Source organism: Salarias fasciatus, assembly GCF_902148845.1.
Source record: "Salarias fasciatus chromosome 23 unlocalized genomic scaffold, fSalaFa1.1 super_scaffold_20, whole genome shotgun sequence".
Taxonomy (NCBI): Eukaryota; Metazoa; Chordata; class Actinopteri; order Blenniiformes; family Blenniidae; genus Salarias; species Salarias fasciatus.
This window is the reverse complement of record NW_021941230.1, coordinates 2,707,621-2,778,815: the sequence shown is the minus strand read 5'-3', so window position 1 is coordinate 2,778,815 and position 71,195 is coordinate 2,707,621. Positions and strand designations below refer to the sequence as shown.

The 71,195-nt window shown below is 47.4% G+C and overlaps 4 long non-coding RNA genes across 8 annotated transcripts; 1 reads left to right on the top strand and 3 right to left on the bottom strand.

Moving 5' to 3' along the window:
* Positions 1-5,127: 5,127 nt before the first annotated feature.
* LOC115384160 (uncharacterized) lies at positions 5,128-12,911 on the bottom strand. 5 transcript variants are annotated; one of them, XR_003930823.1, is made up of 5 exons: positions 12,901-12,911; positions 11,870-11,874; positions 10,859-10,865; positions 10,038-10,040; positions 5,128-5,715 (listed from the first exon to the last, which is right to left on the bottom strand). It is a non-coding gene; the product is annotated as an uncharacterized LOC115384160 (long non-coding RNA). The 5 variants fall into 5 exon arrangements; XR_003930820.1 differs by lacking the exon at positions 10,038-10,040 and adding an exon at positions 8,873-8,877 and having other exon boundaries at positions 5,128-5,780; XR_003930819.1 differs by lacking the exon at positions 10,038-10,040 and adding an exon at positions 8,873-8,877 and having other exon boundaries at positions 5,128-5,777.
* Positions 12,912-26,994: 14,083 nt separating this feature from the next.
* On the bottom strand, positions 26,995-44,293 carry LOC115384187 (uncharacterized). Its single transcript, XR_003930852.1, has 3 exons — positions 44,093-44,293; positions 39,323-39,327; positions 26,995-27,005 (listed from the first exon to the last, which is right to left on the bottom strand). It is a non-coding gene; the product is annotated as an uncharacterized LOC115384187 (long non-coding RNA).
* Positions 44,294-45,223: 930 nt separating this feature from the next.
* LOC115384159 (uncharacterized) lies at positions 45,224-46,549 on the bottom strand. Its single transcript, XR_003930818.1, has 3 exons — positions 46,503-46,549; positions 46,051-46,224; positions 45,224-45,748 (listed from the first exon to the last, which is right to left on the bottom strand). It is a non-coding gene; the product is annotated as an uncharacterized LOC115384159 (long non-coding RNA).
* Positions 46,550-52,162: 5,613 nt separating this feature from the next.
* Positions 52,163-53,524, top strand: LOC115384192 (uncharacterized). Its single transcript, XR_003930857.1, has 3 exons — positions 52,163-52,426; positions 52,996-53,092; positions 53,216-53,524. It is a non-coding gene; the product is annotated as an uncharacterized LOC115384192 (long non-coding RNA).
* Positions 53,525-71,195: the final 17,671 nt, after the last annotated feature.

Genomic DNA, 71,195 nt, shown 5'->3' with positions numbered 1-71,195 from the left:
ACTGATAAACAATCCTCCGTCCTGATGGGGAATCTAACCACAGCCTCCTGACAGTCAGGAATTCTACCTCTGAATTAGCAGTTTGCAGCTTTAAAACATGGATTTTTACAAGGCTTTTGTTTCCACCTCACTCAGTTTAATCTGTTCAGTAAAACTTTTGTCTGAATGAAATTTTCCCTCCATTGAAGGAAAAGCAGCTGAAGTGAGGAGAGAGAGAGGGGCGGGGCTCCTTTCAACCCAGGAGCTTCTCTTTCCCTCTGACCGGCTGGAATAGACCATCTGTCTATGTGAACCGTAAAGATGAGACTCTGATCAATGTAGAAGTTGTTGAAACTCCTTCTCCTTGTCTTCTCTGCCATGACTGAGAGTAAAACTCCAGCGATCAGCAGCTTATTGAGATCAAATCTTCCTGAGGTACTGTGACCATTCCTGGTAGAAAGTGTGTGTGGAGGGTGATATGAGGTGAATCCACCTGCACAGCCTTCCAGCTGGACTGGATTTATAAAGGGAAAGAGCTGCATGCTTTATAAACCAGAGGATGTTTCTGCTTTTGGTGCTGGTAGACTTTTAGTGTGGATCCTCCACAGTGTGTGATCAACGAGGCCCCTGGCCTGCAGAGTCCAACATCTGGTTCTTCCTCCTTTGAGTGAGCAGCATGGAGCCGGAGCTCCTTCAGCAGCTGTGTCACGTTGGTAAAGCCAGGTGTGGCTTCGTTCAGCAGTCTGAACCGGTGCTGACGCTACGGGGTTTCCCTCCACATCACTGGGGGCCGGTCGCTCCTCCACCAACCAGATCATCACTCTGAATCTGAGGAGGGTTTCCACACTCGTTAGCCTCACCTTTAACTGGAATATGTCAAACTAATCACATTAATTTCCTCTGGTGGACAGACTGCCTCTGGACAAACCCTAAAAAGCACTGGTAGGAGAGAGCAAAGAAGGTCTTGCCCAGGAATTGAACCCGGGACCTCTCGCATCCTAAGTGAGAATCATACTCCTAGACCAACGAGCCAACACATAGGTCATCATAAACCAGGCAGGTGATGAAGCCTCCTGACAGCCTGGACAGTCTTCAGGTTGCTGCCTGAGTCTGTTTCCTCAGCTGGTCCTCGCTGAGCGTCCTCAGGTCCTCCTTTGTCCTCTCTCTGTCTCGTCCAATCAGGAGGGAGGCTTTCCTTCAGCTTTTCTCTCATTGTGCTCAGCTCTGTCAAACACCTGGTCTGTGGGCCAAACCAGGGACTCCAGAGGCTCCAGTCCGGCCGGTGAGATGACTGTGCAGAGAGTTGAGTCATTGTTGCATTTTCAGCTGCAGCAGGATTGAAAGAGACGTTTCACTGGACGCTGCTCCAGGATACAAAGTTTAAAACTGACATGATGCTGAAGCTGAACTGATGTTGAAGATGTTACATTTTCATGCAGCTCTTCTATTTATTCACACTAAAACATTTGGATTTGTGGATGTTTGTTCATCATTCTGTTGTCATTTCTCTGCTCTGACCTCCTCCAGTTTCTCTCTCAACTAAAATCACTTTGACAGCTGATTAAACTCTACAAACATGTTTTTAATGCATTCCACTTTTTCCTACCATTTTTCTGGAGAATCCACATGTTTTTTGTGCAGCTGGTGGTTATAAAAGTGCTGCAGTTTGTCAGTGACTTTCCAGAATTGTATTCGTGGTAAAACTTTATATATCAGATTCTGAAAACACGACTTTTTAGAAACTGCTCCCAGGTGGAACTTTCCGAAAGCTCTCAGGCTCCGTCTCCTTGTTGACAGTGGAAATGCTGCTGCTGGTCATGAACATGAGATCAGACAAACCTCCAACACAAAGTCAGAGAAGCTTCTGAAGTTTAACTCAAAGGGATCCTGGTTGATGATCAAAGATAACTAAAGGGCTCGTCTGGTTCACCTTCATGCAGCCACGTCTCTGTCAGGAACATCACATCCAGCTCAGGAAGGAAACTTCCAGACTGAGCCACGGTTGTCAAACAGCGCTTGCTGCTCGTACATCAGTCAGGAGAGTTTATTTTCCACAAGCAGAGACGCCACAGGAAACACAAGAAACACAGTCACTGTATGAGGTTGATGCTTCAGCACCACGGACAGATGGACAGCACTGTGTTTACTCTGTGTGTGTGTGTGTGTGTGTGTGTGTGTGTGTGTGTGTGTGTGTGTTTAAGTTGATGTTGTCTTGCTTGTGCCTCTTTTGGTTGTTTGCACCTTCCTCTGTTATTTCTTCTTTGTTCCTCTCTGTTCTCTGTTTCTTTTCTTGCTGGTCTGAGTGACTGGCTCCACTGGAGTTTGTATCGTCCCTTCTTTCAATAAAGTCAAGCAGACAGGCTTCCTGTCCACCATGGCTGAGAAAGTGGAGCCTTGTCTGACTGACTGACTTTGTTTTTTGTCAGAAATGATACAGACTTCTTCCAAAAGTTAATCAGACAATGTACAAGAAGCACTGTCGTGGACAAAAATAATTTATCAGCTTTTATTCATATTTAACAAAAAGTGTCATGTCCAGAATGATTCACACTCTTCTCAACAATCAACAGCAAAGCCTTCATTAGCTTTACAGCGATCAGCCTCTTCCTATAACCACTGAGCAGCTTCTTCATGTCTCCACTGGGATTTAGTTTCAGCAGTGAACTCTTTTTTCTGACATGTCCTCCATTTAGTCCTCATAGCATTCCCCTCTAAAGAGGGGACGCCTGTCTCCAGGGGACACTGCTGCTTGGAGTTTAGGGTGTCCCTTCATTAGAGGAGAAACTGTGTCAACACTGAAGATCCATCCTCCACTTTAAATAGTTTGTGTGGCAGAATTTTGGGTCCCAGTGGAAATAATGAACGGCAACCGAGTGACAGGAAAGATAAGGACAATATGTAAGAACTGTCAGAGAATAGTCCTGAACACCGTGACTAACAGGAGCACTGTGCTCTCTGCACTGATAGAGGAGGACTCTGGTTACAGTTTTACTTCTAGTGTTTGTACTTTAAAAAAATAAATATCATGAGCTGAGTGTCTCTTCACAACCCAAGAAATGAACAATAAATCAATCTAGTAATTGTCCTCTGGCTGGGCCTGTCCTGACAGACAGGTTGGACTTTATTCCCACCTGGACAGTTTGGTATTGAGGTCAGCTGCCAGCCGAGAGCTGAGATCATGATCAGGATGTTTGAGACGTTAATGTGTGAGTGCTGTTCTCTCTGGAACATGTTGGTATGTTTACATTAGATGTGTGTGTGTGTGTGTGTGTGTGTGTGTGTGTGTGTGTGTGTGTGTGTGTGTGGTGTGTGTGTGTGTGTGTGTGTGTGTGTGTGTGTGTGTGTGTGTGTGTGTGTGTGATTCTCACCAAGTCCCTCTCAGCTGTATTAAGTAGATTCTTCAGCACCATGGACAGCTCTATCAGTCCTTTTCCACTGGTTCCTTCTCAGTCTGACTCCACTCGGTTCTCTTTGTTCGGCCTTGGCCCCGGTCGCTTTCCATCATACAGAGTACCGACTTGGTGTGGGTGGAGTCGTCATAGCAACGCAACACGAAACTCAAGTTTTTATGAGACAAACAACTCTGAATGACAAGGAGGCTACAGTGAACCTGCAGCTCGGTCTGATGGATTTCCCAGAAGATCAATGTATATGAAGACATACTGCAGACAATCAGCCCTGAACATGAATAATATCTGTGTTATGACATGGTCTGTCTTCAGTTAGGGTCAAACACCAATGTAAGAAAAAGACAATGATGATGCTGATTTGTTGACATGATGGCAGGTTTGAACTTTGGGCTTCAGCAGTAAAACACTTGTTAGAGCCACTTGTATGTTTTCCAATCAGGAGAAGTCATCTGGTTCAGCTGCTGTGCTCTGTGGGCCCCTCCCCCCACACTGTGGACTCCACACCACCCCCAAAGAGAGGCTGGATCCACAAGCAAGCAATGCCCCTCTCCTTGTGGATGGGGAGCGGGGATCTATTCATTTATATTCCTGATCGATCAGTAAACCTTGTGTAAGTCAGTGATGAAGAACCAGACATGTTCAAACTTTTTCGATGTCGTTCTTGAAATCACCCACGACACATTTAGGGGCATCTGGGGATTTAGTTTCTAATGTGTCCAGCGTGTTTCGATGTGCTCTGTGGCTGTGGATGCATTCACTCTGGGCTGAATATAAACCAAAATAAAGAATAACAGAGGGAATTCCCTTGGGAGGGAGAATGGACGCGGAGAGACAGCCAGCAGTTCAAAGGTTCAAAGGTTCACCTGTGAGTCTGGAGTCTCGGTCCAGCCTGACAGGGGACCCCATCTATGTGCAGACTGTCACTGCTGTCCCTCCATTCAACCATGTCTCAGTAAAAGCAAGCATTGAAGCAGTCCGGTATTCATACATATGAAGAACATTAACCTGCAGTTCATCAGTCTCATTATGCAGGGAGTGCATGTTGGCAAGAATCACAGATGGAAGATGTCTAATGTCCAAAGAAAAACTGGACATTAGACAAAGCTCCTCTCAGCACAGAACGGCCAACCACTGGAGCAGAGACCCAGAAGCAGACTGTGACTTCATCTGCTCTCCCAGCATGCCGTTGGGCTCACTTGGGGCCCGTTTACATCCTACAGGTCTGGTTGAAGTGGTTGAGGTCAAACTGACCATCATTCAAGTCATCATGACTCATGTTTTCATCTCCTTCAGTCAGGATGTGGTCATTGGATGAGTTCTGTCCAGGCTGTCAGGAGTCTGGATCACCTGCCTGATTTATGACCATCAGTTGAGTCTTTTTACTCTGTGAGCGTGTCGGCTCGTTGGTCTAGGAGGATGATTCTCACTGAGGGTGTGAGAGGTCCCGGGTTCAATTCCCGGACGAGCCCTTAAACTGTCACTCCTCTCTCTTGCCAGTGGTTTTCAGGTTTGGTCGACGAAGAAGTCTGTCCACCAGAGGAAAGTAATCTGATTACTGTCATCTTCAAGTGAGGAACCCTGTGGGACAGGAGAACTCTCTTTACTGCTGTGACGCCAAAGAACTGCTGACTGCGGCTGTTTCCTCCCGTTTCCATGGAGACCAGTGGCAGCAGATTTCTAAAAGTTGTGTTTTCAGAGGCTGTGAGCAGCGTGGTGGTGGAAAGAGGACGGAACAAGAAACAGTTCAACAGACTTTATTAGAACAAACATTGAACATGTTCCCAAATCAATCCAGTCAGGAGGGAATTCTCTGTGTTTCCTTCTAAACCAATGAAACAAAGCTCTCAAACAGGAAAAGAGTTCTCTGACTATCAGCTGACATCAAGACTTCAATCAGGAATTTAAGCTTCAGAGAAGATGAGAAGAATACAGAAGAAACAAGAAACCAGCTTCACTAAATATTGATCAAAATAGAGTTTTTATGAACAAAGAGGACAAATGAATCTGGACTGTTTCAAAGATTGTGTCTAAGATCTGTGTCTTAGTAGTTTGATCATTTTTACTGAGCTGCTAAACAATTAGAAATCAGTGAAAGTTGAGGATTGACTTTAAAATGTGATTCAGAGGAATGAAAAACTTCACCAAGCAGAGAATTACATGACTGAACAATTCATCATTTTTCTTCTGCAGTCAGTCCAAAAGTTCTTCTGTTTTCTGTCACATGACTCAGAAATGAAGAGATTTAGTCTGGAATCACTTTGAAAATCAAAGCAGATTGTATCTGAGAGCATGAGAAGAACATCTGGACAGTTGTTTCTACACCAGTCTCATAGAAGCAGCAGATGTTGTTGATCTGAAAACGTTTTCTGAGTGGTTCTTTGGATAAATCTCCTGGGAGAGCAGCAATCTCCCAGCTGCAGAGAGATGAGAGGTGGTGGTCAGAGTGTGTGAAGCAGTGAGGACTTCAGTCCTGTTCAGAGCAGCAGTCAGCAGCTCAGAGCTCATGAAGGACCACCACTGTCAGACCAACACAACAAGCCTGTGGCTCCTCTGATTGGCTGACTGTGTGTCCTCTGCTGTCCAATCCTGAAGCTGCTCAGCGTTCTCCTCTCACAGCCTCACTGAGAGTCAAACACTGGATCTTTGTTCTCACACTGACTGTGTTTAGTCCAAACCTTAGGCCAACCTGCAGCGGTAGCAGGAGTGTGTGAGAGCGTGGTTTGTGTTGTGTGGCGTTTTGCTTGTTTTTTTCTGTTTGTTTAAGTTGTTAATGTTCACTTTCATCGTAGTTTATTAATCACAGAGCACATTTACTAGTTTATATCGTTTATTTGGGTTCTTGGTGGGTTTTGCGGTCTGTTTGGGGGAGGTCTGGCTGCAGCCATGACCAACCTCAGGCAGCTCACCCGCAAACACGGGGTCCGGGTGGTGGCCCAGTTCCCCTGCAGCGTGGAGGACGTGGCCCTGGCTGTGGGGGAGAAAGTGGGCTACGACAATGTTAGGTCGGTCGCGAGGATGAACAGCGCCGTGGTCATCTTCCTGGACCGGGTGGAGCAGGCTAACGCTGTGGTGGAGTCGGGCATTACCATCACGGACAGGTTCGTCCCGGTCCAGCCGCTGTCTCAGCCTGCTGTCCGGGTCGTCCTGTCCAACGTCCCTCCCTTCGTGCCAGATGAGCTTCTGATCCGCGAGCTGTCCAGATTTGGAAAGGTAGTGTCCTCGGTGAAGGACATCCTGTCTGGATGTAAGTCTCAGCTGCTGAAGAACGCCGTGTGCCACAGAAGACACGTTTTTATGATACTCAATAACCGGAGCGAGGAGCTGAACCTCCGATTCCGCGTGAGAGTAAATGATTATGATTACGTTGTTTTCGCGAGCTCAGCTGGCATGAAGTGCTTCGGCTGTGGACAGGAGGGACACACCATCAGGGCCTGCCCGGCCGCGTCTGCTCCATCTGGTTCGGCGGGATCTGACTCTCCGGACTCCGGCTCTGCTGGGTCTGGCTCGGCGGAGGCGGACCTGGCGGGACCGGGTTCCGGGGGACCCGGCGCTGCGGCCGCGGCCGCGGCCGCCCCGGCCCCGGCGCCGCGGGCCAACGCCTGGGGGGTCCCCCCACCGGCGGCGGCTCCGCGCTCCGGGCTCCCGGGGGACGCGGCGGCCGGGGCTCAGTCCGAGCGGCCGACTGCGGCTCCTCGGACCTTCCCGAGGAGGCGATCTGTCGTGGCCCCACAGGAGAGCACCGAGCACGGGGTGAGTAATGTAAATACACCGGGTGAAGCAGCGAGTGGCGGCAGGGGAGAGGAGAGCGAGTCTGCCGGGTGGAGGGACACTGACACTACTGTAAATAACACTGCGGAGGTGGAGGGGAAAAAAGATGAAAAACAAGAAAAAAAAGTAGGTGAGGGAGGGGAGGAGAAGCAAGGTGAGGTGGAGGGACAGGTGGAGCGGGATCAGGGTGGGACAGTGGTGGATGAACAGGTGGAGGAGGATCAGGGGGAGAAAGTAGTGGAGGAGGAGCAGGGGGAGGAGGAGCAGGTGGAAAGGGAGAAAGGGGGAGAAGCAGGCAGGAGCGCCTCCTGGGCTGAACAGGTGGAGGAGGAGGAGATGGAGGAGGACAGAGTGGACAGGGTGAAACCAGGGAAAAGAAAGAAAAAAGGCAACAATGCAGAAGCAAAGAAAAGCTGTGTGGAGGGGCGAGTGTCAGACAGTGACAGTGAGTGTGTGTCAGACAGCAGCGATATTTCTTTTAGCAGCTCACAGAGAAACAGGTCTTCATACAGCGCAGACAAAATAAAAATGTTCTTACACCAGACCAAAAACCAGCACAGGGTGAAGGTGGGGGATCATTTCCCTGATTTGAATGGTTTTATTTTATCGGCCAGGCTCCATATGAGTAACAGATTGGAGTCTGGCCTCACTGAGCAAGAATGTTATCGTTTAAAAAAACTGGTACCAAAGGCCAAAAAACAATTAAATGATGAAGGTGGCAGCCAAGTGTTTTTTAATTAATTTATTTGTTCTTATCCTGGTTTTAGACATCTCATTTACCATGGATGTTTTTAAGCTGGGTGTTTTAAACATAAATGGAGCCAGAGATCTGAGAAAGAGACAGTCAGTTTATGAGACAGCCACACTTAAGAAGATCGACGTCCTGTTCCTTCAGGAAACTCATAGTGATTTTAACATTGAAGCTGAATGGAGGAGGGAATGGAGGGGGGAGGCCATCTTAAGCCACCTTACTCCTCTCAGTGGAGGAGTGGGCCTCCTCTTCTCCAGGGCTTTTAACCCCGACTCACTGGAGGTCCAGCATTGTGTACAGGGGAGGCTACTTTTAGTCAAAGCTCAGTTCCACCATTTTAAACTTGTATTTATTAACATTTATGCTCCAACAGCCGGTGCAGAGAGGAAGCAGTTTTTCCTCAAACTGACTGAGGTGGTAAGTGGGTGTGGATCGGAGGACTATTTGTTTGTGGGGGGGGATTTTAACTGCACGGAAGACGCGACTTTGGATCGCAACCATGCAGAGCCTCATCCAGCCTCTCAGCACGTCTTGAAGCAGCTGGTCCACTCTCAGGGCGTTGTGGACGTCTGGAGAAGGATGCATCCTGGCTGTCGGCAGTACACCTGGTCCCACTGTAGAGAGAGCAGTGTCTCCTCAGCCAGGCTGGATCGTATTTATTGTTTTAAGCATCATTTTAATGTTTTTAGAAGGTGTGATATTTTACCGGTTGGTTTTACTGATCATTGTCTACTTTTAAGCAGTATTTTTATCAGGGATGTGCGGCCAGGGAGCGCTTACTGGCATTTTAACTCAGTTTTAACCTTTGATAGAAGTTTTAGGGAGGCTTTAATGTTTTTTTGGGAGGGTTTTAGACAGAGGAAGGGAGATTTTAGCTTAGTCTTAGGCAGTGGTGGGACCACGGTAAGATGCAGATCAAACTCCTGTGTCAGCAGCACACCCTCAATGTCACAAGTGATATCACCAGATCTATGAAGGATCTAGAGACCGAGATAGTGGAACTGGAACATTTAAGTGAGTCCACAGGAAATCGAGGTGATTTTGAAAACCTCAAAAGGAAAAAAATGGCTTTAGCCGACCTGCTGAACGTTAAAGTGCAGGGCGCACTGGTTCGGTCCCGGTACCAGACCATCACAGGGATGGATGCTCCCTCTAGCTTCTTCTTTGGCCTGGAGAAAAAGGCCGGACAGGGGAGAGTGATCCACGCACTGCTCTCGGACACGGGGGAGGAGATCACCGAACCATGCCAGATACGGAGGACGGCGGTGGGCTTCTACTCCTCCCTGTACGGGAGTGAGTTCACGGAGGAGCAGGAGCTCCTGGAGGGGTTCCTGAGGGGACTGCCTCGTGTCTCTGAGGAGACCAACACAGAACTGGAGGCCTGCCTGGACATGCAGGAGCTGCGGGCAGCGCTGCAGGCGATGCCAACGGGCAGGTCTCCTGGGATCGACGGGCTCACCGCCGAGTTCTACAAGGCGTTCTGGGACATCCTGGGTAGGGATGTCCTGGACGTCCACAACGAGTGTCTGGCCTCTGGTTCCTTGCCAGTGTCCTGCAGGAGAGCAGTGCTCACTCTGCTCCCCAAGAAGGGAAACCTGCAGGACATCAAGAACTGGCGCCCCGTGTCCTTGCTCTGTGTGGATTACAAACTCCTGTCCAAGGTCTTGGCCTCCAGGCTGGGGAGGGCTATGGAGCAGGTCATCCACCGGGATCAGACCTACTGTGTCCCCGGCAGGTCCATGGTGGACAACGTCCACCTGATTCGGGACGTTTTGGAAGTCTCTAGTTCTTTGGACATCGATGCTGGTCTGATTTCAGTAGACCAGGAAAAGGCTTTTGACCGAGTTGAACACAGCTTCCTTTGGAGGGTCATGGAAAGTTTTGGGTTCAGCGCTGGTTTCATAGCTAAGATCCAGGTGCTGTACAGGGACATTGAGAGTGTGCTGAAGATCAACGGCAGTCTGTGTGCTCCTTTTAGGGTGTGCAGAGGTGTCAGGCAGGGCTGTGCTCTGTCTGGGATGCTCTATGCGCTCTCCCTGGAGCCCCTCCTCTCTAAGCTACGTTCCAGTCTGCAGGGTCTGCTTTTACCGGGTTTTAGTGAAAACATGATTTTATCGGCCTATGCAGACGATCTTATTGTTTTTATAAGGAATCAAGGGGACGTAGATATTTTAGTTAATATTATTAAAGATTTTAATGTGGCATCCGCAGCAAGGGTCAACTGGGGGAAGAGTGAGGCCCTTGCTGTCGGCAGGTGGCATGGCGGTCTCCCAGTTCTTCCCCAAAATCTAACATGGAGGAGGGAGGGCCTCAAATATCTGGGAATATATGTTGGTAAGGAACATTTTGTTCAGAAGAACTGGGAGACCGTCCTGGAAAAGGTGGAGGCTAAGCTCTCCAAGTGGAGGTGGCTCCTCCCGAAAATGTCACTTCGGGGCAGAGTCTTGGTTTTAAATAATCTGGTTGCATCCCAGCTGTGGCATCGGCTCACCAGTGCAGACCCTCCTCCAGGTCTCCTGGCTCAAATTCAAAGGAAAATGATCGATTTCTTCTGGGATGGTCTGCACTGGGTGCCACAGGGGGTGCTGTTTTTAGACAGAGAGGAGGGGGGCCAGGGCCTGGTCCACTTGGCCAGCCGGACCGCCACTTTTAGACTCCAGTTCCTGCAGAGGTACCTCGCAGGACCGGCGGATCTGGTGTGGAGAGGCGTGGCCAGCTGCATCCTGAGGCGTGCCAATAAGTTGGGGTTGGATAATGTTCTGTTTTTGACTGATCCCAAATTTCTAAATCTCAAGGGGCTGCCTCCGTTTTACCAGAGTTTATTTAAATGCTGGGCCTTGTTTTCACGCAGAAGGTGCCTGAAAGCCGACTCTTTGCACTGGCTGTTGAAAGAACCCCTGATCCATGGATCCAGACTGGACATCAGCGGAGCCTCGACCCCCGGCCTGACCGGAAGACTGATCCAGTCTGGGACCCTCACCGTGGGTCAGCTTGTGGATGCTGTGGGGCCGGACCTGAGCGACGCCCAGGCTCTGGGCTCGCTGCTGGGGATGCAGTCCATCCGGGTGTCCCAGGGGCTCCTGGAGAAGTGGAGGAGTGCACTGACGCCCAGGGACAGGAGCCTGCTGAGGAGGTACAGCCGAGGAGAACTCTCCCCGGATGCTGACGACCCCTTCCCCGAGGTCCTGCTGAGCCTGGAGCTGGGGGATCTGTCCGGCCCCCTCCTGAAGATCACACAGCCTGAGAGACTATCCTTACACAAGGCAGACAAAAAAATATTTTACAGGAACTGTGTGAAGAGCATCCACAAGGGTGGACTGAGCAACAGGCCCCCCACTGTGTGGTCACGGAGAATGGGACAGGCTGGACCTGGACCCGGCCCACAGTGGAGGATTTTATACAAGCCCCCCTTAAGAAAACGGACTGGAGACCTCCAGTGGAGGATTTTACACGGTGCCATCGCCTCCAATGCTTTTATCTCTGTCCTCAACCCTGCTGGTTTAAACACATGCCCCTTCTGCCATCAGAGAGAGACTAGTTATCACGTTTTTACTGAGTGCAAGAGGCTCACAGGCTTCTTCACTCTTTTAACGGCGGTTTTTAGTCTTTTTAGTGTTGCTTTTACTGAGAGAACTTTTATTATGGGAGCTGGTTACAAACAAAAAGAAAAAAAACAAGTGGCAGCTCCTCAATTTTATCTCAGGGGAAGCCAAGATGGCAATTTATGTCAGCAGAAGGAACAAGGTTGAGGGCAGAGAAGGACAGGACGTCAAAGAAGTGTGGCAGGTCAACGTCAAATCCAGACTCTGGCTCGAATATCGATTTTTTAAACAAAACAAAGATTTAAATGCTTTTAAAGAGGTCTGGTGTTTTAAGGACATTCTGTGCTGTATGGACAACAATCAACTTCATTTTGCACATTTTTTAATTTGAAAGCATGAATGGTTTTTAAGAGTCTGACACACACTGTATTACTGTGAACTGTGCAAATAAAAGTGTTTTTAAAAATCAAATCAAAATCTCTCTCTCTCTCTCTCTCTCTGGTCAAATCTAACACAAACACTACACTGGAGAAGGAAATTACTTAATTACTGCTGAGATTCTCTGTCCATGCAGCAAGTACATTTTACTTGGTAAGAAATCAAGAATTAAGATTTTAAACCTAGAAACAGGTAAGAAAAAAACATGAATCATGCTGGTTTTTAGAGAGAAAAATACTTGAAATCAGACTTTAAACTGGCCAGTAATAAGAGAGAAATACTGAGGGTGCTTTCACAACTACTAGTCTAGAGCGGTTCGGTTCGGACATAAATGTCGCAGCTGTCAACTGGTTCGGTTCGCATTCACACCACTTGTTTTTGCAGACGAACTATCCAGTATGACCCTCCAGCCCCTTGGTGGCGCTGTTCACAAAATAGCGTGTTTTGGGTGAAGGAAGTGATCCCTGATTGGCCAGCATGTGTTGCTATGGAAGCCTCCGCCGACCAAAAAGCCTTCACCACAACAGAGTGGGCAGGACCGAGGCCGGTCAATGTTCACACCAGCAGCGAATTACACTAGAATCCGCTTGGAAACGCACCGAGACCGCCTCCTCGAGGAGGTCTCGGTACGGTTCTTTGTCCCGGACCAAAACTAACTGGTCCACTTTCACACCAGCGCAAACAAACCGAACCTGCAGGAGTTGTGGACTCTAGTCCGCTTCAAGCGGACCAAATGCTGTAGGTGTGAAAGCACCCTAAATATAAGGAAGTTGTTCTCATTTTAATAAAAGTAGTGTCTTTTTTCAGGCAAATCCAGGTTTACAATCAGGAAATCCATCAGTAAGTTCAGTCAGATCTCCTCAGTATCAGCACAGTTCAGTTCAGTTCCACTGAGTCTTGATATCAGTTGATGATCTTGAAATGAGCCCAACAGCAGAATAACCTCATCCTCTGTTTGGTACTAAAACATGCTTGGTGATATTTTCAACTGCCGCAGCAGTTCATTCTTCACCGTCTGATCTCTGATCTTCTTGTTGATCAACTTTCCATGAGCTCGACTCCGAGCATCTTCAGCCTGGAGTTGTTGCAGTTGTTTTTGCAGCTCAGGGCCTTTGAGTTGTAAGTCTGTCACACAGTCAGTCAGTCTTTTGTGCTCCTGCTTGGCAGCACTCAGCTTCCTGTCTAGTCTCTCGTTGTCCTTCTGCACCTGCTGCTCTTCTTCCTTTAGCTTAGAGAGTTTCATCACCATGGTCTGATATTCACAGACATCCTGCAGCGTTTGGTCGTTCTCCTTCTTCACCTCCAATACACGAAGCCTCATCCTCTCATCCACCTCCTCCAGCTCTTCCCTCGTGTTCTTCTCCTCCATTGTAATCAGAGAACACATTCGCTGATTGGATATTTTCCCCATCTCATGCATCTGGTGCTCGTACCCCTTGTTCAGCTCCATCATTCTTACCGTGGCACGGTTACCGTGGCAGGCACAAAGCCGCATTTTGTTAGATATCTTCTCCCTGCGCTCTGCCTTCAGGTCTTGAATGCGTCTGCGGAGTTCCAACTCAGACTCGGCGTGTTGATTCTGGAACCCGGAGGCTTCAGTCACCATGTCCAGCTTCAGCTTGGTGACGGTGTCGTGCTGCTCCAGCTGAACGCGTTTCAGTTTTTTCTCGTAGGTGGAGGTCTCCTGGCAATGGTGCTCCTTAGCCTCCTCCTTCTCCCATCCCTTGTTCCTCCGCTGGGCCTCCGCCCCCTCTAAACTCTTCTTGCTGATCTCCCATAAGTCCAAGTTCTTATCCCGCTCCAGCTTGAAGTGGGTCTTCTCCTCACGCACTCGGGCCAGCTCCTCCTGCAGCAACATGGCCTGCTCCCACAGCTGGTCCTTGGACATGTCCTTCGTGGAGAGTCTGTCCACCACTGCAGAGGACTGGGAGCTCGCCTTGCTTCTCCTCTGCTTCCCAGGCATTTCTGTTATGACCTTTCTTGGCGTTCCGTTTAAAAATAAGAGAAAACTTTAAAAACAACGGCAATTTTTTTTTTCCCCATTGAAGTGAAAGGGGAAGGAGATCAAAGCCACTTGGTTACCATGGCAACAGAGGTCAAAGCCACTTGGTTACCGTGGCAGGCACAAAGCTGCATTTTGTTGTGAGACATCTCCCTGCGCTCCGTCTTCAGGTCTTGAATGCGCCTGCGGAGTTCCAACTCAGACTCGGCGTGTTGATTCTGGAACCCGGAGGCTTCAGTCACCATGTCCAGCTTCAGCTTGGTGACGGCGTCGTGCTGCTCCAGCTGAACGTGTTTCAGTTTTTTCTCATAGGTGGAGGTCTCCTGGCAATGGTGCTCCTTAGCCTCCTCCTTCTCCCATCCCTTGTTCCTCCGCTGGGCCTCCGCCCCCTCTAAACTCTTCTTGAAGTTGGTCTTCTCCTCACACACTCGGGCCAGCTCCTCCTGCAGCAGCATGGCCTGCTCCCACAGCTGGCCCTTGGACATGTCCTTCGTGGACAGGTCGTGTATTGCATCAGTTAAACGCTGGCTGTAGCGCGCTCTGGCTTTTTTGAACGCCCACACGGCCCGGTCACCTGCATGTGTCACCTGGACATCCCGATACATGCTGTCCTCGCACACCGCCTGAAACAGCTCCTCTTCTGGCCCGGGCGCGTCTCTTGCATCTCTTAGCTGAGTTAGTGCTGCAATGGATGCTTGAACCATTGGTCTGATTGTGGCCAGATTTACATCGTATTTCTGGAAAGTCGAATTCAGTTTGGTCATCACAGGTGACACATCAGACAGTGTGTGAGTGAAAGCGGTGAAGCTGTATGGCTGGATTTGTCCCAGGAGACCTTGGGCTTGGGCGTTGCCTCCAACAGCCTCTTCACTTAGCTCCATCACCAGAGCAGGCCAGGTAGTTTTGATGCTTTCCACTGCCTTGTGCAAGGATAACCAGCGCACAGCGCACGGCTGCTTCAGACTCGTCATGTCATCGTCACTGAGCGTTGCTGTCAGTTGACGGAGGCGATTGGTCCTGCTGGCTGAATGCTTGTAAAAGGAGTACACAGAGGCAACAGTGCGCTTGTACGTCCCTATCTGGCCCACAGATTTTGCAGCATCTTGTGCGGCCAGTGCGACTGTGTGCAATACCGTGCACCTGAATGGAAAATGCACTCTCTCTCCTCAGAAGTGCACCAACTCCAGCACGTTTCCCCATCATGACATTGGCTCCATCTGAGCCGAGGCTGATGACGCGGGACAGCTTCACATCCATCTGGCGCAGCACCTCAACCAGTTTGTTAAATATGCACGGTGCAGTCCCGGAGTGCACGTCATAGTTTCCCAGCAAACGTGTTTCAACTCTCCCTTTAACTTGGAATTGACGTAAATAATCAGTTTCTTGTCCACGGTTATATTAACTGTCTCATCAATAATAACCCCAATGAAGTCGCTCCCTTTCAGCTTGTCATCCAGCTGCTTCATCACAACACTTTCTAGCGCCGTCTCCATGTCCGTCTCATCTTGTCTCCATGTCGTCAACGGAGTCGCTGTGCCGGTAAACGCCTTCAGGTGTAACGAAATCAGGAGCCTTTACTGCTCCAAGTAGCTTAGTCAGCCCGTTGTACTGCTGACATGGGATGTTATTTGTGGTCATATGGAATACAGCTTTAAGCTGAGAGTGCAGTTTCTTGCTCAGCATGTCTGCGGCCCTCTCACAGTGGCTTTTCGTTGCTGTTTGCTGTGATGATAAACTGACCGCGATGATGTGATCACTGCACCGGCTGCGCCCAACTAAAGACGAGCTTCTCATATTTGTTGATCCTCTGGTAAATCCATTCTTCTTGCCCGATTTTTCACAATGTGAACAAAACATTTTTTTCGGTTCCATCCTTTACTTCGCACCGTAGCCAGGGATCTTTTTCCATCCATTCGGTCCGAAATGACCGACTTTTCCTTTTCTTCTCAGCAGGAGGCAAGACATCATCTGCAGCAGCCTCCAGGATTTCAGTCTCATCACCATCTTTCTCCTCTGAACTCTTGTTTTGTAAAAAAGTCTTTAAGTTTTGCCTGTTTTGACAAGTTTCTCCCACTTTATTGTTGGTGTACTGCGCGCTTTGTCGGAGTAAATGAAACACTTGCACAAGTTTAGTTCCGTCTGAAAAAAAAAAAGTTTTGCGCCACATAGACCAGGCCTATTAATAAAAGATAAGATTCGGGGTTTGATTGTTGTTGTTTTTTTGTTTTTTTTTTAATAAAACGACGTGGAAATTGTCTTTTTTAATTCAAAATTTGCTTGGAGGCAATATTCAAATAAAAATTGTGCTTAGGGGGGAATATTTTTCACCGGACATTTTGACCGGTGGTGTTAAAATATGTCAGATTTCAGCAGATTTTACCGGTCAAAGTCCGGTAATTACCGGACAACGGAAACCCTGGGATCGATGTATTGGACATTTGACAGTAGATGAAAGAAGTTTTGGTTTCTAATGATTTGATGATGCTTTAAGACTCCTGAAACTGTGACTGAGAAGAAGGCAGGCAGGGCTTCTCCTCCTCATCAGAGGCTTCTTCCTCCATCCAGCCTCCAGGGGCATATCCAGGACATTTTTACTGGGGTGGCCAGGATGGGACACAAAGCTAGTCTGGGGTGGCCATGGTGATGAAATTATACTCGCTTTCTCACACACACACTCACACACGGGAAAGAGCAGAGGTAGAAAGAAAGAGGGATTTTAATGTTTCTTCTGTTTCATTGTTTGTCATTTACTTTCAATTAAGAAAACTCCGTTACATTTAAAGTATGCAACTTGTTATTAAAATTATTACATTATTAGTATTTGTGTTGCAGTTGTAATTTAAGGCGATAACATTGACAGAAAGCCACAGAGGGTCACTCACCAATCGGTGGGAGAAGTGTCAGCAGGATGAGCTGGCGATCCCTCTGATGTTAAATTTGTTTTCCGTTGTGGCAACCCTGAGGCACTGGTCAGGATGTTCATTAGTCAGTCTGTTTCTGTCCTGGCTCTTGATGGAATTCATCGTAGAAAACCAGGACTCACATCTGTATGTGGAGGGGAACATCGTGAGTAGAATCAGTGCGATAGCTCTCATGTTTCTGAATTGGGCTTGAGGAACCACATTAATCCAAAAGTCACTCAGTCACCTTCTTATCCTTGTGTTGTTTTTTTTGAGCAAATCAGATGAGCTCATCTCCCCAACTTCCGTCTGCAGAGCTGCCCCTGGGCAGCCGATAAATCGGTCGACCTCTAGTTTTAATTAACTCTGAATCAGTGAACGGTTTCTTAGATTTGGCCAGCTTCCAGGCAACACAGTGATGCAGCTTGTGCACTTTCTTGTGCAGAAGTGAATTTGCTGATTGTAGCCACAGAATTGTCATATTCTTGTATGAGCCTTTTTATTTCCTCTTTTCTCTGTGCTGTTGTTGGAGGATAATTAGCTTCGAAATCGCCGTGCAAACTTGGTGAGGTGTCGGTGGAGATTTTCCCTTTTACAGACGGCAACAGTCCTTGTTCAAATGAAACACGTTGGCTTTGCATTGGCACAGCCTGGCAAACAAACGGAATGCATCAGTCCATTTTGGTCTGAACTGACAGTTTACATGGTCGACTTTAAGATTTTTACCGCTGGCCATATTCACCGCTCAGTCATAGTTGTTGTTTTCTCCTTTCATTACTGTTGCATCTGATTGCATCATGAATAATGTGCACAAATTACGGAATCACTTGCGCAGGTCAGGTGGAAAGTGGGGGTGAGGTGTATTCTGGCTGTGATCATGTTATTTTGCTCAATTTCATAGACGTTTAAGTGAATTTGAAGTAGGTAATCTTAAGGTGTTTTTGTTTTACAAAAAAAAAAAAACCTTTTTGCTCACAAGCTGGTGTGGGCCAGTCTGCGTCCTCTTGCCTGTAGGGGAACCCTGCTATACACCGCCTCCTGGGCACAAACGTCCCTGTTGTGTAAATATACACTGCCCAGCTTCTTCAGGGCTTCTCAGAGAGATTTCCTTCTTTGGAGGCTTCTTTTTGCGCTTTGCTCAATAGCAGGCCAATTTCTCTCTCCGGTTTTGTAATATAGGAGAAGATGCAAAATAATTACAGCGTAGTCATCGGTAACAAAACTAAGGCCCTTGTTGGCGTTCCAGCACTTCAACAACTTCTTATATTGATTGACCCAAACTTTGTTCACATTTCTCCTATAGACAACCTTCATCTTCTTTGTATTTTCCTGTAGACTTGGTCTAAGATGTGCTGGTTGCCTGCCTGGGGGTGAGCGAGCGTCTCATCGTCTCTTCTCCTTCAGTGTTCCTCCAACTTCGACAAAAAAGTGTGAACATATTACGTAACATTAACACGGGGGATGAACATACGCTCAGCACTGTGTGTGTGTGGCTGGTTGGAAGCAGTGGAGGATAGGCTCCGCCCCTCTGACCCCGTGTTGTGTGTGAGCAGGTTCAGAGTGAAAGGCCGGTGTTTCCCACAGTTCCTGTCTCAGACTGGAGGACTTGTGTAGGTGTGTGTCCTGCTGAGGAGGTTGTTTTCTGCTCTGCTGACTGGCTGAGGGCTGTTAGTCCATTGGGAACCATCTTCCTGCAGGTTCCAGCAATGAGGGCCACTAATGTCCACATGGAGCCTTTTGTTGTTTCAGTTAGTTGTTTTTGTGCAGCAGGTGGTTAGAGCTGTTGCTCGGGGGCACTCCAGAACTGTCCAGGTGGCTGTTAGCTGGCTAAGAGTCAACCGGGTTCCTGGGCTCGGTGCTTAATCCATCCCGCCACCAGCCTGCATGAAGACCAGGCTGAGAGAGTCAGAGAGTATTGGTTCAGCAGGCAGCACAGGATTATGGGCCATATTAAAGCAGCTCTCATCTGGTCGGCAGAGTGGAAAACCTCTTGGTCTTTGTCTCTGCTGTATATATTCTTAAACACAATAGAAGTCACCCACGCCTGTTTGAACTGAAAAACTGAAACAGAACTGAAAAAGGTTTTAATAAAAAATTTGCTAGAAATAAGGAATAACATATTCCTTTAAAAAAAAAGTTATATTTTCTTATTTTTTCTTTAGCTGGAAACCTTAACAAAAAAAAAGGATTTCAGCTGATGTGGATACTTACTTGATACAAATTTCTAGATGTAAAAAATCTTATTTCAGCAGAGAAACTTTTCTCTGATGTCAGCAACAATAAAACCTCCAACAAGCTCCAGTGAAAAGAGAAACAGGTGGCTCACTGCTCAGAAAGAGATTTCTGTTGTGCAGAAACAGAAATCAGAGCTCAGAGAACAAGAAGGGTCTTCTGAGTGTTTTAAACAACATAATCAGAGCGTTCAGCCGTTCCTGTTTCCACTGAGCTCATGTGAAAATACAGAGAGGCTCACAGTGAAGGAACAGTCCAGAACATTTAGTGTTTTATTTTCCTTCAGTCCTCTTCATCCTCCATTGTCCGGAAATGTTCATTTTCACTTCAGCATTTTCTGTGTGAGAGCTCAGAGCAGGAAGTCAGAAGACAGTGCAAAGAATTATGGGACATTGCTCCCCAGGACCTCATTTCCACATTTTGCAACATTCTAAATCATATTTCTGTATGAACAGTAGTTTTCCAGCCCTTCCTGGTTGTTTCTCGTCCAGCATGTGTTCCTGTGAGACTCCATGAGAGAAAGGCTGTTCTGTTCACCACAGCCTCTGTTCTCACACTGCACTGAAGACTGGCCCAGAACACACACACTTCTCAGGCCCCATCCACACGAAGCCAAAATGCTCATAGTTCCAAAAACGTTTGCCTGTAAAGATGGAGTTGATTCAATATTTATGACCGTCCACATGACTGATTTCAAAACGGCCGAAATGTTGCAATAACATTCCAGGCCGTTGGGTGGCGCTTCATACATGGCAATATCATAGCGCCTCCGCCTGGTAGCCCTTCGTGACCACTTCATGACAAAATATAAAAGGGACACTGATGTGACCTGTTCTTTCTGCGGAAATCCCCCTGAAACAACTCAACACCTCTTTTGGACGTGATGACTCCAAGATCTTTTGGAAGGATTTCTGTCACTTTGTAATTAATAATGTATAAAAGGATTTCACTTTCAGGTGGGAAAATGTGTTTTTTTGTTTCTTCAGAAAACAGGAAAAGAAGGATGGATTTTTTATGGTCAATTTACTAATCCATCCATCCATCCATCCATTTTCTACCGCTTATCCGGGGCCGGGTCGCGGGGGCAGCAGTCTCAGCAGAGATGCCCAGACTTCCCTGTCCCCAGACACTTCCTCCAGCTCCTCTGGGAGGATCCCAAGGCGTTCCCAGGCCAGCCGAGAGACATAGTCTCTCCAGCGTGTCCTGGGTCTTCCCCGGGGTCTCCTCCCAGTGGGACATGCCCGGAACACCTCCCTCGGGAGGCGTCCAGGAGGCATCCTAAACAGATGTCCGAGCCACCTCAGCTGGTTCCTCTCGATGTGGAGGAGTAGCGGCTCTACTCCGAGCTCCTCCCTGGTGACTGAGCTCCTCACCCTATCTCTAAGGGAGCGCCCAGCCACCCTACGGAGGAAGCTCATTTCGGCCGCTTGTATCCGGGATCTTGTCCCTTCGGTCATGACCCAAAGCTCATGACCATAGGTGAGGGTGGGAACGTAGATTGACCGGTAAATCGAGAGCTTCGCCTTTCGGCTCAGCTCCTTCTTCACCACGACGGACCGATACAACGACCGCATCACTGCAGCCGCTGCACCGATCCGCCTGTCAATCTCACGCTCCATCCGTCCCCCACTCGTGAACAAGACCCCAAGATACTTGAACTCCTCCACTTGGGCTAGGGTCTCTCCACCAACCTGGAGGGGGCAAGCCACCTTCCTCCGGTCGAGGACCATGGCCTCGGATTTGGAGGTGCTGATCCTCATCCCTGCCGCTTCACACTTGGCTGTGAACCGCCCCAGTGCATGCTGTAGGTCCGGGTTCGATGAAGCCAACAGGACAACATCATCTGCAAAAAGCAGAGATGAAATCCTGTGGTTCCCGAACCGGACCCCCTCTGGCTCCTGGCTGCACCTAGAAATTCTGTCCATGAAGATTATGAACAGAACCGGTGACAAAGGGCAGCCCTGCCGGAGTCCAACATGCACCGGGAACAGGTCCGACTTACTGCCGGCAATGCGGACCAGACTCCTACTCCGGTCATACAAAGACCGGACGGCCCTTAACAAGGGGCCCCGGACTCCGTATTCCCGGAGCACCCCCCACAAGACACCACAAGGGACACGGTCGAATGCCTTCTCCAAATCCACAAAACACATGTGGACTGGTTGGGCAAACTCCCACGAACCCTCGAGCACCCTATGGAGGGTATAGAGCTGGTCCGCTGTTCCACGGCCAGGACGAAAACCGCATTGTTCCTCCTGGATCCGAGGTTCGACTATCGGTCGGATCCTCCTCTCCAGTACCCTGGAATAGACTTTCCCGGGGAGGCTGAGGAGTGTAATCCCCCTATAGTTGGAGCACACCCTCCGGTCCCCCTTTTTAAACAGGGGGACCACCACCCCGGTCTGCCAATCCAGAGGCACCATCCCCGACAGCCACGCGATGTTGCAGAGACGTGTCAACCAAGACAGTCCCTGCACATCCAGAGACTTCAGGTACTCAGGCCGAATCTCGTCCACCCCCGGTGCCTTGCCACCGAGGAGCTTGCCAACCACCTCAGTGACTTCAGCTTGGGTGATGGACGAGTCCACCTCTGAGACCTCAGCCTCTGCTTCCTCCACGGAAGACGTGGCGACGGGATTGAGGAGGTCCTCGAAGTATTCCTTCCACCGTCCAACAATATCCCCAGTTGAGGTCAGCAGCTCCCCACCTCCACTGTAAACAGCGTTGGCGGAGACCTGCTTTCCCCTCCTGAGGCGCCGGACGGTTTGCCAGAATTTCTTCGAGGCCGACCGATAGTCCTCCTCCATGGCCTCCCCGAACTCCTCCCAGACCCGAGTTTTTGCCTCCACAACCGCTCGGGCTGCAGTTCGCTTGGCCTGCCGGTACCCGTCAGCTGCTTCGGGAGTCCCATGAGCCAGCAAGGCTCGATAGGACTCCTTCTTCAGCTTGACGGCAGCCCTTACTTCCGGTGTCCACCACCAGGTTCGGGGGTTGCCGCCACGACAGGCACCGGAGACCTTACGACCACAGCTCTGAGCAGCTGCTTCGACAATGGAGGTGGAGAACATGGTCCACTCGGACTCAATGTCCCCAGCCTCGCTCGGGACATGAGAGAAGCTCTCCCGGAGGTGGGAGTTGAAAGCCATGCTGACAGAGGGTTCTGCCAGACGTTCCCAGCAGACCCTCACAACACGTTTGGGTCTGCCAAGTCTGTCCGGTTTCCTCCTCCGCCAGCGAATCCAACTCACCACCAGGTGGTGATCGGTCGACAGCTCTGCCCCTCTCTTCACCCGAGTGTCCAAAACACGTGGCCGGAGGTCAGATGACACGACAACAAAGTCGATCATCGACCTCCGACCTAGGGTGTCCTGGTGCCAAGTGCACTTATGGACACCCCTGTGCTCGAACATGGTGTTCGTTATGGACAAACTGTGACTAGCACAGAAGTCCAATAACAGAACACCACTCGGGTTCAGATCGGGGAGGCCGTGCGATCCAATCACCCCCTTCCAGGTCTCACTGTCGCTGCCCACGTGGGCGTTGAAGTCCCCCAGTAGAACAATGGAGTCCCCAGTCGGAGCACTGTCCAGCACCCCTCCCAGGGACTCCAAGAAGGCCGGGTACTCTGCACTGCTGTTCGGCCCGTAAGCCGAGACAACAGTGAGGCACCTATCCCCGACCCGAAGGCGCAGGGATGCAACCCTCTCGTTCACTGGGGTGAACTCCAACACATGGCGGCTGAGCTGTGGGGCTACAAGCAAACCCACACCAGCCCGCCGCCTCTCACTGCGGGCAACGCCAGAGAAGTGGAGAGTCCAGCCCTTCTCGAGAGGTTGGGTTCCAGAGCCCAGGCTATGTGTGGAGGTGAGCCCGACTATATCTAGCCGGTACCTCTCAACCTCCCTCACAAGCTCGGGCTCCTTCCCCGCCAACGAGGTGACATTCCATGTCCCTAGAGCCAGTCTCTGTGTCCGGGGATCGGGTCGCCGGGCACCCTGCCGTCGACTGCCACCCAATCCACACTGCACCCGGGCCCTACGGTTCCCTCGGTGGGTGGTGAGCCCACCGGAGGTCAGGCCCACGTCGTCCCTTCGGGCTGAGCCCGGCCGGGCCCCGTGGGCAAAGACCCGGCCACCAGGCGCTCGCTTACGAGCCCCAACCCCAGGCCTGGCTCCAGGGTGGGGCCCCGGCTGCGCCATACCGGGCGACGTAACGACCTTTGTTCTTTTTCTTCTCATAGGGGGTTTTGAACTGCTCTCAGTCTGGCCCGTCACCCAGGACCTGTTTGCCATGGGAGACCCTACGGCAACATAGCTCCTGGGATCATGCGGGCTCTCAAACTCCCCCACCACATTAAGGTGGCAGTTCTAGGGGGAGAATTTACTAATCCTAAAATCAAAATTCTTTATGCATAAATGCAAATACAGCAGACAGAAGCTGTCATTTACCCACTTCAAAAATGTACTCTCGTATAAAAATGTTAAAAGACTCTGAAAGAACAAAGGCTGTAAAAACTATCAGTATCTGTGAGAAATTTAAACCATTTGAAAGAAACTGATAACTTATTGCGTACCCCCTGGCATAATGTTTGCCATGTGCGTGTATATTTACAATGAAAAAAATTTTAAAAAATAAATCACATGAAGCATGGCATTCTCCATGCTGATTTCTTGTATCTGGTGGGACTGGAGGAGTGCAATATTTTACTGTAAAAGCGGCAAAAGGCTCACAGTCTTCAGCAGGACGTCTGCTACACTGCACAGCGCCATTGTTGTTGTTGTTTGCAGTGTTCTGCGCATTTGTTACGACTTAGCGCGATGACGCCAGCGTATCAGGAAACGCTAAGAGTAAATACGGAGCCATGGATTCAACAGTTTTCAGGTCTGTTCACCCTGGAGCCTGGTTTCAAAAATGTTTCAGATCCCCGGAATGCTGAATTGGTGTGGATGACAGGGTGAATTGATCCAATATTTTTGAGTTTTGGCCTGGATTCTTCTTCGTGTGGATGGGCCCTCAGTTATGGTTGAAATATTGGTTTAGTAACATCTGCAGTCCTGAGTTCATTTGGAATTAAGTTATATTACTGTTGAAAAAAATCACCAAGCATGTTTTAGTAACAAACAGAGGATGAGGTTATTCTGCTGTTGGGCTCATTTCAAGATCATCAACTGATATCAAGACTCAGTGGAACTGAACTGAACTGTGCTGATACTGAGGAGATCTGACTGAACTTACTGATGGATTTCCTGATTGTAAACCTGGATTTGTCAGAAAAAAGACACCACTTTTATTAAAATGAGAACAACTTGCTTATATTTAGTATTTCTCACTTATTAGTGGGCAGTATAAAGTTATATTTCAAGTATTTTTCTCTCTAAGAACCACCATGATTCTTATTGTTTATTCTCACCCGGAGGCAGTGTTTCTCGGTTTAAAATGTTTATTCTCGATTTCTTACCAAGTAAAACGTACTTGCTGTATGGACAGATAATCTCACCAGTAATTAATTAATTTCTTTCTCTAATGTAGTGTTTATGTGTTATATTTGAGAGAGAGAGAGAGAGAGAGAGAGAGAGAGAGAGAGAGAGAGAGAGAGAGAGAGAGAGAGAGAATTATGATGAAACAGTAAAGGTTTTGCTGGGATGAAATGAGGGACAAGAAAAACCACACCCAAATGAAGTTTATAAATTAATTTATTGAAGTGATCCGTTTGCCCTGGGTGGACACTGTCAGATGGAGCGGTCCAGCCACCACAGAGGCCTGGTGTGTCCTCCTGAGCTCCTCACTGACCCACTTGACCTCACCATCCTCAGTGAGGAGCTCCACGATTCCCTCCTCCTCCTCTTTGAGGACGGCCCCCACCACGGTGATGACTGCTGTCTCATCTTCCAGTTCCTGTGAGACAAAGAGCAGAAGTCAGTCTCAACTCAGAAAGGAGAAGCAGACACAGTCAGAAAGACTGAGGACAGAAGAACCTGGAAGCTGGTGTGGTTGGATGAATGCAGCTGGAGGCTGAAGCTAGGGGTGGGCGATATGGCAAAAATGTCATCACGATTTTTTAAAATTAATATCACGATCACGATTTTATCACGATTCTTTTTTATATTGATTTTTCCAGACTAATTTGCAAGTTTGACCATTTTTTTCCCCCAATGTTAAACATATAAAACGTATGAAATGTATTTAAACATGTAAAAACCTCAAAGAAAAAAAACGTCAATTTAAGCTAAAGAAACTGGCTTTAATTTAAATAGTACAAGTTTTTTTCTAATCAAAATGTGCAATGAACACAAACATAAAAAGTAATGAACAGCAATAGAGTGCACTTTTGTAACACAAAAACTAAACGCACCAAATATATTATTAAAAAAGGTCAATGAAAATGCAAACTGAGCTGGTTACCACTGAAAGGGCAACAATTTAGAACAAAAACAATTTAACTTTTATATAACCTGAGTGAATAATACAGCTGCTTGACAACATTTTTTTGTTCAGAGATCTAAGCTTTTATCTCCTTTTAAAATGAGGTAAAAGATAATTAACAATAAAGTACACTTTTGTAACAAAAAACTAAACACATCAAATAGCTTTTTAGCAGTTTTAATGGGATATAGTTTTAATAGTTGCGCTATATGACCACTAGAGGGCTCTGTCTCCATTGAAATACAGCCCCTCATAATCCCATTAAATCAAAGACGTTCCACTAGTTATCAGACTAAAGGGCCGTTTCAGCTGTTAACTTGATTGTTGTATGTTCACGAAGTGTCTTTTCTGTGATTTGTTGTATATAAAATCCCTCATGCTAGCTTGTGAACTGCTAGCTAGCATTAGCATCGGTGATAGCTTCGGGGTGTTTCTATGGCGGCTGGTCTCTTGTAGATCCCGTACTGCTGCTGTAAACCAGCTTTGCCTGACACAGCCTCCACCCAGCAGTAGTTCCAGTTAGAGAAGCTGTCACACCGCACTCCGCTTGTTGTTAGCTGCCTTTGCGTCCTAAACGCAGCACTGGCTGTGGCAGCGTTTTTTTTTAATCATCGTTAATGTTGCTCTGCGTGTATCTATTATGTGTGTGGATAACTGCACGAGAGGGAATATTTAGTTAATATTATCTGAAGCTTTCAGGTAACATCATCACTCTAAAAAATATTATATATAGGTGAAGAAACGAGGAGAACGTGCCCTATAGACGGTTTAACTATCTGTCTGATTTATGAGATCGTCCCGACGTTATAATCCTTAATGATCTTATATCGTCATATCGCACACCCCTAGCTGAAGCTACTGTATACCATCTTTAAATGTGTGAAGACGATGGTGGCCCCCAGCTGCAGAGGGTGGAGGACAGCCTCCCTCCACAGGACCACCTGGACACTCAGTCCATCCTGTGGATGAACAAATATGAGACATGGACATAGAAGACATCAGTGTCCCTCAGTGTCAGGGTCAGGTTGTCTCTGTCTCTGTGTCTCCCTGACTGAGTGTAACTAACCTCCTTCAGGCTGATCCTGTGGAGAGGGGGGGCTCCTCTCCCTCCTCTCTTCGTCATGGTGGCTCCAGGATCTGAGGAACAAGAGGAGGAGAGTCAGAATTGTGTTCCTGGTGTCAGGTTGAAGCTGCTCGCTGAGGGAATACGTACCTCCTCCACCTCTCCCTCCACCGTGAGGAACCCGGTGTGGTGCTGGACTCAGAGAGCAGTCTTCCTGGAGGGGGGTGGAGGAGGGCTTTAGCAGCCTCCAGGACTGCACTCTCTGGTGTCGGGAGAGGTGGCGAAGTACCGGGTTCCCTCAGTTATATTAATGAAAATGGGGAGACCCTCCCCTCAGGGCATACCTCGTCATGAAGAGGGTCTCCCCCACTTTAATTCTGTGAGCAAACTGCTCGAAAACTGTCACTATGGTGTAGTAGCTGCCCTAAATGATTTTTTTCCACTCTGGGAGTGACCCCAGAGCTGTCATTGGTGTTCCAAGAGATCACTCTCTTCCGCTCCTCTGCAGCTACCACCAGTATCTTCACTGGAGGTGGCTGGCAGCTGGGGTCAGGGTGGTGGAGGATTCGTTTGAGTGACATTCTGCAATGTTGAAAAAGAAGAACAATTAGTGGACACACTCAGAAATAACTAGGTCATGACAGGTTCCAGTATTCCTCACCTTTACTGAATACACGTCCCTCACTTCTTCCCAAAAGGTCTGTGAGTCCTTTCATGGGACCTCATCCAGTGTTCTGCCCTTCTTGGCAGACTTGATTTTGCGAGTTGTTGACTTCAGGGGTTTCAGTGACAGGGACATGCTGAGTTCTGGAGATCGGCTACTTGCTCCCTCTGGGGGATCTGGGTCCTGTCTTGAACTTGGGGTGGATTTCTATTAGTCAACCAGACTACTTTCTTGGAAATTGTTCTCTGTTCATGTTCTTTGAGTACAAATGAGAGAGGAGGGCTGTTAGAGTTCTTGTCCTCATCTGGGCTCGAGGTCTCTGGAACCACAGTAATTTCTGGTTCAGGTGGAGGATTTTCAGTTTCTCTCTGTGACGTTAGTCTGTTCTGTGTCATTTCTTTCTTCTTTATCACAGGTTATCTCTTCAATAATCACATCATCATCTTGTTCATAATTTTGTTGAGTGGTTTCAGTTGGATGTGATTGGTTGTCTTTTGGAGCATTTTCTTCTTGTGCTCCACTGTTTTTGGAGGTATCAGTCGTAGTCTGGGGACTTTCATGAGAGGATCTGGCAGGACCAGAAGTTGTTTAAGTTGTATCTGTTTTGCATGTCAGTCTGATTCTCTGTGTTTGGGTTGTTCTGTCAGAGGTTGAACAGTACGTATAGCACTGCTTTTGTCGTCGTTCTTCGTCCAGGTGTGGTCACAATCACAGATTTCCCCACTGTGTTGGTCAGAGGTGTGGACTCTGGGGTCTTCCTCACTTTGTGTGTTTGGCTCTCAATGCATCTGAGTTCTGAGTCCAGGTCAGAGTCTGAAAGGTGAAATTGCCATCACTCTGCTCTCAGGGGCAGGTCTTGTAGAGGTCTCAGCTCCCTGTGATGAGGAAGAGGAGGAAGTGTTTTCATCTTGGCAGGAAAGGTGATCTGGTTCACAAGCCACTATTGCTGCTTCCACTTTCTCCATGGTATCTCTGTGGAGTCTTCTCAGGCTGTTATAGGCCCACCGTGTGGCTGTGGTGAAAGCCTCAAGCCGTAGAAGACCTCTTCCAGGGCCAGCTCGGCTTGGTAGGCCTTCCAGGAGGCATTGTAAGCCGCCCTTCGGGGTCCTTCAGGGTCACCACAAAGTGGTCCAGGCACTTGTTCAGGACTCCAATGACGTCCTCAGTTTCGACCCCAAAGTCCTCCTTCAATGTGAAGGGGACAACCATTGGTTGTCCGCTGAGGGGGTTGTACAGGAGGTCTTGATGGAAAAATTCCTGCGGGTGCAGGATTGCAGGGACTCCCTCTGTCCCCCCAAAACGAGGCCACCATTTCCAGCCGGAGGGCCGTTGAGCAGGGCGCTTTGTCCACCAGGTCCCTCATGTGTAGAATGTAACAGCCTGCATCATCATCGCACTATGGAACTTCAGGTGTGAGAGTCCCGCAATCACAATTGTGCCAGAGACCGGGTGTTAAAACGGGGATTTCATGTGTACATGTGGGGAATCAACGAACAACTGCAAAAAGTGGATTCGGTTCTGCACACACAGCCGATGGAGGTCCCGACCAAAATCCAGTGGCCTCCCTTCCAGGTTTGACTGGAAATTTGCTCCCTCGTGCATCCCCAATAAACTATACAATTTCCCAGCCATCCCCGTCAGGTCCTGCAAGCCCGCCCTGGACCACAACAGCATGAATGTAGGGTCCTCTGGTGTGATGCTGCAGGCTGCATGCACTGACATGGCCTTGACCCCTTCAATGTCCACTAGTTCGTGGACATGGATAACTAGACTTCTTTGCCCGAACCGCCGATGTGAGGCTGAGAGCCTGGTCCAGTAGAGCCAGGAAAAAAATGTGGTCCTGATGGAGGAGTTCTGCGTGCCCCAAGTGCATGAATATGGTCTTTTGAAGGGACGGCTTTTGCTTCTCCTTCAAGGGGAGGCCCTTCAGCAGGAGTTTGAAGTTGTCCACAAGCCCGTTCAAAATCTCCAGGACTTCTGTTTTGGCCCAGATCGGGTTGGTGTATCGTTGGGCGAGGATACCTGCAAGATGCTTTGGTATGCATGTTAGGTTGATGTTATAGCCACCATCTGTGGTGGCTATACACACACCCAACATTGCACTGTTCAGCGCCTTCAGTTGTGCGCTGGTCATTTCCACCAATGGCAGGTGCTTCTTCAGCAGCGGGAAGTGGGATGTCAGGTCCTTGGCATAGAAAGTCGGCAGCTTCAGGCAGTGGTTGGGAGCCCTTATAGCAGCCATGGTGTGCAGCTGCACCACTACCCCATCCACATCATAGATGAGGCTGAGGCCGCCTGCAGGGTCCTCCACATTGGTTGACAAAAGGGCCAGACTTTCCTCCCTGGCCAGGAAGTCATCCACAGTGGCAGACCTGGCCCACAGTCTGCTGAGCTCTTCAGCGTTTTCGTATGCCACAAACTGCCACTCCATTGTACAGTAAAAAAAAAAAACACACCAAATACCGTGAAATAACAGGCAGAAAATGCATAGTAAATACACAGTATGAAATACAACAGTAAAAATACTGTGAAACAACAGCCAGCAAGGCACAGAATCAAAAAAATGCACAAAGCTGGTTTGTAGATAAGAACCTGGAAGATGATAGAGAATCGATAATCGAGAAAAGAGACAAGAGAAGCACCCTGACAAGATTAAGAAGTACTTTTTAATACTCAATAAATTGATGAGTTAATAAATATTGATGAGGATAAAATTGAAGTCACTCAAAGTTTGATATTTTCTGAAAGTTGTGTAGACTGCTTGTACTGACTGACTATAGACTGATGAGGGTGGCGCCTATTGACCAGCCGCCACTGGTATTATATTGTATATGTAACTTAAAGGGATACTTCAACATTTTGGCAAATTGGCCCATTTAACGAAATTCCTTAGTCATTTCGAATAGCCTACTTACTTTTTTTGTGAGGGCGAGCTATTATTTATTTTGAGGTGGGTCTGAGGAGAGCGTCACAGCGGACATAATGGAAGTGAATGGTATTTTTGCTTCCCCTCATCAAACTTATCAAATGCACAATCCAACAACCCCAAAACACTCTGGTGGACACGTTATAATTCGCACATTCACTACGCTGTGAAATATTAATGCAAAATTACGAGATTGAGTTGTTTTTGCGAAGATTGCTAAAACAGAACTACATACTGAATATGGCGTCTGGGCGTAGTGATTTCATAAGTGGATGATGAGTGCCGGTACTTTTGTTGACAGAGCTCCCTGCCACTGCCCCGGAGAAGGATGTCCCTGTCACGGCTACACAGCCCACAAAATTAGAAATATTAAAGTGATGTGACTAATGATCATGGGATTATAAGGGATTATAAGTGCCACTCAATAAAAATTCAACAAATAATTAAACACTCTATAGCGCTCAACTTCCCCAGGGGCTCATGTTTTTTAATAAGGAATAGGTAGAAGGGCTGGAGCAAAGCTGGAACCAGCTTGGGTAAGTTGAGGTAGGTGAGCCTGTTTTTTACAGACCGAACCCCCCCAGCCATGTTCCTTGTAGCCATCCTTGAGGACATCCACCAGGTGGACGGCAATTGGTGAAATGGCCACTGCAAGTGTCATGCCGTCATCGCGGGTACCAAATGGCACCAGGAGAGGTACGTCAGCTCGGAGGCGAAACAGACGATCCTCACTAAAAAATTGTTCGGCGATGATGACGTCCGGAATGTCCTCCAACCTGACGTACCTGCTCCACCCGGCAATTGTACGTCATTCCCATTTTCCTTGCATTGTCGTCCATGTGTTGGATGTCCTCCCTAGCCCTGTTTTTCATTGCAACAACCACTTGGTGGTGCATAAGTCCACATACAGTTATGACACCACTCACCGGGTGCCTGTATGGGATGGGCAAGTGGGTGTGCGGGCTGTTTGCATAGGTCTGGAGGAAGGTCAGCTTCCCTGTGCTGACCTCCCCACCAAAGAGTACATCCAGCAGGCAGTGGGAGACATCCATTTGGGTTCCATCAAGCGCAGTTTGAAAGTTGGCGCATTGGTGGAATGACAGTGCTGAATATAGAGCCCCTCTGTGCCCTACCACCTTCTGGAGTCCATGGTGAGACCACATGAGTGACACATGCTGGTCCTCATCCTAATCCTCTGAATGTCCTCTGAAGACGGGAACCTTGATGTAAGGGTCCCTGAGGAAGACATCTGGTTCTGAAAGGGCCTCAAATGCATCTGCAATGGCGCAGGTGTTCTGATTGTAAGTGGTGCTGAAGACGGGAACCTTGATGTAAGGGTCCCTGAGGAAGACCTCTTTTTCCAAAAAAGTCTTCTAGAGAGCTGAAAATTAGAAGTACTGGTCGTGTTCCAGAATGTTGAGGGATTGTACAGGCTGTTTTTTTGGAATGTGTCCCTGCTCATGTCTTTATAGGACAGGTCCCTCAAAATGCTGGTGAAGGTGTCCCTGAGCTTTTTCATTCTCTGTATTGCAAATGGTTTTGCAAAGTCTTTAGAGAAGTACACATTTTGATCAGAATTCAGGTCCCTTGGGACCAATGATATGTTGTTCAGGAAGTAGCCACTTCCTGTCTGGCCAAGGGTGCACCCATGGACATTTTTGAATACGTCAATCATCATGGAGCTAAGCAGTTTAAACTTAGGGATTGTGTGCTGCCTGAGTCTAAGTGTCATTGTAGACTACTTCCCAGGCCTCTAGCGCCCTCTTTAGGTCATTTCATCAGATCCTATAGTACGAAAAAAAGTCTTCTAGAGAGCTGAAAATTCACACGGTGGATGCCCTGGCAGCCCCCATGCAGGATCTAGCGTTTCATCTCCCTAGGCCACTTTTTTGCCAGAAAAGTCTTGTGGAGAGCTGAAAATTAACACAGTGGATGTGTTGGCAGCCCCGATGCAGGATCTAGTGTTTCATCTCCCTAGGCCACTTTTTTTGCCAGAAAAGTCTTGTAGAGAGCTGAAAATTCACACGGTGGATGCCCTAGCAGTCTCCATGCAGGGTCTGGTGTTTCATGTCCCTACCAAAAGTGTGGGGCAGACACGACCTTTGACGCTTAAAACCCCTACCAATCCACTGCTGAGGACCTCAGCTTTCATTTGCGGCTAATCCCAGAGCGCTCGCTTCATGTAATGTCTCTTTCTGGAATGTGGAAGTTAGATCCAGATTAGGGTTAGTGGTTAGGTTAGGGGTTAAGGGGTAAAGGAGGTAATCGCAGGCCTGCGATTTGGGTTAGGTGGTTGAAAGTGTGAAATTGAGTGTTTGGGTTAGGGTTGGGTGTTAGGTTAGGTTAAGGGGTAAAGGGGGTAACCGCAGGCCTGCGATTTGGGTTAGGTGGTTGAAAGTGGGAAATTGAGTGTTTGGGTTATTGGGTTAGGGTTGGGTGTTAGGGTTAAGGGGTAAAGGGGGTAATCGCAGGCCTGCGATTTGGGTTAGGTTAGGTGGTTGATCCTCTCCTCCAGAACCTGTCCAAGGAACGTCACTTTCAGCTGCAGCTGGGCTCAGGATGCTCGGCGGCCTCCCTCAGGAAGACAGTTCAGGAGTAGAACAGTGTCAGGCTCTTCAAGCTTCCTTCAACCTTTTGGTGTGAAAACATCAACCTCATACTGTATCAGAGTTCCACCTGACAGGTCCAGATCCAGATCCCCTCACTGCCGATGCATAAACTCCCAGACTAGAGACAAAGTCCTGGGCCAAATGTGAAGCATTATTTACCTCTTTAGGTGAATGCAGGCAAATATTGCCTTTCAGGATCCAATCTGAGTGAAAATAATGCAGCAGACAGGTCAGACAGGTCAACGACTGGACAGTAGCATGAGTCAGAGGTCCAAAAGACAAAATGATTTTAACATCAGCAGATTTTGAAGTAGAAGATAGTACAGTTCAGTTGATTTCCATAAAATCTTGGAAAAAATGTCCACCCATCAGGTCCTCTTCATCTTGGTGTAAAAAGAGTCGGTACTAAACATCATTGAATCATTCAATGACTTCATAAGACATTCAATACCTCCCATGACTTCTGGACAAACATTCTATTGTCTATCTGTAGCAGTTAGACATTTAGCTCCCGTGTGATTCTGTGAGGTGTGGTCAGTGCTAAATCTGATTAATCTCTTAGTTAGCCCACAAATACTCCAACTAAATCAAATAAAGGTGAAAATGTAATTCATTTCAGTAGATTTCAAAATTAAGAATGTAGATTCATAGAGAGTAACAAATTCTTGTAGCACAGTCATGTAAAAACATTGTCATGCTAGTTTTGTTATGTCGAAGGGGAAGGTCGAGATAAACCTGTTGCTTCTGTCTCCCCCTTCCCTCAGTTTGAAAACCCGGAATGTGACCTCCAAGTTATTTCATTGAAACTGTATTGAAACAAATTAATTTAATTAATTAACTTTAATTCTTCACCCAACTGAGCAATTGGTTGATAATTAAAGCTATTTCACTAAAACTAGAAGCCCCGCCCCCTGTGTTCAGGTTACAGTGATGTGGGGGAGAAGTGACCATCATGGAGGCTCCCTGCTGCCTCTGGTTCAGTCTGATCAGGACGGTTCAGCCCGTCGACCCACTGATATCGTCCTGGTGACTTATAAAACAAACAAAACACATAATTCATTCAAAAGCTAAAAAAGTAAGGAATTTAAAACTTTTTAAAGTCTAAACTCTCTTCCCCCCAGTGTGTGTGTTCATGGCCTGACCTTGTCGCGGTCATGCTGCCTCATATTTTCCATCACGTTGCGGTACGCCGTTATCACGTCCGATGTTTTCACGTCCGATGTTTTCACGTCGCAATCAAACCCACCGCCTCCACAGCCTCCTCCCAGCCAGCCACCCAGCCACCAGGAGCAGCCCTCTCCAAGAATGCGTCCACTGCTTCTGCAGTCACAACATCTCCTCTCCTGTACGGAAAGTCTCAGCAGAACAGAAGAACAGAGAATCACCACACATGTCATCATCATAGAAAAACCAATTTTCTCGCTAAAATCTGAGTTTCATCACTCCTGTGTGCGTGTGTCTGTACTTCCCGCTGCTGACAGAGCTTCTCCCTCCCGGTTGGCTGGCGCAACGTGGTTGGCCGTGAGGATCGGGGCTGTGGATCGGAGCGGCGAGTGCCTGTACAGGACTTTATAACAAAACAAACACTCAAAAGAGAAAAACATATTAGTATATTATCATATCTGTCTATCAAACAGTGTGACTGGTGGACCTTCGTCTCCATTCTCTCACTAGTGCTGATATTTTCTCTGGATTGTTTTCTGTTCAGGGTCCTTGGCTCCTCAACAGTCTGATAAGAACCACTGAAAGAAACTGCTTTCTTCAGCTCACTTTGGAGGGTTTAAAATAGTGAATTCAATAGAAAATCATGAATAATCATCCTGAGAGTTTCTCCTCAGGGAACCATCCTCAAACCTGTCAATGACTCAAGCAGCGACCTCTGACCCTGCATGCAGCTGGCAGTCTTGGAGAAATCAGTTTTCTCTCGAACAGGCCTGAATCACTGCTTTACAGCATTATCCAGGAAACGGTTCACAGGTGGCTCTCCTGGCCTCTGCCCACCTACTGAAGATGGAAAAAAAGAAATTTATTTTGACAAATTTCCAGAGGCAGAGGTTTCTGAAAATTTAGTACTGAAGTACAAATACTGCTACACTGATTAATGCTCAATGACCCGTAAAAGTACCAGTGTCAGAAAATACTTATGAGTGCAAAGCATGTCTCTAGACAAACTGCTCAAAGTATTGTTACTTTTAACCAATGGATGTTTTGTGTTGTCAGTAGCAGACATCTTATTTGATTCATCTGATAAAATACTGCATTCAAAGTTTATTCCTCAGAAGAATAATGAAAAACTATGCCAAGACAGCTTGTCTTGTGTGTAGATATAAGCAGGAATTTATTTCTATTAAATGAATTCCCTCTCATTAGAAAACAGTTACTGTTTTTCTTTATTTTGGTTTAAGCTGCAGATGAATTCAATTTTTAGATTAATCAAATTTTTAAGATTGCAGAGTGAATCTCTCTCAGAGAACCAATCATCAATCACATCATAGATTAATCAACCCATCGTGATCAGACAGGCTATCAGATTCAATGATTTGAATATAAATTCAAATTTTGGGTGTCCTCAGTAGACTTCAGGTTAAAAATAGTGGAGTAGATTACATGTTCAACAAGCAAATTTGTTGACTCGTTGATGGATTCCTTATCTTAAACATGTAAAAAACAGGAAACAAAACAAACAGGTTGAAAACCTTTCCCTTTGGTTAAAACCCTGCTTATTTTTCTTAACTTCCTGTTCTTCCTCCCTGTTCATCAAACCCTTCATCTCTTCACTTCACTCTGCCGCTCTCTCTCTGCCTCTCTCTCTCTCTCTGCCTGTCTTTCTCTCTGCCCTGTCTCTCTCTCTGTCTCTCTCTCTCTCTCACCCTGCCTGTCTCTCTGTTCTGTCTCTCTCTACCTGCTCTGCCTCTCTCCCTCTCTGTCTCTCTCTCTGTCTCTCTCTACCTGCTCTGCCTCTCTCTCTCTCTCTCTCTCTCTGTCCTGTCTCTCTCTCTCTCTCTCTCTCTCTCTCTGTTCTGTCTCTCTGTTCTGTCTCTCTCTCTCTCTCTCTCACCCTGCCTGTCTCTCTCTCTGTCTCTGTTCTGTCTCTCTCTCTGTCTCTCTATTCTCTCTCTCTCTGCCTGTCTCTCTCTCTTCAGCATTTCTATCCTCACACTTCTCTTCAACAACCGGTTTTGTGGCACAAGTGAGGAGTTGCAATCCGTGTTTATACACAGAACCAGCAAATCAAAACCACCATGCATTAAAGTAAACTTTAATTCTCTCGGTGTTCTCAGATCACTCGGTTGTCTGCGTAACCAGCCAGAAATCATCGCTCGGGCCGTAGATTGTGACTCTTCTAAACATTCCAATATCTTGGTCCTGCCGACCACCCCGACCGGTGTGAACTCATCGAATAGTTGCTGAAAACTTTCAACGGGATCAGACCACGCCGTGCTGTTCTACTTCCTGTCTCTTCTTTTCCTATGTTTAACACTTTGGTGTTTACCAAACGGTTAGCACAAACAATAACTGCACACAAAACAGCAACACAAACAGCAACACATGTCCTCTACAAACCTAAACAACCTCCCAGCATCATGACCTTCTTCTTTATTTACCCCCTTTTTTAACGTGAAAGAGAGAGTCAGAGTCGTGAGGTGTGACCTGCAGAATCACACTCACCCAGTTTTCAACAAGCTTCACCAGCAGAAATCTCCTCAGGCGACGCCGCTTCAGGGGCTCAGCCCTTCCACGCCCGTCTCGGATCTAACCCCAGTGAAAACCAGGCCGCTTCAGGGGCTCAGCCCTTCCACGCCAATCTCGGATCCAATCCGAGTGAAAACAAAGTCGCTTCAGGGACTCAGCCCTTCCACGCCAGTGGCCCCCAGGGCCGTCCAGACTCCAAGTCTAGAAACTCTTCCTAAGCTCTCTCAGCCACAGTTCCGAATTAGGATAAAATTATTATTACAACCCAATTGTTACTAATCAATGATTAGCAGTTGATTGATAAAAATCAATCAAAAAATTTAGGGACATCTTTGGCTCTTTATGTTTAGAAATTTGCTTTAACAATTCCAATCAACCATGAAATAGTTCTTTTATCTAGTCAAACATCCCCACAGGTAAGGCATTACTTCCTGAGTTAAATATTTAACAGAGGAAACATTTGCACTCACCTCGTTTATGTTGTATTTAGATCCCGGACGAGCCCCCAAACTGTTGTGGAATTTTTGGTGAATCAGAGCCAAAGATGACGAGTCAAGGTGTTGACGCTGCACAAGGAGGATTTATTGAGGATTGCAGAGGAAGCACACACAAATCAGCTGATTGAGAGCAAGGCTGTTGCTCCGAGGAGAATCCAACCCGACTCTGGCATGACTTCCGGCCATGCCATCTCATATAGCTAGATCTCACGAGACTAGCAGACGCTGTTTCCAAGTGACTTCAGACAAAACAGAGCGGCCTTCACACTGTGTTCCTGAGAACTTTGAAAACAAAGCATTATTCCACATCAGGGGGGAGGAGTTATGGCCCAAAAATGCACTTTGAAAAGAGAGTGTGATCTGTATCTCGGGCCAGGAAGGTCTTAGAGACTCGGGGGAAGGACTGGTATGTTCAGAAGGGTCGAATTATGGCAGACAGAGCTTGGTTCCAAGTGTCTAGGATGTTTGGTTCTGGAGATATTTGCTCTAGAATTTTTCCCATTGAAATGAACATTTGCTTAAGTGTAGAAGTCAAAAAGTGTCCTAGGGAAAGTGTGTAGGAGCACGTTTCATTCCATTTGGAGTCAATTGGTAGGACATTCTTGTTAACAATTTTGAAATGTGTTGTAGCTTTCAGGTAAGTAATAGGTATTGTTGCAGGTAAGTATTGCTCCAGGTAAGTACTGTTGAAGGTAAGTAGTTTTACAGATGCTTCTGTGCAGGTAAGTGTTACTCCAGGTAAGTTTTGTTGGTCTGGACTCTTTGGTTGTGTCCTAGTGGCCCTGTGGATCCTAGTCATGGTCTCAACTGAGCAGTGTACTCTGCTCAGTAGAGACCATGACGAGGATCCACAGGGCCACTCAGACACGTAAGCCCCCACACCACGTCAAGGGAGAGTCCAATTTGGGAGGTTTTTTTGTTGGGTTTTGTGTTTTTTATTTTGTTTGTGTTTTTTATTTTTTTTTTCAAGACAACTATCAATTCATTACTATTTACAAAAGATATGTGCCAATAAAAGTGTAGTGTCTGTGTGCAGTGTCTGTAAATCTAAGTGTGTGGGGTTGTGTATCCGTGCAAAATAAATAAAAGACAACAGAAAGAGAATCTCCAAAAGGGAGACTTGTCGCACCTTCAATTCATGTTTTCAGCTCATTTTTTCCTCAGAGATTGCCACTTGCTTTCAAAGGCGCTCTTCGTCCTTGCAGGGACACCAGTGTCCTTGCACAGCTGCAGGTAATGATGGTAGGCTTTTTTCCTGGCCAGCGTGGTGTCAATCATTTCCATTTCAGCTGCTGACCAGTGTTTTTTTGTGTTTGCAGCCAGAAACACCCCCCATGATGTGTCCAGCTGGACCTCGTCGGGGTCGGCAGCCTGCACATCCTCGTCCAGTGGCTGCTGCTCATCTTCCCTCTCATGAAAAATTCTTTGTGTGGGAGGTTGGGGAGGAGGGCCCATACGGTAAGGTACATGGTCATGCAGGCGCCAGACGGAGAGGTTGTACACTTTCGGCAGCAGGAATCGTGATTGAATGTTCAGTGCCTGGAGCTGGGCTTGGGAGAAATCCATTTCTGTCAGGAGCCTGCCCAGCTCCTTGTAACACACATAGTCGGAGTTCATTATCATGCCCACGCCTGACAGGAACGTGAGTATTTTCAATGTTTTTGCACGCCCCAGGTCTTTTGGGAGCCGGGTGAGGCACGTCTCCATCCATGGCATCCCATACTGCACGTATCTGTCGAGGTTGCGGCGGTACGACAGGTTCCGCCGCTCGATCTCATTGATGACGTCACCTGTCAGTGCAGCAGCGAGGCCCGCCATGGAGGGTGCGCTGCTCGCGTCGTACAGCTCTTTGTAATCAAGGAAGTTCCAGGTGAGGACCTTCCTCTTTTTCACATCTCTGTACTTGATATCGGGGAAGTACTTCATTCGCATTGCAGCAAAGCCCAGCTTGAGGCAGTTGGCAACATCCTTCCCAGCACCCTGTACCAGCTGCCTGGCCTGCTGGAAGACAAAGGGCGCTGGGAAGGAGTCCCTGGTTGCCAGCTCCTCCGCCAGGTGGGCCACTGTCATTGCACCCTTCATGGGCCCAGGAGGGGGGTGGCCCACTGTCAGGCAGTCCAAGTTGATGTCACTGTTTCTCTTGTGTAGGTCTTGAAAGAAGAGTAGGACCAGTGCCTCGCCCACCAGCAGTGGCTCCGCGTCCAAAAGTTCACACACTGGCCAAAGGCGATTGATCCTCTCCATTTGGAGGGTGTCCCTCGTCCAGTTGGACAGCGGAGGAGGATCGGCGGATGCTGCAGTTGCTGTGTGGGGCGACAGTCCAATGAATCCCCTCCAGTAAGTGAGGGACATCTGCCGCATCGTGCTTGTTCCCAGTGCGGCACTCAGCTGAGTGTCGCAGGGAGACAGTGGGTAGCCATAGAACATCTCCTCCAGTGCCAACTCTGTTTGATATGCCTTCCAGGAGGTGTCGAAGCCCCCCTTGCCAGCTTGGCACTGGAAGAGAGTTTGAAGAGTCTGGACAAAGTGTTGGAGGACGTTGTATAGAATCCCAACAACGTCTTCCTCTTCAATGTCTTCTTCTTTCAGCTTGAAGGGCATGACCATGGGCTGACTTTGGAGGAGTTCCAAAAGTCTGTCAGTGTGGAAAAAGTGCCTTGGGTCCAGGACTTCAGGGACCTCCTCACTCCCCCCAAACCAGGCCACCGTCTCCATCCGGAGGGCCACAGAACAGGGGACCTTGTCAACAAGGTCCCCCATGTGGTCGATGTACTTTTGAGCGCACATCATCATTGCGTTTTTGTATTGCGGGTGTGACAACCCTGCAGTAATGATGGTGCCAGACACCGGATGCTTGAATGGCAAGCGGATGTGGACATGGCGGGAGTCAGCATAGAGTTGCATGAATTGAATCTTTGGAGGGACACACAACTGCCGGAGGTCCCAAGCAAAGTCGGGCGGCTGGCCATCCAGGTTCGATTGGAAATTGGCAGCCTTATGCATGCCCAGCACGCTGAATAGTTTCCCCTGCAACCCCGCCCTGGACCACAGAAGCATGAACGATTCATCTTTTGGGGTGACATTGCATGCTGCATGTATGGACATGCACTTCACACCGTCCATGTGAACAAGTTTGTCCACATGGACAAGTGGACTCCTTTGCCCAAAGCGCAGCAGGGTGAGTATAATGGCAAAGTGGTAGTTGTCTGACATGCTGAGAGCTTCATCCAACACACTCAGGACAAAATGCTGGTCTTGAATCAAGAGTTCAGCATGCCCCAAGTCTGAAAGAATGTTTTTCTGAAGCGACGGCCGTCGCCTTTCATTCAGTGGGAGTCCCTTCAGGAGGACCTTGAATCTCTCCACCACACCATTTAATATTTCCAAGGCCTCTGTCTTGGGCCATGTTGGGTGGGAGTACCTCTGATCAGGTATTCCTGCCAGGTGCTTGGGCATGCACGTGAGGTTAACATTATAGCCACCATCTGTTGTGGCAATGCACACCCCAAATATTGCGTCTTTCAGGACTGTCATTTGGCGGCCTGTCAGCCCCACCAATGGCAGGTGTTTCTTGAGGATTTGGAAGTGGGGTGACAGGTCCCTGGTGGAAAAAGTGGGCAGCTTGAGGTGGTGGATTGGTGCCCGTATTGCAGACATTTGTTGGAGCTGCACCGCAACACGGTCTACATCATAAGTCATGTTAAGGTCAGCTGCAGGGTCCTCCACACTCGTGCACAGGAGGGCCAGCCGTTCCTCCTTGCCCAGGAAATCATCAACAGTTTCAGATCTGTATCAGAGTCGGCTGAGTTCTTCAGCATTTTCAAAGGCAACAAACTGCCACGACATGGTAAGGGTAAGAAACAGCAAGCACAGAACACAATGAAGAAATACTGAGAGTAAGGCAGGAGTCAGGGCTGTTCAATTCATGTGTTCCCCTCGGCAGTCAGCTCCCAAATGAGCTGTCTGCATCAGGGTGCCTTATTTATACCCTCCAGAAAGTGGACAAAGTTAAAGATTTTTTTTTTCAAATGTCTGGTCTTTGAGAAAGTGGCCAACTCCAAAAGATTTTTTTTCTAAACGTGCGTCTGGGAATTGAGTTGTTTTTCGAGTTTTTAATTGAGAATATCTTTTGATAGAATTGTCATAGATGGATGGGATAGGTATTTTCGGATCCGTCTTGAGGAGATCTATCTGTAGATATGCAAATGGTGTCTGTGTGACGAGGTGGGGCGGAGTTATTGAAAAAAGGGCCAATTAAAGTTAATGTGCAGTCATATATCGGGACAGGAAGGTCGTGGAGACTCGGGGGAAAGACTGGCATGTTCAGAAGGGTCGAATTATGTCAGACGGATCTTGGTTCCAAGTCTCTAGGAGGTCCAGTTCTGGAGATATTCGGTCTGGAAGTTTTTCTATTGAAATGAATGGGGTGCGGTGAGAACCTAAAAATTTGCCTGTGTTGAAGGCAAAGAGTGTCCCACAGAAAGTGTTTAGGTGCACGTTCCAGGCCATTTGGAGTGGATTGATAGTACTTTCTTGTGAACCTTTTTGAAAGTGTTGAGTACTGTAGGTGGTGCCAGAAGTCATTCAGAACAGTAAATTTGCCCAAGTGTTGAGGGCAAAAAGTGTCTCACAGAAAGTGGTTAGGAGCACATTTCATGCCATTTGGAGTGGATTGGTAATAGTTTCTCGTGAACCATTTTGGAAAGGGTTATGATACAGGTAAGTATTGTTTCGGTACTGTGGCAGGTAAGTATTGATACAGGTAAGTATTGATACAGCTAAGTACTGTTGCAGGTAAGTATTGATACAGCTAAGTACTGTTGCAGGTAAGTATTGATACAGCTAAGTACTGTTGCAGGTAAGTATTGATACAGGTATGAATAGCGTTGGGGTCCTGAGTCATAGACTCAAGCTCATATAACTTTTGAACCGTAAGTCCGAGAGACTTGAAACTTGACCCATGTGTAGAGGGTGACGAGCCGGTCAGGGTGGTAGGGTTAGGGTTAGGGTGGTTGTTAACATGGCTTGGTCAAGGTTAGGGTTCAGGGTTAGGGCCAGGGTTTTAGGGTTAGGGGCTAGACATGAATGGGAGTAAATGGAAGGTCCCCACAAGGATAGAAATACGAACTTGTGTGTGTGTGTGTGTGTGTGTGTGTGTGTGTGTGTGTGTGTGTGTGTGTGTGTGTGTGTGTGTGAGAGATTGATTCACACCAAGTCCCTCTCAGCTGTATGAAGTTGATACTTCAGCACCATGGACAGCTCCATCAGTCCTTTTCCACTGGTTCCTTCTCAGTCTTACTCCACTCGGTTCTCTTTGGCCGGCCTTGGCCCCGGTTGCTTTCCATCAGTACTGACTTGGTGTGGCTCGAGTCGTCATAGCAACGCAACACGATACTCAAGTATTTATGAGACAAACAACTCTGACTGACATGGAGGCTACAGTGAACCTGCAGCTCGGTCTGATCGATTTCCCAGAAGATCAATGTATCTGGAGACATACTGCAGACAATCAGCCCTGAACATGAATAATATCTGTGTTATGACATGGTCTGTCTTCAGTTAGGGTCAAACACCAATGTCAGAAAAAGACAATGATGATGCTGATTTGTTGACATGATGGCAGGTTTGAACTTTGGGCTTCAGCAGTAAAACACTTGTTAGAGTCACTTGTATGTTTTCCAATCAGGAGAAGTCATCTGGTTCAGCTGCTGTGCTCTGTGGGCCCCTCCCCCCACACTGTGGACTCAACATTACCCTGGTGTAAATAGCTCCAGCACAACACCACACGCCAACAGTAAATCCATACACACTCTCACAATGCTCTCACGACTCTTATGACAATCACAGCAACAATGTGGACAAAAAATAAAGAAAAACTGGACATTAGACAAAGCTCCTCTCAGCACAGAACGGCCAACCACTGGAGCAGAGACCCAGAAGCAGACAGTGACTTCATCTGCTCTCTCAACATGCCGTTGGGCTCACTTAGGGCCCATTTACGTCCTGCAGGTCTGTTTGAAGTGGTTGAGGTCAAACTGACCATCATTCTACAATTTCATTTAGCAGACGCTTTTGTCCAAAGCGACGTACAACAGTTGGGGCATTTCAGGGTCTTCCCCAAGGACACTTCGACATGCAGACAGGGGGGAGATGGGAGTTGAACTCACAACCTCTCGATTGTGGGATAACTGCTCTCCCCACTGAACCACAGCCGCCCCAAGTCATCATGACTCATGTTTTCATCTCCTTCAGTCAGGATGTGGTCATTGGATGAGCTCTGTCCAGGCTGTCAGGAGTCTGGATCACCTGCCTGATTTATGACCATCAGTTGAGTCTTTTTACTCTGTGAGCGTGTCGGCTCGTTGGTCTAGGAGGATGATTCTCACTTAGGGTGTGAGAGGTCCTGGGTTCAATTCCTGGACGAGCCTTTCAACTGTCACTCCTCTCTCTTACCAGTGGTTTTAAGGTTTGGTCAAAGAAGAAGTCTGTCCACCAGAGGAAAGTAATCTGATTACTGTAGTCTTCAAGTGAGGAACCCTGTGGGACAGGAGGACACCAGTCATGGAGTTTGGACATTTAAAGAGCAGCTGCAGCCTTTTTCATTCCACTCTGACTGAAGGAGTCCTGCTGCTCAGACTTCACGATAACACTGCTGTATTAGTTGTGTTTCAGGAGGAGGCCAGAGGGGGGCGCCAAGAAAGACCATGGAGAGGATTGTGGAGGAGCAGCAGCAGAAACAAAGAATCAAGGCCTTTCTCTGAAGCAGCTGTCTGCTCAAGTCATTTGAATCCAGGCTGAATTGTTGTCAACACAGCTGTCAACAGAGCAGGAAACAGATCAGGAAGAAAGTAGGAACAGAGCAGCAGACAGACCACCAAGAAAAGATCCAGGAGAGTCCAGGAAGAGCCGCATTTTCATCCTCTGCTTTTCAACAAATAAACCATCAACTAAAGAGAAACTAGCCTGACTGGAAACTCTGTTTCCTGCTCTGTTGGTTCACTGCTGCTCCACCTGTGGAGTCCTGATGACAACTGGAAAACTCTCTTTACTGCTGTGACGCCAAAGAACTGCTGACTGCGGCTGTTTCCTCCCGTTTCCATGGAGACCAGCGGCAGCAGTTTTCTAAAAGTGTTTTCAGAGGCTGTGAGCAGCGTGGTGGTGGAAAGAGGACGGAACAAGAAATAGTTCAACAGACTTTATTAGAACAAACATTGAACATGTTCCCAAATCAATCCAGTCAGGAGGGAATTCTCTGTGTTTCCTTCTAAACCAATGAAACAAAGCTCTCAGACAGGAAAAGAGTTCTCTGACTATCAGCTGACATCAAGACTTCAATCAGGAGTTTAAGCTTCAGAGAAGATGAGAAGAAAACAGAAGAAACAAGAAACCAGCTTCACTAAATTTTTTTTTTTTTTTTTTTTTTTTTTTTCCCTTGTCCTGTTCAGCAGCTGGGGCGTGCAATATTGTATGATTGTAGCCTTTTACTATCCGAACAGATTTTAATGTTAGCAGCAGGACGAGACTGAGTCTCCTCCTGCTTAAAGCTGGCATCCGGCATGGCTGCCGGACAGGACCGGGACGGAAATGCTCAGAGAGCAGGGACAGAAAGAGAGAAAGATAAAGACAGGGAGAACGGAAGGGGGGGGGGGGGGGGGGGGGGGGCACAACCTATGTACAAAGTCACAATACAAAACAGTGTTGTCGACGCAACCCAGAACAATCCCAAACCCCCAATCTGGACAACACCAAAACAGAGCCGACAACCAACACAGAAAATTACAGAACCATACATACATTTTTTTTTTTTTTTTTTTTTTTCCCGAACCATATTAGTGAACAGACCAGGCCACAAAATAAAAGGAGGTGTAGGGGAGGAAGGAAATGCAAGGACACCACAAACCCTTTTTTTTTTTTTTTTTTTTTTTTTTTTTTTTTTAGAATATAGCTAGTCGTAACTAGTAGTAAACTCGGGGCGTGCATCAAGAGAGGTCTGCTACAGATCACCATTAGTCCAACCACCACAAGAAGACAAGGTAACCCAGTGTGTGAAGAGTGATTAAAGATCAACGTGATCATGTGAATATGATGGTGACAGTGATGGTGATAGTGATCATGCATATATGACCTCTGACCTCTGAGAAGGCCAGAAGCAGGCCAGAGAGGCCCTCAGAGCCCAGACAGCTGGCGGACATCACAGAGCCCGGATCCAAGCCGCCCCCCCAGGCAGACGCCCACGCTCTATTCACTAAATATTGATCAAAATAGAGTTTTTATGAACAAAGAGGACAAATGAATTTGGACTGTTTCAAAGATTGTGTCTAAGATCTGTGTCTTAGTAGTTGATCATTTTTACTGAGCTGCTAAACAATTAGAAATCACTGAAAGTTGAGGATTGACTTTAAAATGTGATTCAGAGGAATGAAAAACTTCACCAAGCAGAGAATTACATGACTGAACAATTCATCATTTTTCTTCTGCAGTCAGTCCAAAAGTTCTCCTGTTTTCTGTCACATGACTCAGAAATGAAGAGATTTAGTCTGGAATCACTTTGAAAATCAAAGCAGATTGTATCTGAGAGCAGGAGAAGAACATCTTGACAGTTGTTTCTCCACCAGTCTCACAGAAGCAGCAGATGTTGTTGATCTGAAAACGTTTTCTGAGTGGTTCTTTGGATAAATCTCCTTCAGGATGGTGAAATGAGGGAGAGCAGCAGGGCTGAACGCTGAAGATCTACTGATGCTCCATGGTTCCATGCTGGACTCTCACAGCTCTTCACACTGCACCACTGACACTCAGCAGCTCTTCTGCTGCTTCCTCTGTCACTCAGTCCCAGGGGAAGTTCCTCTCCCAGCTGCAGAGAGATGAGAGGTGGAGGTCAGAGTGTGTGAAGCAGTGAGGACTTCAGTCCTGTTCAGAGCAGCAGTCAGCAGATCAGAGCTCATGAAGGACCACCACTGTCAGACCAACACAACAAGCCTGTGGCTCCTCTGATTGGCTGACTGTGTGTCCTCTGCTGTCCAATCCTGAAGCTGCTCAGCGTTCTCCTCTCACAGCCTCACTGAGAGTCAAACACTGGATCTTTGTTCTCACACTGACTGTGTTTAGTCCAAACCTGCTGAAAGCAGCATGGACTCACTCCAACCATCTACTGACCTCAGAGTCTGCAGGCTGCAGTCTGGACTCTGCTGGAGAGCAACCAGCTGCTGCACATCTGGAGACCGCAGCTGGTTGTTATTCAGGTCCAGCTCCTTCAGGTGGGAGGGGTTGGACTTCAGAGCTGAGGCCAGAGAAGAACAGCTGATCTTTGACAAACTGCAGCCCCTCAACCTGAATAAAGAGAGAAAGCAGCAGAATCAATGAGGAGGAACCAATCAGATGTATTGATGGAGAAATGAGCAGCTCCACATTAATGAGTCCTGATCAATGAGCTGTTCTGTTGTTGTGGATCTTCATCACACACAACATTCACACTCCTCCTCATGTCCACACACAGCAGTCAGCTGCTGCTGAGCTCAGTCCACTCTCTCACTGCAGGATCAGAGTCTCAGATCACAGCTGCTGACAAACATTTCTCCTTCTACAACAGGAACAGACAGTCAACTGACCTCAGAGTCTGCAGACCACAGAGTGGACTCTGCAGAAAACCACACAGCTGAGAAACTCCTGAATCCTGCAGAGGGTTCCAGCTCAGGTCCAGATGTTCCAGATGTTTCTGGAGGGAGGGGTTGGACTTCAGAGCTGAGGCCAGAGAAGAACAGCTGATCTCTGACAAACTGCACCACTCGAACCTGAATAAAGAGAGAAAGAAGTGAGATTAGAGGACAGAGTACGCACACGCACACACGTCACACAACAACAGTGGCCCAGTTTACATGGGTGTTTTTTTCAATCGGATTGTAAACAATCGTATTAAACGGAGTGTATTCATGAAGTGATCCACGATGAATCCTCGTTTACAAGGACCCTTGGTGAAGCGGATTATACAGCGTCCTGTGACATGCGCACAAAGTCTCACGAGGAACTTGCAGGTCTTTAGCTCCGCAGCAGCAGTCCTCAGCGCCGAGCAGAGAGTTTTTATCTGCTAATATCTGCTCAAATAATGTCCCAAAAGTCCATGATACGCTGCTGAAGGAGCGGCTGCTCCCCTGGCTGCAGCACCGCTGCATGAGCTCGTTGTGAGCTCTGCTCCGCGTGTCGATGTTTCGAATTAACTGGTGCTCGTGTTCACTTGTGACCAATACATGATTGAAAAATGTAGTCGTTCTTGCGAACGTCGGTTATCGACAGTTACAGTGAGTGTATACGTTTAAAGTCATTTGTGAGTCTTACTTTAACAACTGCTGTAATCAAAATGTGTTTACACAGACCTCCGCCATTATTCGTTAACACGGGAACCAGTTAATCCATAACACCAGCCGGCGATCGCTTGTATTCTGCTATAGAGCTCTTTATACAACTCAATATTGCGCGATTTGGTTCCATCTCGCCTCTCCAATGTTTTTTCTGTCGGGGTTTTTTACTAAAAAAGTGTTTTTCAACCACCGTGGCGTTCTCTGCTGGTTTTTTGACTGTGCTGCTTCCCCTTTACTGGCACATCACACACGCATGCGCAGAACAAACACTCCCCCAGTACAATCCGCTCCGCTGTCAGACTCGTTTATAAGGGACACGGAGCGGATTGTCGATCGGCGTAGACCACCTCATACAATCGGCTCCAAATTACAATCCGCTCCGAGTGAAGCGGATCCACTCGGTCGTTTACATGACACATTTTACAATCAGCTCCACGTACAATCCGCTTATTCACCTTATTCAGGAAGTGCTGCTGGGCGGCGCCATTTTTGAGAGCAACTTCCGGTTGGCCGTCTTTACATTGAGTCGTCTCGCTACTTTCGCTACTTTTAACTGTTCTTTTTGGCGATTTTAACATGTTTGGCATCAATTGCGCTGTCCGTGGGAGCCATAACAACTGGGGAAAGATGAAGCTTTCTCTCTCTGGGTATTGTTTGGAGCACGGAAAGGCTGGATCTGAACGCTGCGGACCAGCTTTTAAACTCCACCCGCCTCGTCTAAAGAAGACCTCCGCTGCCAACAGAGTCTGGCTGCAGACCTTTCTCCCCGCTGCTGGCTCAAGGCGCTCCATTTAAAAAAGCCACCAAAGCGTCCGGATGTTTTCTCCTGTCATTTTGTGGACCTGCATCCCTCACCACTTCATCCCTCACCACTTCATCCCTCTCCAGAGAAACGGCCGGGCTACAAGGCTGAGTTAAAGAAGCCACGACGGAAGCTGGAGAGACACGCAGGTAACTAATTATATGTTAAATAGCAGCTGTTGCTGTGAGAGTTGGGATAATAAACACTGTAAATGACGGCGTAATGATTATCCTTAGTTTGTGTAGATAATTGTCAAAAACATCAGGGCTCCTCATCGCTATGTAAACACCACAGACATTGAATAAAGTAAACACAGCGATTCTACCAAAGTTCTGTTTCCTCTAAAGACCTAGCTCTGCCGTCAGTCAGGTAAAAAGATCCTCTCTCTGTTTTGAAACGTTGTTCTGACTGCGGTTTGGTCAGAATCAGTTTTTTATTGCTCCAGGAATTAGCATTAGCTTGTGACAGGGTGAATAACACAGTAAACCACAGGAGCTGTTTCAGAAATGACAACAACCTCCGTTTGCATGTTGGATAACTAGACCGTCTATGTAAAAAAAAAACAAACAAACAAAAAAACATCCAACAACAAAGATAATAATTATAGTCAAATATATTAATATTTCCTCATTTCTTTCAAATTAAATGAAGTGGACTTCTGTTGGCTTTTAGTGAAAGTTATCTTACTAAAGTAAAAAGATAAAACTTGAACTGCAATTTTATTGTGACATAAAATTTCACTATTGTCCATCCCAAGAGTAACTGGATTACAGACATACTGTTTTGTGGAAGCATCCACACATCACTTTAGAAGATACACTCAACCTTTTAACACACCTTTTACATCTACATATGTTGTTTCCATCCCAGCAGGTAGGAAACACGTGATCATTGACAGAACGTTCGCAAAATATTTAAGTGGGAAAAAAAATATATTTCATATTATTTGGGGACTTGTCTGATACAATGTTTTTGTAACATCATACCTCAAATAAACCCGTCATTCTTTTTCCTCAGATGCCTCAACAAGTGCTGGGAGTGAAAGTCCTGCAGCCAGACGGCAAGCTGCAGGCTGAACCTTCCGCCTCCTGCCTCCTCTGTCAGACCAGGACCGTGCTGGAAGTCCTGTTCTCTACCAGCCGGTCCAGGGTCATCCAGCGACAGTGTTCAACACCATCCGAGCTGCATCCAACACTCTGACGCTCTGACCATCTCTCCCTCGTCTACACTGGCCTCCCTCTGGAGAAAGATTGTCGTGTTTGAGCTGTAGCATTTTATTTTACTATCACGATGCTGCACCACCTGCTTCACCGTCTTCAGAGCGACTGTGGTTTGAGTTCTGTGTTTGGATTGTCTGACAAACTGTCCACAACCTTTTGACCCAAAAAGGACAGTTTTGATTTCACGAGTTCAGAATACGTTCCTAGATTTCTCGATAGTCCAGTTGATGTGTTTTTAAATAAACTGTATTCTCTTTTGCAAACGTCTGTTTTTCAGCAGTGGGACTTTGCAGGTTCTTCTCGCCCCTACTTTAACTTCACACAGGCTTTTCTAATTGTCACAGAATCAAAAGTTAATCCAGAGTGTCTGTGATGATCCTGGAGCTGATCATTGCTTCAGTCTTTTTCTTTCTGCCTCTTTTTTGATCCATTTGGATGGTAATGTTTGGTTTTCTTTCATTTTTTCTCTGGTTTTGCTCCCATTTTATATGACTGGAGTTTCCTTTAGCTGAGCAGGTCATCATTTTCTGCACTTTTTGTGTTTTTCCTTCACAAATCTTCATTTGAATTTCATTCTGCTTAGAATGTCGGGCACTGCAATTTTTTTGCTCATATTTTCAGGATGATTGATAAAATTTTATATTACCTGATCAGTGACAGTACTTATGAACTGTCACATGCTTTTTTGTTTTCCTTCTACTTAAAGTAAAAAAATAAACCAATACTTTAATCAGCTATGTAAAGGTGGTACAATTCAGTTAAACGTTTCAGGCAGTAGTATGTAATACAAATGAATACAATTTTTATGGAGTACCTACGAAAAATATGACACATTACAATTTTGAAGTAACTCGCCCGACACTGCAGCATCATAATGTGGCACACCAGATTTAGATTATGGATTGTGTTCAGCCACACTTTCTTTAATTTGCAGTAACTCATCAACTCAAACACACTTTACGAGACATTCCATTTTACACTGTGTGGATTGTAAAATAAGGAAAATTAATTTTATTTGTCATGTAGAACTTTTGTTAACAAAATGTTTATTCTGTCATGCTGTATATGACCTTTGATATTTAAACTGCACCATCTAATGGACTGTTCAAGAATTGTCAATTCAGTAAAATCACTGCTTTCTGACTGTTTTGTGATCTTTCAATCATTCATTAAAACACTACATTATGACAGGAAACAATTGACAACAAGGAATAGAGCACATTTAAATCAATAGCTTAGCTTTAAATTTCAGATAAAGAAACAGACTCATAAAAAGGCCTTCATTTGAAGTACTATTTTTTTTAAATCAAATTTCATTAAACTATAAACAATTTCAAGCCCAAGTACCTTCCATTTGTAAAAGGGACTGAAACAACTGATTAAATTAATCCAATCTATGGGAGTATTTATTATTAACTGTGGAGAACACACTCACTCTTAATCATACCATCAGCTGAAACGGCTTATATCCAAAACTTTGGGAGGAGGAGCCATGAAAGAAAACCATCTCTACCTGACAAAACAAAAAATGTATGTATATTCCCGTTGTTGATGTGACGAAATAGCGCCAACTTTACCGCAGTGTGTGCAAATACTGATAGGCTTCAGTGCTCTTATTGCCTCATAGCTGAGCCAGCCGCGCCAAGAAACAACACGAAATAGTTGAAAATATCGCCATAAACATGACCTGTGGCCACTTTTCTCATGTCATCCCCCAACTCTGTAATAAGTCGCGGATGGGGCAGACTCGATCCATTTGTGATTTTTAAAGAGGTTTTCGTTTCTTCCTACATCATTTTCTCAGCTGTAAACAACGCCAGTAGCGTGTTACCGGAAGTGCTACTCAAAACAGGAAGTCCCGCCCCTTGGAAAATGGGCGGGGCTGAATAAGGTGAATACTGGAGGATCAGAATTGTATGGTTCCAACTCATGATTGGGCAGTCATAACGCCAATCAAAAGCCACGTAGGACCGCTTTTGCGTGATGACATATCATGTCGAGTCGCCGCCTCGATGCGGGCTCTTGTTTCGAGCCGCGCATGCGCAGAGCATTGTTTAGGAAGTGACATGCAGCGGGAGCGACCATCGCAGAAGCAGAAGCGGCTTGTTCCTCCCGCGAACAACTCCGAACAGGGGCGGGGTGGCCATCGGGAGGTTTCCCGAACGGCCGGTGTGTTCCAGGCCGGTGGGGTCTATTCCGGCCGGCAGCCAGAAGCGCCCCCCCCCCCCCGGCCTGCTCTCACGGCCCGTGTGCGTGTCCGCTCTCCCGGTATATTATATATTTGCTCCCGGTCTGCGAGTCAAAATACTCCGAAGATTTTGGACCCACGTAACCGCGTCACCGTGTCCTCCGCTCTTGCCGATGCATAATGTCAAGGTGCGTTCAGGGTCAGAAAAAAAAAAAAAAGTGTGTTCAGGTACCGAAATGTGGTACCGACGGATTTCCCGTGAATCAATACTCGGTACTTCAGCGGGAATTCGGTCGGTACCAAAAAATTACCGAAATTCGGTACCCATCCCTATCTCCCACCCACCCAACCAACCGCATCATCAAGTATGCGGATGACGCCACCGTGGTCGGACTCATCCGAGGCGAGGACGAGACAGCGTCCAGGGCCGAGGTGGAGGAGCTCTCACGCTGGTGCTCAGTAAATAACCTGACCCTGAATGTCCTAAAAACTAAAGAACTGATCATGGACTTCAGGAGGACTAGACAGGTCCACACACCCCTCCTCATAAATGGAGAACAGGTGGAGACTGTCACCACCTTCAGGTTTCTGGGCTCCACATCTCCGCAGACCCTCCTGGTCTGACAACATCAGAGCCCTGGTCAAAAAGGCGCAGCAGCGGCTACATTTCCTCCGTGTGCTCAGGAAAAACAACCTGAACACAAAGCTGCTGCTGGCCTTCTACCACTCCTCTGTGGAGAGCGTACTAACGTCCTGTCTGAGTGTGTGGTACCAGGCTCCACCGCTGAGGACAGGAAGGCAGGCAGAGGGTCATAAACACTGCCCAGAAGATCATCGGCTGCACCCTGCCCAGCCTGGAGCACATCTCCACATCCTGCTGCCTCAGGAGGACCAAAGCCATCACAGGAGACCCCTCACACCCTGCCCACCCCCTGTTTGACCTTCTGCCCTCTGGTAGACGTTACAGGTCAATAAAATCACACACCAGCAGACTGACAAACAGCTTCTTCCCCTGGACCAGACGCACTGCAAACACCCACGGATACAGAAACACACACTCACTTATGAACAGTCTCCCATAACCCCCCCCATGGACTAAATCACCCAACTATCTCCTCGCACTTTAAGAGCTTGTGCCTCATGATCACCACTCTGTTACACTGTTATTTATTATTCTTGCATCTTGTGGATGCGTTTACACAAATTATACTTGCCCCTGTATTTTTTTCTGTCTTCACCAAATGCCTGTGTTGTTTTCTGTTTGGTCCCTGATGTTTTTTTGTCCTAAGTCTTCCTGTCCTTGACATTTTAATCGAGGTGAATTTTAGCTTCACATGAGCTCCCATGAAATTTCGTTGTACCCCCCCGTGCAATGACAATAAAGTCTATTCTATTCTATTCTATTCTATTCTATTCTGTCATCAATGCCTGTTGTGTCTTTGCAATCTGTGTTCTCTTACGTGTAGACTATCACATCAAAGACAGAAACATTAACCTCGTCTTCTTCTGTATTTCACATCATCCCTTGTCTCGCAGGTGCCGCGATCCCGTGGACTGCCTCCTTTGTGAGAGGAAGCATGTTGTGCGCATTGATAAGCACATCAGAGACATCCACAACATGAGGGGGAAGGCAGTAAGTGGAGTTTGCTCATTTCAAAACTTTTCTGTGTAACATGACATTTGAAGTGCCACACTGGGAGTGGCTGGTTCATGAGGGAAGGTTTATTTTTTATCCTCACTGTTTTATATCCTATAGGAGATACAACAAAAGGCCGTTCAGGCAAAGAGAGCGCACTGTGTCAAGCTGCTGGCCCAACTCAGGGCCAGCAATCCACATCCGGCAATGGTGTCTGGAAAGCGACCGGGGCCAAGGCCGAACAAAGAGAACCGAGTGGAGGAAGACTGAGAAGGAACCAGTGGAAAAGGACTGATGGAGCTGTCCATGGTGCTGAAGCATCAACTTACTGTAAAGGCCATGAGGACGAGTTTTATTTCTCACTCACTCTGTGCGTGTGTGTGCATGTGTGTGTGTGTGTGTGTGTGTGTGTGTGTGTGCGTGCGTGCGTGCGTGCGTGCGTGCGTGCGCGTGCGCGCGTGCGTGCGCGTGTGTGTGCGTGTGCGTGCGTGTGTGCGTGCGTGCGTGCGTGCGTGCGTGCGTGTGTGCGCGTGTGTGTGTGTGTGTGTGATCAAGGTTCTCTGTTCTCTCCAGAACACAGTGACCCTCTGCAGAGCTTCTGGTCTTGTCTCCAGAGTCATGAAGACTCGGCCTCAGCAGCGTCTCCTCATGAGGACAGAGACTGTCGGGCAGGACAGCAGGACTCCAGTCCCCCACCTGGACTCACCTGCTGTGCTTTTCTTGTGCTCTTTCAGAAAAGGTTTCTTTCATTCTTCAGTAGAGCAGCAGATCACTGCTGGTGAAGAACTGAAGAACGACTTTCTTTTCTTGGTTTTCGTCATTCAAGAACAAACATTTAGGACTGTCAGGGAATAAACTCCTGCTGCGAGAACGAACAGCGTTCCTTTAGTGAGTTTTCCTGTTAAATGAATCACATTCCACTGAACAGGTCCTGTTTTCATGTTTCCATCCTGACCAAGCTCCGCTGGGAAAACATGAAGATAAAGCTGAAGTGCAGAAAAGCTGTAATAGCAGGGAATTTCCAGCAGGGGGCGACGATGCTGGTTTCAATCAGAACCCGGGTCTCATTGGAACCCATTCAGAAATGCAGATTTTCAGAGAGCAGATAAAGATATAAAGCTGCCGGTTTCAGAATGTTCTGGTCTCTGTCTCTACACTCAGAAACATCATCTGTTGGTTTAACATCATTTAATCTCGACACACATTTCATCTGTTCACATGAAGTCATGAGTCCCTCTTCATCATGTTGTCTGAACAGCAGGTTTATTTGTTGGAGCAACATTGTTTAGATACTGATGTTCAACAGACTCGTCTTTAATGGAATCTAAAAGTTCTTTGTGATTTGGTCTAAATTCAAGGTGATTCACTGGACACTGGTCAAACATGTCAACACAGCAGAGCGGTGTTGGATCAACACGTTCTACTGACTGGAAACGAAGGAATTCAACCAGATGTTGATGGTTTAATTCATAGACATCTTGGAGTTTCAATAACTTTTCTTCTAGTTGATACAGCTGATAAGCATTAGTCTGATTTACATTTGAAATTTACACTAATTTAATGAAAATCCCCAAAATATTGAAAAAAAATCTACTTTTTGAAAGAAAATAACCAGAAAAATATTTTTTCCAATGTACAAAAGAACATCTCAACTAAGATGTTTTAAACGAATTAGTAAAACATAAAAAACTAAATGTTTGCAATAAAATAAAATGTTACTCGTCACAATGTGCCTTTGAGCCCTGGTGGGTTAAAGCAGGATATGAGTCCAAACTACAGAGCACCAGCTGATGCAGTGGCAGGAAAACACATCATGAAATGTACTTTTGGGAAACTCCACCATGTATTAATGAATGAAATGTAGCAAAGGTTTGAGCAGAATCAGAGCCAAACGACTCCTTCACTGCCGCCGGCGTCCAGACGTCAGTTCAGTCTGTGAGCTGCAGTCTGGCAGGACTGAAGCATCAGATCCAGACTGTTCAACAGGATTTAGAGCTCTGATGGCGTCAGAGAGCAGCTGATGATCACATGAGAAGACGAGGGGAAGGACAGTGAGGCCGCTCACACTCTGGACGGCATCATGCTTTATTTCTTGAGCAGGGTGGGTTTCATGAAACACGCCGTGAGCCTCTCACCACTCAGCAGGTTGTCATGGAAATAAACTGTTCTGAAGTTCAAATCCCTTTTCTCAGTGTTTTTCTTTTTCTTTTTTAGAAAATGAAAGCAGATGTTGAGAGAAAGCAGAAAATATCAGCATCAGAGTCAGTTTGACTTGAAATGTTGCTTTCACAAAGAGCTCTGTTTCTCCATGTTGTGGGGTCAGAAACTGCTGGATTTGGTGAAACCACCCTCTGCTCTGTGGCTGTTTTCTAAACTACAGTAAAAGGGAGGACAACAACCTGTTTTTTTATGATGATAGAAGAGTCTAGTCTTTCATTAGGTCCCTTCTGTGTCCATGTTCCCAGAACAAAATATGCTGTGGATCTTCAAATACCATCAAAAAGCTCAGAAATGACTGACAGTCAGAGTTCAGTGGTGCTGATTCAGATATTGGATCCCAAGTCACAGATGAGTCTGATCTTGAACAGACACTAATTTCAACGTAACCTACCATGTATTCTCTCACCAGGTTTTCCTGGTCTTCATTTAGGTAGGCACACAAAGACTTGATGATGATCCACATCTGGAGTGTACAGCATCGTTCTGGAAACAAAAAGAGACAACATCATTTTAATGACTGCTGTCTCTGAACAGTGATGTGAGAAACAGACCTTCAGGCCCCTTTTTTCAGGATTACCACATATTTTCACTTTCTGTGTGTGTTGGATGCGTTTCCTGTTGGTCCAAAAGGAAACGGTATCTGTGAGCTGGCCTGCTGCAGCTGTGGGGACCGACTCTGTGAACAGCGGCTTTATTCACACCGGAGGAAAGTCAACGGGTCGCCGTACCCAAAGCTGGAGCTGGGGAGAGGAGAGTGAGGGGGGAGGACTGTTCTCAGGGGGGAGCAGTCAGTCTTCTCTCCCTCCTTCCTCTCCCAGGGCTTAAAGAGCTGCTCCAGGAGGAGGATGAGGAGAACCACAGAGAAGACCCAGAGAGCTTCACTGACGGACCCAGGCAGACGTCAGGCCACGGTCTGACCTGCTTTTGGTTTTTGGTTCCAGCCTGAGGGGAGCCGGCGAGGGTCTCCAGGCAGTGTGGATTTAGTTGCATGGAAACTGTGAGAAGGCTGGAGTCCTTCCTGCTGCTGAACCCACGGACAGGAAGCAGCCCGTCACAGCTGGTTCAACTGTTTAACTCATTGCATTCAATGGTTTTTTTTAATAAAGTAACAATTAATCTAAACTTAAAAGAATTCACGTTGATATTGTCCGTCCTGGTTTGTATGATCTGAAAGATGCTTTGGAAAAAATCCAAAGTGTTTCCACTGCATGTCAGTGTGTCTCTTCAGTGTGACGAGACGCAGGCCCCCGACTGAACAGGCAGCTCATATGTCGTCCTCTAGCAGCTCCCCACGCTCTAGAAGAGCCTCCTCTTTCACATGTGACCTGCTCAGTTCAACAGATCTAAAATGCTCTCTGTACCAAGCTCACAGCTTTGTGTCTGTGTTCTAGTTCCAGCAGTAATGAAGCTGTTTTCTGTTCAGTCAGTCCTGTAAGATTCTCCCCTGATCTCCACTGTCTGCCTCTGTATCGTCTTCGCTATAGGACACATCAGTGGAGCAGCCAGCTGCCGCTGCAGCTTCAGAGCCGTCTGACTCTGGAGCCACGGCAACAAGCAAAGCAGGACTGCTTTTAAAATCTTCCACCGTGCCCCGGATGCTTCCTGTTTTCACTGTTTTTAGTGAAATGTGCTGTAAGCATGAGTCTTGAAAGAACAACCAGTGAACACACAGCTTACTGCTTTGTTATCTTGTAAAAGTATTAAAATCAGAAAACATATCAATAGGCGGCGTCTTCTGTCTGCGGTTGTCACTGAGTCAGTTTTCCTTGCTGGCAGAGGAAGAGGAAGGAGGCATAGCAGGTGTTTGTGGGGAACAGGGAGTCTGGCTGGTTGAGGCAGAAGGATCCTGCACAGCTGGGGTTTCTGGGTCATCAGGAGTCTGACTGTTAGGAGGGGAGCTGCACATGGGGGCTGGAAGTGGAGGCTCACTGGCAGAAGCTGCACAGGAAGCAGCTCTGGACCTGGTCTCTGCCCCCCTCCTCACCCTCTCCAGCTGCTGCATCCTCCCCCTCATGGAGACGTGGCTCCACTGGTGGTGTGGGGTCTGAGGCCCGGAGGAGGGCCAGTTCTCTCACTATATATCTGTCCTGAGCTTTCTGCATGCACAGTGGAACCACAGGGTTCTGAGAAAAGTCAAAGGTTGCTCATTCACTGTATGACAAGCAAATGAAATGAAGAGCCCAGACCCATCACACAGCAGGAAGAATGAGAAGCACCACAAGGACCGAGGCTGCTGAGGTTCACATCAAGAACAACACAGAGAGCAGCTTCCAGTCCAGACCTTCAGTCTGTGGACTCTTGCTAAAAGCTTGTGCAGTGGGTTCATGTGTTCAGACTCACAGAGACGCACTGGACAGTCCAGATGAGCACTGGAACTATAGAAGAAAGAAGAGTCTTTCATTCATTAGAAGAAGGAAACATAAGAAGTGTGTGTTTGTTTTTGTATTAGTGTCACCATTTAAAGCAACACTAAGGAACTTTCAGTTTTCGTTGATTTTGGCGGCGCCAGTGGACAAAAGTGGTAGTGTTTTGCCTGACTGAATACTACAGTTCCCATGAGGACCAGCGCGTGGCGTCGTAAATTGCTGCTCCCGGTGGCATGCTGTCGGACTGAACTCGCCTTCATTTGTTTTCAGGGGCTGTGTGAAGGATGGATAGCGACGAGGTAATGAATCTAAATGAATCTAATGGTGGCTAAACAATGTTATATCAAGATGTGACGCATGCCGTAAAGCAGTCCGCACATTTGGAGCTTTTTAGTGTGCAGGATTCCTACCACCCTCCTCACAGCTGCTTAGTCCAAGTGAAAGCAATACTGACGCCCTCAGCCCGTGACAGAGGGGTCATTCAACTAGTTGTAAGTGGAAGTATCATCACAAAAGATATTAAAATGTTTTATTAAGGTTGAAAAGTTCCTTAGTGTAGGTTTAAAGAGGTTAAAATATTGTAACACATCTGAGGCTTGGTAGTAGAGACTGTTTGACTTGCTTTACACCTTTTTTGGACAGATTTTGTAAAATCAATTGACTGCCTCAGTTATATTTATCTGAAGCTTCAGTTGATTTTACAATTGTAATCTAGTAGAGCAAACTCCCATGATCCTTCAGGCCCCAGATGGAGGATGTAGAGCTGGTCCAGTGTTCCGTGATGAGGAGGAAACCCGCACTGTTCCTCCTGGATCTGAGGTTTGACTATCAGTCAAATCCTCCTCTCCAGGACCCTGAACAGACTTTCCAGTGGAGGCTGAGGAGTGTGATCCCCTGTGACTGCAGCACACCACTCCAGTCTGCACATCCAGAGGTACTGTCCCCGAACGCCACACGGTGCTGCAGAGACGAGTCAACCAAGACAGTCCCTGCTCATGCAGAGGCTGAAAGGTGCAATCATTAATATCAGGCTGCATGACGTGCTCTGGTCTCCACGGTGGTACAGTGGTTAGTGATCTTGGCTCATAGTGAGAAGGTCCTGGGTTCAAATCAAGAAACCTGCAAGTGAGGTTAATCAAAATATGGAATATTTACCCTCATTTATCAAACGATCTTTCAAACGGGTGTATATCTGAGCGGTGAGCTCATCGTACGACGGAGCTCGCGTGGCATTACAGAAAATTCCGTACCTCGCCGATCTCAGCGTTTGAGTGATGGTGCGTTCACACCGGACGCTTTGCAGGCGTCACGGGCGTCGCTTTTACATTCAAAGTCTACGGTGGACGAGCTTCAACGCACCCAACGCGCATCAGGCGCTTTTCGAGCGTCGCTTTCTGAGCTTTTCGAGCGTTGCCGACGCGCGCCATGCGCGTCACGCGTTGAAGGCGTCAACGCCTGAAGTTGGGAAAATTGAACTTTGGAAGCGTCAACGCCGAGCGTCATCCAATCACAGACGAGCACTCTGAGCGCTGACGCGGGCCAGAAGCTCGTCAAACTGGGCCCGGGAGAGGCGGAGGCTCGCCGGCGGGCCCGCCGCTGGGGTGACGCGCCGCACCGGGGGGCCGCCTCGGTGCGACGCCCGGAGCGGGCCCGCTCCGAGGCGGAGGCTCGCTCCGTAGGACCGCTGGGTGAGACCGCGCGTCTCGGTCCTGCTGCGGGTCGCCGGGAAGCCGGTCGGAGAGGCGGGGGCGGCCGAAGGTGTGATCCGCGTCGCCCGCCGCCAAAGCCCGACCGGGCCTGTAGGCTGGGCTGCTGGGTCGGGGGAACAGCGCTGCGCGCCGTGCCAGGCGGGGGGCCCCGTGGCGGGTCCAGGGTTCGTGTGTGCTCTGCTTCTCTCCTGCTCTGACTCCTCCTGCTGGAGCCGCTCACTGCGGCTGGCTCACATTTCGCCGAATTCATCCGAACAAAATCATAAACAGTTGGCATTCGGACAAACAAACGACACAATCGGGCTCTAAACGACCACTTTGTCGGCTAATTTAAAAAAAAAAACCGACAAAGTTATACATTTGAAGAGTTTAGAGCTAAAGTGATTTATGCACTGATCCCGCCATTGTCAACATGAAGACAGGACACAAGCTCCTCCCACTCATGCCACTGAGCTGCCGCGCGTCGCGAGCGTTGCAAGCTTCGTGTGTTTTTGAACATGCGTCGAATTCCACGCTTTACTCGCTTCAGCTTTGAGGCGTCAGTGACGCCCGTGACGCCTGCAACGCGTCCGGTGTGAACGTAGCATGATCGGGTGTTGATAAATACGGCGGCTGGATTTGATCGTCATGAACATGTTACGCCCTGAAATATTCACAGTTCTGAAGCCCCGCCCACTGAGGTTAAACACGGAAAAGGAGTGATTTTGTTGAAAAAAGAAACTTTTGGGAGCTGGGAATGGATCGTCTCAGGTCTGAGGTGGACGTAAATCAGGAGGAGCTCTTTGGAAGAACAAAAACTGAAATTAAAGGGAAAATCGCTGTCTGGAGGAAGCAGCAGTGGTGAGCAGCGTCACCTGGACGAACGGACACCGGCTGAGGTCTGAACAGATTATAGATCCGTTCATTTAATTTAACCCTGATTTTACAAATAATGAGGCTGACTCACGTTATACAGCTCAGAGTTTTATTGTTTTGTTTAATGATGTCTCAGAGTCGGACAGCAGCACACTGACTCCAGGTCTCCCCCACACAGCGGGGACGGTCCCACCGAGACACACACACCCAGCACCGGACCCGGTGCCGAGAATGACCTCAGACCGAACGGGACACAGGACCAGGTGGACCCGGGACTCAGGCCACCGAGGGCGGCGCGTGCCCCCCGCTGCTGGTGCTGCTTAAATGAAAGACAATTTATAAAAGTCTGAATGAAATGTTTGACTAAACGTCCTCTGTCTGGATTTAATCTCCCTTTAGTTCATATGTTATTTTCTAGGCTCCTGGCTTCACATCACTGATTAAATACATCATTTGCTAAACTTCAGAGTTTATTGACATTTCAGTCTCAGTTCTTCAGGTCCTGTGTCCTCCGTCCAGACCCAGTGGAGGCTCTGCTGGTTCCCACATCCTCTTGTGGCGCAAGCGCATCAAAAGTAACTCTGTCAGCAGTGTAATATTGTGTAAAACTGCCTGAATAAAGTCACACACATTTTTGGGGATGAACAGGAACAGCAGCGTTTCCCCCGCTGGATCTCAGCGTCTGAAGCTGCTCTGCAGCAGCGTGTGCGTCTTCTCGCACTGTTAAAACTGCTCCTCTTCGTGGCAGGATGGACCAGCGGACTATTGAAAGTTAAAAAACTTTAATTAATCCTACAAGGAAGAATTTTATTAGAAATTCTGTAAGGGGATCATTTTATTTTTTAGATATTTATTTTTAATCTGTCCTGAATGTGTGCTGCTTGTGCTTCATGGCGTGTTTGAGATGTGCTTTTTAATTATTTTCACGCTCCACCAGGTTTTTCTGCGCTGCACCGCAAGTCCTCACTGACTGAAACTTGCTACACGATGTCAGAGCTGTCGTGAGATTTCATCTTTCCGAACGATCACGATCAAATTGATCAGTGCCGAACTCATATTTCATATGGACGTATGACGGGCGTACGCCCATATACCGTCGTACCACCGTTTGATAAATGAGGGCCACTGTTTCCAGGACTTGCTCTATTTTACATGATATTCAATTAAAGTAGTCTGGATCATCTGCTGCCACTGGTGATGATGGTGCCACCAATGATTTTGACTGACTTTCATAAAATGCTGTACTAGAGTAGGTTAACTGAACATCTGGAGTCCTGTAGCTTTGAAAGAAAGAGAAGTTTACCACAAACAACAAGTGACTCTAACAAGTGGTTTACTGCTGAAGCCCAAAGTTCAAAACTGACATCATGTCAACAAATTAGCTTAATCATTGTCTTTTTCTTACATTGGTGTTTGACCCTAACTGTCATAACACATGTATTGTTCATGTTCAGGGTTGATTGTCTGATTGTAAAGCTGAGAAGGAACCAGTGGAAAAGGACTGATAGAGCTGTCCATGGTGCTGAAGTATCAACTCAATACAGCTGTGAGGGACTTGGTGTGAATGACACACACACACACACACACACACACACACACACACACACACACACACACACGCTCGTAGGATGTTCTGCTAAAATGTAAACGGGGAGAACAGCACTCACACATTAACGTCTCAAACATCCTGATCAGGATCTCAGCTCTCGGCTGGCAGCTGACCTCAATACCAAACTGTCCAGGTGGGAATAAAGTCCAACCTGTCTGTCAGGACAGGCCCAGCCCAGAGGACAATTACTAGACTGATTTATTTTTCATTTCTTGGGGTGAGACGAGACACTCAGCTCATGAGACGAGACACAGCATTGGGTTCACCATCATGAGATCAGACCAGATTTCCACTTTACTTTTCAGAAAATTGAAATGATAAAATATATGACTAGAAAAACAGACTTTTTATTAAACAGTCACTGAACAATAAAGGTGCATTTTGAAATGTTTTATAATTTGCATCCATGCATGGCCTCAGCATGAGCATGAACTTCTTTCCTCAAATGTTTTTTTTTATTTTTACAGAAGCGCAAACACTTGAAGTAAAACTGTAACCAGAGTCCTCCTCTGTCAGTGCAGAGAGCACAGAGCTCCTGTTAGTCACGGTGTTCAGGACTATTCTCTGACAGTTCTTACATATTGTCCTTGTCTTGCTTGTCACTCGGTTTCCGTTCATTATTTCCACTGGGACCCAAAATGCTGCCACGAAAACTATTTAAAAGTTTTTGTGGCAAGAAAAGAACACAAAAAAAGAGTTCATTGCTGAATCTAAATGGCTAAACATCCCAGTGGTGACATGCAAGAAGCTGCTCAGTAATCATAGGAAGAGTTTGATCACTGTAATAGTGAATGAAGGCTTTACTATTGATTATTGAGAAGAGTGTGAATAATTGTGGACATGACACTTTTTGTTAAATGCAGATAAAAACTCATAAACTGTTTTTCCACCACAGTGCTTCTTGTACATCATTTTATTAACTTTAGGAAGAAGTCTGTATCACTACTGGTCAATAAACGTAAGTCAGTCAGACAAGGCTCCACTTTCTCAGCCATGGAGAACAGGAATGCTGTAAGCTCTGTCTCACTCATAAGTGAGTGATATGGAGACACCAAAGACTTTGCTGAGTATCCTTACGTGACAATACCTCCTTATTCTCTTCCAGTCTTCATTCAGGTAACGATCTGATAGCCCAGTATTAACCCATTTTAATACATTTTTACTGTAAACCTGATCTGCAGAGGGCCTCTAACCAGGGCCGGCGATTAGGCTGGGCATCTGGGGCACTTGCCCAGGGCGCTGAGCCATAGGGGGCGCCTGACACCGTGAGGGGCGCCGGCCAGGGTGCGACACTGTGACAGCCCGTTTGAGCAGCGCACTGCTTTGCTTCGCTCACCCTTGCCGCCGCCCCCCCCCACCCCCCCCCCCCCCCCCCCCCACCCCCCCGGGACGTCTGAGAAGCCGGCGCTGGCCCTGCCTCTAACTCTGTCCTCACCAGTGAGTCCTTTAGGACGTTACAGTTGAAAGTGAAGTCCTGTCAGCTCCCCATTGGAGGACTTCAGTTCCAGTGAAGCTGCTCGTATCTGACCATGAAACAAGCTGGTCTCTTGACTGTTTCTCTTAAATGAGCTGCATGAACTGTTCTTCTTTTCTTCTCATGTGACAGGACGGCCGATGTGATCTCAGAGACGTTCCCAGATGGGAGGCAGTCGATGCCTGACTCCACCGGATGATAACTGCTCTTTCTAACATGGAAATAGCAGAAATCCTGAGGCTGTGCTCCTGTCTGGATCCCATCAACAAGCTCCTCAGCAGGTCCTCCTGGAACCCTGAGAAGACCAGCTGGCCAGGGCCTGCAGATCCTCTATCAAGACCAGCAGCTCTGCTCCAGGCCAGCAAGCAGTGAGAGGTGTCTGCCGAGAGTCTGCTTCTAATGTGTGTGTAGCTGTGTGTTCACGTGTAACTTACACCACTTGATGGTGTGTGTGTCTGCATCTAATACACTACTGATATAGACATCTGGGTGTGTTTGTACTTGTGCCTGTAACATACAGGGGTGTGTTCTATGTGTATACTTTACACACACAGTGTGTGTTATGCCTTCCTGTCTGTTCTGTTCTTGTCTAAATGATGTGTGTCTCTGACAGGATTTGATGTTTCATCCATTCAACATATTTTATTCATTTTAGGTGTTAAATCAAAGTATTATTGTGTTAAAATTGCATTTTGCAGCTTTAAAGCAAAGGCTAAAATAGCTGATAAGTGGTAACAAGTCAAAATAGTGTTGATTTGTCACTGAAAACAAACGACAAAAAACACAACTCTTGTGGTGTAACAGCAACACAGCCAACCTTTGGGTGGAAGATTCCAGGTGCAAATCCTGGCAAGAGTGTGCAACTTGTTGTAATTTTTTGTAATCATAGAGGATTATCAATAATATTAATAATATTAATGGATTAATACAGCAATAAATATTTCTGGGGATTGAACCCAGGACCTCCTACATGCGAAGCAGGCACTCTACCACTGAGCTACATCCCCTGTTTGCTCCACCTGTTCTGCTCAGTGAGTCCAGGAGGAAAACTCCTGAGAAGCCTGTTCCTCTCTCAGCAGGACAGTCTGGACTGTGGAGTGTGGCTGGTTGCTGGAGGTCAGTATTGATGGAAGTGGATCCATCACTGGTCCAGGTCAGGTGTTTTCTGTTCATGGGGGTTTGCTGGTTGATGGTCCATCTGACAGCCAGGTAGTGCAGCACTAAAACCATGCTGAAGGAGGCGCTGTGGCTCAGCTGCTCAGAGAGCCTGTCTCATCAACAGGAGGTCCTGGCTTCAAACATCATCAGTCAGTTACTGCATCTGGAAAGTGACAGCAGGGTTACTGTCTGCTAAATAACCAGGAGGTTGAGTTTCATCATGACATCTATTATGTTGAACTGTATTGTCTTTTATTATCAAAACATATTTTACAGTAAAATAAAGATCATGAGTGGAGAGTGGAAAAAAATGATTGAGTGGAGATTCTGGAGTCCCAGGGGTCTGGACATGGGGCGGGGGTTCAGAGGGTTTAGTTTGTGGAAATATGCTTGAGAGTGGGTACCCAGGTGTGGTTGGAGAGCCTGGTTGGGCTCCAGGAGGAGGGGGTGTATCTGGTGGACGGTGAGTCCAGTCAGGGTGAATGTTGCTGACTGACCAATCAGTCACAGTAAAGAGTGGCAATCAGCAATCCGACGGACCCAGGGAGACAGAGACTGCCCGCTGCCTGCCTGAACAGAATCCTGACAAAGTCAGCACTCCACAGGAAGCGTCTCCACTGGTTAGTGCCTGATACCAGGTACTGGACCTGTGTGACATGAAACAAATTTTAGATCTCGATATAGCTCATCTTATATCATGATAATCATATATATCCTGGCACAGAATTTTTATTAAAAAGAAAAGGTTTTTTTTTCTCGGGCTGTGTGTTTTATCTCGTGATGGGCAGATGAGGCTTCATGAAGCTTCATGAACCGCTGAGGATCCAGAGAGGATCAGGAAACTTTACAGGAATGGAATTGATAACTGATCTTCCTCCTCTGAAAGCACAGCTCAGTAATAAACGCAGACATGAACACGACCCCCACAAGCTTTTTCCCTTTTCTCAGTTGGAGGATTTCACCGTGCTGAACAGTGTCCTCCTGATATCCGACATGTCTGACACGGGGAAAGAGAAGGAGTCAGTTTCCTTTATGTTATCCATTTGTGGTTCAATCATTGGAAAAGCATGAAGCTCCTCTGAAGGTCCTGTTAGCACCACAGTGACGCCACACGTCAGTCCTGAGAGCGTCTTTCTAAATGACAGGTTTCCCTTCAGACCGGAGAGGAGAGAGATGAAATGAGTGTTTTGGCTTCACTTCCTCCTGTTGTGACTCTGAAAAGATGCTTCTCCTGGTTGAAAACGTCTCATGTCTTCCTCTCAGCCACACACAGTGACCCGGCCCTCCATGTTGGACCCCCGTCTTCCTGGGCCAGTCTGGGAAGTGGTTCAGTGAGGCCCCCGCCGCCGTTCCCATGGTTCAGCTGTTCCATCACTTCAGGCGTCTGATCAAGTTTCACCTGGTGGCAGCGTCAGCCAACAGCAGCAGCAGAACATTCTGGACGCTTCCCTTCTTCTGCTGAGAAGGAGGCAGCTCTGGTTAAACAACACGAGGAGCAGGTGGTCCAGCTGAGAGCCCAGAAGGAGGCGCTCTCCAGACAGCTGAAGGCAGCCCAGGACAGCCAGGAGAGGCGCTCTGCGGCAGCAGAGGTGGCTTCTCTTAAAGAGCAGCACCGACTGGAGAGGCTGCCTCTGACTGAGGCCCACCAGGAGAACCAGGCCCAGCTCATCAAGGTACAGACCCCTTTCTGTTGACAACATTCCATCAACCTCAGCTTTGTTATGTGGTTTGGATAAGAACTGGTTTGGAACCATGAGTTCCAGGCCACTGAGCGGTTTAGAAAGTCCCTCAATGACCATTTTCACTATTTTCATTCCAGCTTAAAAAGAAAAACAGTGAATGGAGGCCCAGGAACCTGGACGCCAGGGTGGACAAGATCCTCCACAGGAAACAAGACCTGAAGAGGAGGAGCCAGGAGGGGCGAGGAGGGGGTGAGGAGAGGCAGCAGGGAGTCAGAAAGGAGAGAGATGGATAGACTTGGGTAGTTAGTTACTTTATTTTATGTAGTTAGATTTTGGTAGGTAGATAGTTTTTTTAGGTATATAGGTATATAGTTTTTTTTTAAGGTAGCTAGATTGTGATAGGTAGTTTTTTTCATGTAGTTAGACTTTAGTAGGTATATAGGCTTCAGTAGGTAGTTAGTTTTTTTTTAATGTAGTTAGATTTTGGTAGGTAGTTAGTTTTTTAATGGAGTTAGACTTTTGTAGTTTTTTAATGGAGTTAGACTTTAGTTGGTAGATAGACTTTGATAAGTAGTTAGTTTTTTTAAGGTAGTTAGATTTTGATAGGCAGTTAGTTTATTTTAGATTGTTAGACTTTAGTAGGTAGTTAGTTTTTTTAATGTAGTTAGATTTTGGTAGGTTGATAGGTAGATAGACAGACTTTGGCAGATAGATATACACACAGAAAGGGGCTGACATCCTGAAGAGAGAGACAGATTTAATGAGCATCTCAGCTTCACCCTTCACTGGTTAAATCCTTGTTTCTCTCAAAACTTATGAATAAATTAATTCATGTCAAAGAATCCTACTGACTGAGTATCAATGGTGACTGAATGAGTGATCAAGTGTGATGCTTTCAGACAAACATCTGTTCATTGATCATTGAAGTCAAACCGTTTCAGCACTTTCTCCAGAAAAACCAGCCGACTCTGAAAAGCCTTCTCTGCATCCGGCCTGTTGGGTGGTGTGTGCTTCTCCTGATGTGACCCTGTGTTTGACCCTTCATGACCCCAGTCTGATCCTCAGTGATGAACTCTGAGAGACAGTGTTCCATTCCTTTAGAGAGCAGAGATGGAAATAGTTTGTAGTCTACATTTAATCTAGAAATTGGGCAATAGGATTCACAGCGTTCTTTGCCCTTGCCTACAGTGAAGACTGATTTCACAGCTGAGGACTCCAGCAGTCCCTCAGCCAGATCTTCTTTCAAGATTTCATACCAGTCTTTAGGAAAGGTGTCAGTCCCAGGACAGTTAGCTCTGTCAGGACCGTCAGGGAAACCTAAAGCAGACTCCACCAGGAGGATCTGGTTAAGAGGAATTCATTAGAGCCAAAGCCACAGAATCACAGGAACAAACCAGGAGGTAGAGGCCAATCCAGAACAGAGTTCCTGAACAAGGAAGCAGGAGAACAGGAAGACAAATCCAGAGCCGGGTCAAAACAACGAGCAGAGTCCGAAAAACCAGAGAAATATAAACGGCAGAAACACAGGAACACTGACAGCCAAGCAGCAGAGGCAGGTGTTGGTTTATTTGGAGTGAAGTCCTCCTTAAAACAGTTATCTTTCTAAACAGTACATTTTGACTGTACAACAGTAATGTTTTGAGTTTATTGTGAATGAAATCTTTCCACAGAATAATAAACCTAAATCATCCTTTAAAACGGTAAATCGTGTAGGATACTTGTCTTGAACAGAGCAGGGGACTCTGTCCAGAAAGAGAACGGTCCTCACAGTGCTGTTCGGCTCTTCCACTTGGTCTGGATAGGGGGCGCTAAAGCGCGGTGCTCAGGGTGGGGTCCTGACAGTGCCGTCTCCGGCGCTGCAGACATATCATTGCCAGCGTGTGGAACCATTCTGGACCGCAGCCGCGCCGTGGCTGCTGGGAGCCGCCACATTGATTTCATGACTACTGATTAGCTGCAGCATCCAGACCGGAGCCGGACAAGAGCAGGACTGAAGCCAGACCGGAGCCGGACTGGAACCAGTGTGAGCCCGGTGTAATGTTCAGGGTTTGTTACAAAACATGATCAGCAGGACTAAGCAATTCATGTATTTGATGTATTTCAGCCAAAATATGATCTCAAGCTAGTAAATTGACCAGTAAGCATCAGTAACATGTTAATAATGTGGAGTGAGCTGTACTTTATTGACAGCGAGTGTTGGATCTCCAAAAGCAGTGTTATTGGACAGCAGGTATCATGATGTGATGAGGAGGAATGAAGCTTTTCAGCCTTCAGATGTTGAGTTTAGTTTTCTGGACAGTTGAAGCAGGAAGGAAACGTCCAGTTTCTCCTCAGCGTTGTCCAGGAAGCTTCTCCACACTGATCTCTGGGAAACAAAGAGCTGAAACTGGCTTTTCAGCAGCTTTGCTGGTTACCTTCCAGTCTTCTGAAGAGCTCTGTGCTTCCAGCTTCTTAGAAAACAGGAACCGGAACCAGGAGAACTACTCCAATGCAGAAAAAGCCCCGTTTAGGTCCGATGAACTCTGAAAGTCCAAATAGCTTCTCATGGCATCTGAACAACTTAGGTTTCAAATTGTTTTATATTTCTGCATTTTGTTTTTGTTTTGGAGCTCCTTGCAGTTATGTAATCACCAGCGGCGGCGAGCTGGGTCAACATGTAACGAGCATCCTGTTATCATGACTCGGCTGCTTCCACGTCGTCCAGGAGATTGAATCTCCTCCTGCTGCTGCCTTTCTTAGAAACTGGCACCTGGCATGGCTGCCGGACATGACCGGGACGGGAAGGCTCAGAGAGCAAGAGAGAGAGAAAAAGAGAAAGATAAAGAGAGGGGGAACGGGGGGGCAGGGGGGTGGGGGGGGTAGCACGGTGTTCTGATATCTGCGCCAGTCATCTTTTAAAATTTGAAAAGAAACGTGCAGCTTGTCCCTCTTCCACCTGCGCTCAGCTCTGCGACACTCCCTCCAAGCTGCCGAGTTCTCTCTCTGAACCAGGGCTCAGGTTTGGCTTTGGGCTGCCTGGTTTTTAATGGAGCCACTGAGTCCAGGATTGTTTGGCAGGAGGAGTGGAACCATGAGCTGAGCTCCTCTGGACCCGTGAGATCAGGGGAGCACAGAGCTGGTTGAAGGCAGCAGAGAAGAGAGCAGCGGTGGAAGGGTTAAAGGTCCGACAGCGCCGAGCAGGGACGCAGCTTTTAACTGGTGCACAGAACAACCCGACTTCAAATACCACAGGCAGATGGTCGGAGAAAACACTGTCGAATATCTCCGGATTTTTAACAGAAAAACCATCACAGAGAACAAGACCGAGTGTGTGTCCCCGTTCGTGTGTGGGACCAGACACACACTGAACCAGACGGAGAGAGTCAGTGAGTGTTAAGAAGTCCTTTAACAGAGGTTTATCAGGGCAGCAGACATGAATGTTGAAGTCACCAAGAATAAGGACGTGATCACAAGGCTCCAGTTTCTCAGCCATGGTGGACAGGAAAGCTGTTCGCTCTGTCTCACTCATAAGTGAGTGCTATACAGACACCAAAACCTCTGCAGCCAGGCCTGGGTAGCTCAGATGGGAGAGCAAACAGACTTTCTGAGGGTCCAGGGTTCAAGTCCCTGTCCAGGTGCTACAAGGGAGGAATGTTGAGAGGATCCCTGTTCAAACCAATTCTACTTGCAGATGGCCTTGAAGTGTGAGAAATCTCTGAGGTTCTGCTGATTAGGAGAGAGTCTTCCTCAATGACTTCTTTGACTCCCATGAGCTGAACGTGATTTTCCTCACAGAGATGTGGCTACGAAAAGGTGAACTGGTCCGCTGCTGGAACTCTGTTCCCAGGACTGTGGCTTCTTCAGCTCTCCCAGCATGCCGTGGGACTCATTAACGGCCTGTTTACATCCTGGTGGACTGTTTGAAGTGGTTAAGGTCAAACTGACCATCACTCAAGTCATCATGACTCATGTTTTCATTTCCTTCAGTCAGGATGTCGTCATTTTATGAGCGCTGTCCAGGCTGTCAGGAGTCTGGATCACCTGCCTGATTCAGTGTGATGAACATGTCGGCTCGTTGGTCTTGGAGTATGATTGTCACTTTGGGTGTGAGAGGTCCCGGGTTCAATTCCCGGACGAGCCCTTAGAGTTAAGGTGGAGAAGCTTCTCTGACTTTGTGTTGGAGGTTTGTCTGATCTCATGTTCATGACCAGCAGCAGCATTTCCACTGTCAACAAGGAGATGGAGCCTGAGAGCTCTGGAGAAGTTCCACCTTGGAGCAGTTTCTAAAAAGTAGTGTTTTCAGTGTCTCCAGCACTGTTGTGGTGTAAACAGACACCAAAACACAGTGAGAGTTTAGTATTTCCTCTTGAAGCCTCTGCAGTGTAAACGGCCTTATTTTCAGGCAGCAGACCAAAACAGTGTTGTCAGACAGAAGAGCTGGAGGACATGGTTCCTGGAGAGCAGCAGAGCTGAGTCCTCCAGTGGTTTCATTTCGGATGTGAGGGACTCAGCAGCAAAGCGGCCCAGCAGGAGTCATGGCTGAGTGACGCTTCCCCTCCCTCCTGGGTCAGGGTTCTCTGCTCATGTTCTGTGTGAAGCAGGAGGTTCAGGCTGGCCACGGATTGGACGGAGGCTGATGGGACTGTCTATAAGGGGAAGACCAATCCAAGGCCAGGGCTCCACTTCTCTCTCTGGCTCCCAGCTGAACTCAGGCAGTGTGAAAATTCTGCTCTGGATGTTTTTTCTCAAAATGAGGATAAATGACATCATTGCATGAAAAGCCAGATATTCGGTTCTGTACATCGTTGTAAACGTGCCTCGTTTGCAACAATGTATGTGCGTCTCCAGGTTCTGCACTTCTCCTTTGCCTGTGGCATTAATCGTTGGTAAGGTGCTCTCTTGTGTGGAGGAGAGGGAGGGGTGAGGGGACGGGGGGCGGGCGGAGCAGGGAAGCGGGGAATACACACCACACCGGAGAGGTGTGAAAAACTGATGAGCACTCCGCCAGCCTGTCCAGCTTCATTCTGAACACCCATTGGATGGAAAGA